Source organism: Balaenoptera ricei, chromosome 2 (assembly GCF_028023285.1).
Source record: "Balaenoptera ricei isolate mBalRic1 chromosome 2, mBalRic1.hap2, whole genome shotgun sequence".
Classification (NCBI taxonomy): domain Eukaryota; kingdom Metazoa; phylum Chordata; class Mammalia; order Artiodactyla; family Balaenopteridae; genus Balaenoptera; species Balaenoptera ricei.
In genome coordinates, this window is record NC_082640.1 from 99,899,029 (window position 1) to 99,971,117 (window position 72,089).

A 72,089-nucleotide genomic window follows, 5' to 3' on the forward strand; every position below is an offset into this window, starting at 1 on the left:
AACTCCAAAGTGTGAGACAGATACCTTGCCACGATCATCAGATACTAGACTTGGAGATTTAAATCCCACACACTCTTGGTGACATTTGCTCAAAACCGAGCAGAGGAAGGAAATAGAACTATATAAAAAGAAACACGAATCAGACTTTTGGTTACCTCTGTGGTGACGTTAAGGCATGACAGTGGAGTGATTCAATTCACAAACTTCCCTTTGGCAACAATACTAAGGAGCAGAGAACCAGTGAATTTCCTCCCTAAAGGTCAGTGTAATAGCCTGACCCTCATACCTAACACAGTACCGTGATGCTTGGCTCTTCCATAGCAAAAAAGAAAAGGGACACACTCAGAATCACTTTAGCTTTGAACCTGCAGAACGTTCCATACATTCATATTCAATGCATGCTCCTTGAAAAAACAAACAGTAATAACAACATTGTAAATCAACTATACTCCAATATAAAATAAAAATTTTTTAAAAACGGTATACAAAAGTGTAGAATATTTGAAAAGTCTTTTCTCTCCTCCCCACTTTGCCATGTATCCCCATACTTGGCTATCACTTTGATATACATCCTCCCAGCTTGGTGCGCAGGTACACTCACATGCATATGCACACACACAATATTCAAAATAAATGATATTATCCTAACCACACCATTCTGCAGTTTGTTTTTCTTACTTAAAATTTGTATAGATGGACCTCGGTTTTTCTACTGGCTGCCTAGTATTACGTATGACTAAACAATCCCTCACTGATGGGATACTTTTTATTTTATTTCATTTTTTTCCTATTTTTAAATTCTTTATTTAAAAGTAATACTCACCGTTAAGTCTTTAATCCATTTGGAGTATTAAGTATTAATAAAGTCTTTATTATTTTAAAGTCTTTATACTTAATACTTAAAGTATTAAGTCTTTAATCTATTCGTGTATGGTGTTAGGGAGTGTTCTAATTTCATTCTTTTACATGTAGCTGTCCAGTTTTCCCAGCACCACTTATTGAAGAGGCTGTCTTTTCTCCATTGTATGTTCTTGCCTGCTTTGTCGTAAATTAGGCGCCCATATGTGCGTGGGTTTATCTCTGGGCATTCTATCCTGTACCATTGATCTATATTTCTGTTTTTGTGCCAGTACCATACTGTATTGATTACTGTAGCTTTGTGGTATAGTTTGAAGTCAGGGAGCCTGATTCCTCCAGCTCCATTTTTCTTTCTCAAGATTGCTTTGGCTATTCGGGGTCTTTTGTGTTTCCATACGAATCATAAAATTTTTTGTTCTAATTCTGTGAAGAATGCCATTGGTAGTTTGATAGGGATTGCATTGAATCTGTAGATTGCTTTGGGTAGTATAGTCATTTTCACAATATTGATTCTTCCAATCCAACAGGGAGGGGATATGGGGACATATGTATGCATATGGCTGATTCACTTTGTTGTACAACAGACACTACACACAGTATTGTGAAACACTTATACTCCAATAAAGATCTATTTAAAAAAAAAAGTAATACTCGCACATGTTCTAAAAACTCAGACTGTACAGAAGTTCCTAAAATGAGAAACAAAAATCTCCCACCACCCATCCCCACCAACCGCACCACTCCCACGCCCATTACTCAAAGGTTTTATTAGTAGTTTCTGACTTAAGTTCTACTGTTGATTACCACTGAAACTGTATGTAATATATTTATACCTCTTTTTCTTGATTTATCAACTATATATATTATCTATTGACTCCTCGTGATGAAAAATTAGGAAAAAATAGTACATTCACCACATGGATGAAAATGAAATATGGCATTTGGCTATTGGAACAATCTCAGCCTGCTACTGATAATGAGTCATCTTCTATGGTAATACAACTTGGTTGCTACAAATAATATTTTAATTATAGAAATATAGTGGTTTAGTAATAAATTGGATTTAGATACAGATAAGCTCCCGCAGGAGACAGAATACCTCACTTCACATCATGGTCTTGCTGCCAATTAACTCTGTAACTGTAAACACATTACTTAACCTCATGTTGCCCTAACTTCTTATCTCTTTAAATAGGAATAACTATCTCACAGATCTGAAAGAGGATCAAATTAAATCATGCCTTTGAAAATGCACTGTAAACCATGGGGGTAGCATTAGCGTCTCTTTAGCCACCTCTGTCATTCCTGGAGCTGGTGAAGGGCAAACAAGGCAGAGAGTTGGGCAGACAGGTCAGGCTGCAAGGCCAGGAATCCTCACCTTGCCCTTCGCTTCTCAGGTTTCAGCCCCTAAGACACCTGATGGAAGGGAGCTGCCAGCAGGAACAGGAGCTGAACCAGCAGTTGAGTTAGCAGGGTCTGTCACGTATCCCAAGAATATGAGGTCTTAGAGCAAAACCAGAATCTGGAAGCAGGAGAAATAGATCCCTGCTGCCGCTGGTGGCAGCACTAGAGGCACCCACCCCCTCAGCCTGGAACAGGATTTAAGTGCCTGACATGGGGATGGGCAGTGGGATGGATGTAGACATCAGATGTCTAAGTCTTGAGACAATCCCTGGAACTTACCTTGGGACAGAAGAACAGAAGGGGAGACAGGAGCTCCTGGCCACAGACGGGTCAATGTCATTGCCTGAGTGACCATCACAGTCCCAGGGTACAGGGGTCACACGGGAGAGCTCAGACCCAGAGGCCTCTGGAGCCCGCACTCTATGCTCTTGAAGCGAACTGTCACTCTGTAAAAATGATCTCTCTGGTGCTAATTCATCTGTAGACATGTGAGGAAAGTTCATTCTGTAATTAATCTAAACATCCCATGAGAATATAGCTGCTAACTCACAGATATAGAGAACAAACTAGTGGTTACCAATAGGGAGAGGGAAGGGTGGGGGAGGGACAACATAAGGGTAGGGGATAGGAAAAAGAGATTATTATGGGATTCTATGAAATCACGTGTGAAACTTTTGAAAATTGTAAAGCACTATAGAATTTAAAGAATCTTTCATTCAATTAAAAAAGAAAAGAAAAATAATGTTACAGTGAAAAAAAAACAGAATACAGCTGCCAGAGGTCCTTTGTGGAGGGCAGCACGTCACAGCTCTGTAGTGCACCCCCTTGCCGTGAGGCTGATTTTGTCAGACTACAGGCTTGTTCCTGCTGGTCTTGAGCTGATTAGGCTTTAACTGTGATGGATAATGGACAGCTCCATCGGAGACATGGCTGGGATGGGAGGGAACAACCATGAGGTGCCCCTCAAGACTTGAAATGAGAGACTAAGCCATCCTCTAAAAAGTTAAACACAAAGGAGAGGATCAGTTGTCTGTTGGAGTAAAGTAGGAAGCTGTGAATGAGTAAGCAGAGAGTTCGGGGGCACTCAAAGATGCTCTGGTTGTATTCTTAGGGAGATGGGACCATACTGGAGTTGTAATTTACTAAACAGAATTGTTTTTGGAGGAAGATGTGGAAAACAGAAAGGATGGTTCAGTCATCTTATATGGTTAACAGGACAATCGTCTTTTGTGGTACACATTGTCATGTTACAAAAATAACAGAAATTATAGCAATATAGTAGTGAGGTGATGTTCTGGATTTAGACACAGATAGAATCCTACAAGCCAGAAGACTGAGCTTCTATCTGGACTAGGGCAGCTCAGAGAAAACCAATATCTTTTCAAGCAAGTCTGAGGGATGGGAGTCCTGCCAGGCCCCCCCAGTGGGTGACTCTCCTTGGTGGAAATGACCCCAGAGCATGGAACCATTAGCTTGGATCCTCCAGCTAACGCCCCTTGCTAGGACTGCAGGTGTACCCAGCAGTCTTAAATCAAATTAGCTTTCCATGGTGTATTCCTGGTGAAGGTAACTTGAACATCCAGGTAACTTATTTTACTTCTCTCTGTAAATTATTGTCATTTTCTTTATATTTTTAATTTTTATTTTAAGAAAATTTCCAACACAAAGAAGCAGAAAAAGTTGTATAATGAATATGTATAACATTATATAATGTATAATGAATAATGTAGAATACTCATTAACCAAGTTAAATCATTATCGAATCCCATACTTGCTTCACTTTCCTGCACTTTTAAAAACTAAAATTTTTTTTTTTTTAAAAGAGAAAAAAAAAAAAAAGGGACATCCCTGGCGGTCCAGTGGTTAAGACTTCACCTTCCAATGCAGGGGGTGCGGGTTCGATCCCTCGTCAGGGAGCTAAGATCCCACATGACTTGCGGCCAAAATATCAAAACATAAAACAGAGGCAATACTGTAATAAATTCAATAAAGACTTTAAAAATGGTCCACATCAAAAAAAAATCTTAAAAAAAATAAGAAAATATTTTAAAGCAAATGCTAGACCAAAGTCATTTCATCCCCACTTACTTCAGTATGGATCTCATAAAGGATTAGTGTTCTTATAAAGGAGAGCCCACTGAGCTCCCTAGCCCCTTCTACTATGTGAGGACACAGCCAGGAAGGGCCAGCCATGAACCAGGAAGAGGGTCCTCACCAGAACACAACCCATGCTGGTACCTTGATCTTGGACTTCTAAGCCTCCAGAAATGTGAGAAATAAATTTCTGTTGTTTATATGCCATTTGATTTGTGGTATTTTGTTATAATAGTCCAAACAGACTAAGCTAACCTGTTAAGAAATATAGGTTGGAGAGACGGATGATGAGTGGTTTAAATCAAAGGGTAATACTTCAAGACCTACGTGAGTTTTGATGGAACTCTAATGTGACACTGAAGGACCATTCGCCAAAATGGGTAACCAGTCATAACAAGGGGCTGCTCCCCCCAAAGATTATATAAGTGAGAATGTTACATACACACCTTCCCACCACCATCACCAACCACCAAGCATAAGAAGGGAGGAAAATGTCAGATTGGAAAGATGATGGACACTTGGCTGGGACAAATCTTGACTCCACCACTTCCTAGTTGTGAGGCTAATAAATTTCATTTATTCCATTTTTTACGTGGAATAAATTTCATTCCACATACAAAAATGGGGATAATGGTATCTACTATGTACAGTTGGTATAAGGATTAAATTAAATGATGTATGTAAGGGCCCTAGCACAGTGGTGGACATGTAGTGGGCTCAAAATATTGTAATTTTCTTTGAATTGTATTTTTTTTTATATTTTTATACAGCAGGTAAAATATCATAATTTTTATTACATGATAATATTCATTATCATTGGGACTTCCCTGGTGGTCCAGTGGGTAAGACTCCATGATTCCAATGCAAGGGGAGTGAATTTGATCTCTGGTCGGGGGAACTAAGATCCCGCATGCCACGTGGCACGACCAAAAAAAAAAAAAATCATTATCATTAAGAAATCTTGGAGGGAACCTGGGAAGTTATGGTTTCCTTGTGAAATAGGCAGGCTAAACACTTAAAATTAACTTCAGAGAAGAATGGCAAGAAGGGTAAAACTTGACAAATTTAGTTAATTTTTGAGGAGTAAATAGCATGTGGTAAAAGGGAATTGCATAATATCATCCACTTTGAGACCTTAAGAAAACCTTTGACAGGTTTCCAAAGGAGAGGCTGAAATAAAAGTCGCATGAGATTGGAATGTTTTGTGAGGCAATAAGGAACTAGCTCAGCAGCAAAAACAATGGGGGGGGCCTGTTGATTCCAGTAGGGGGAGGGAACTCGAGGGTCCAAGTGACAGCTCCTGGAAAGGCAGTAGATGTGTGAAGGGTGTGGTAGCCACATTTCTAATTCTGGACTTCTCAGAGGAAACGCCTCTTCAGGAAGGTGGAGTCCTGTGCGCTTGAGGAATCTGGGCAAGAGGTAGTTAGGCGTCAGGCAACCATGGAGTTGACATCCATGAGAGGAAGCGGGGAAGGGGACTAACATTAATCTCACCATGACTGGGGCAAGCCATGTGCCAGGCACATTATCTCTTTAAGTCACCACAACCCGACGATAATAGTTATTACCTCCATTTTACAGAGGAGGAAACAGGCTCAAAGAGATCTTGTAATTCATGCCAATTCGCTCTGCTGGTGAGGGGGGGGCGGGGGCTGTCATAGACAACAATGCCCCAGCCAATAGGCTGAGGTCTACTGGGGTTCTGGCGCCTCTGTTCAACAAATGCTTGTTGAACACCTACTATGTGCCAGGCAGAGGGCCAGGTGCAGGAGATACAGTGGTGAGCAAAGACAGACAGCCCCCCTCTCATAGAGCAGAGCCTAACAAGGGAGTCAGAGGCAGCTCTTAGTCGAATAACACCACTAATGAAAATAAAAGCACAAAATGAGGCATTAGCTCATGTAACAGATGGACTCCTCTAGACCTGGGGTGCCACGTGTGCCATGGGGGAGAGTGGTCCCAGAGTTCACCCAGAATTGATTAGGAAAAGGAGTGGCGCAGCATTCCAAATTAGGCACCTGCACTTACAAGGGCTGTGGTCAAAGCCTCAAACAACGCAAGTTCAGTGCGGCTTCCATTTATAGAGTGACTCAGCTGGGGGTGAGACGACGGTGGAGACACAGTCAGATTTCCATTCTGAAAAGTTCAATGCATGTTCACAGGAGTCACTGGGAGGCTTGGGCAGCCACAAGCAGAGCACTCTGGTGGGTTCTGGGACCCCAGCTGCACCCCACCTATATGAGGACAGTTAGGCTGCCTTAATAGAATGTTGGGAAGCAGGGATTGATGGACACAAGTAAACAGCCTGAATCCTCCAGCACATGTGTTAGGAAGGGGCTCACTGATATGTGTATGTGATCAGGTGGAGGGAGTATGCAGTAAAACCCCTAACAACACTTCTAACTAGCGATGGGTCTGGATCAGGGTCAGCAAACTACAGTCCAAGAGCCAAATCCAGCCAGCATCTATTTCTGTGCAGCCCACAAGCTAAGAATGGTTTTTAAATGGTTGGGAAAAATCAAAAGAAGACTAATACTTTGTGACACATGAAAATTATAAGAAATTCACATTTCGGTGTCCATAAATAAAGTTTTATGGGAACACAGCCCTGCTCATTCGTTTACTATCCTCCATGGCTGCTTTCACGACACGGCGGCAGAGCTGTGCCACCGACACTGGGGTATTGCTGCAAAGCTAAAATTATTTATTATCTGGCCCTTTACAGAATAAGTTTGCCAGTCCTTGGTCTAGTCAGAAAAGCCTATAAATCTGAGCATGTGTTCAGACAACTGACAAATGATCTTTAGCAGGAACAAGTGCAAAGTAATGTACTTTGGGATAAAAATACCCAAACTATTTATAAAATGAAGACAGGGCTCTGAGCTGTGAGGTCACAACTCAGAACTAAGCACAATGGCAAGGACTGAAGGCAGCTAGAGTAATATTGTGTGAATTTCCTGCCCCAGACTATAAGAATCAGTATACAGTGTATGGAGTTGGTTATCTGACGACTTCCCTGGATGGGGGCCCGGGGAGTGATTTCAGTAAAACTAAACTAAAATTCAACTGAGAAGAAAGGCTATATTATTTTGCACTTTCACTTAACTGTTATATATAGATATAGATATCAACAGTCTGCATGTAATCTCGGGAAAAATTAGTGATAAAGATTTAGAATGTGTGGTGTGCATACAGGACTATTGCGGGATGGGTTATCAGCTAGACTTTGCCTTGTTCAACTTTATAGTTTAATTACTGGCATATGATAAGCATTCAAATAGTATTTATTGAATAAGAGGAAAGAAGAAAAGGAAGAAGAGAAGGAGGGAGGGAGGGAGGGAGAGGAGGGAGAGAGAGGAGAAAGGAGGGAAAGAAGTAGGAAACTGGGCAGAACCTACAGGGTTTGAAGGCTGAACAGGAGTTAGCCAGCCGCCGAGGATGAGGAAGAACACCCCAGCGGGAAAACAGGAGCATTTAAGAGGCCAGGAGAGCCCAAGAGGCCTGGAAATAGTATCACATAAAACTCCCTGTCACCTTTGCTCTAGCTCTAAGGTAACTTGATTTCTCATATCACTGGTCCTGTGAAGGGGGCATCAGGAGAGGTGTATCCTTCAGGATAATTAAGTTATCAGCCACACAGGAATTTCCTCAGTCTCTCTGGGCAGTAGGGCGTACACCGATTGCTTCAGCCTAATCCTCAGGGGTAGTTTCCACAGCTGCAAAGCTTACCGAACTGACCTGGGACCTTGGAGGCTCTAACGGGGTCACTGGGGGCGCTACCTGGTGTGGCTGGCCTCCCTCTTGGACACCTCTGATCTCCTCCATTTCAGTGTAACAGGAGTCACATCCACAGAGTTCCCTGAGAACACCCAGCCCAGTGTGCTGCGGGCCCAAAAGGAATAAGGTGTCTTTCTCAAGTAAGATACTCTCCCAGCCCAGCAAAGACACAGCCAGCATTCAGGAATCTAAATATTCAGGGTTCCAGAATCTGTTCTCGCTGCGAGGTAAACTCATCCCAGTAAACCGAAAGTCCCATGCCCTGGGAATCCCCTCTGTCCCAAGCAAATCAGGACAGTTGGGCACCTGTCAGATGGGTTCCCCATTTACAATGGGTCTATTGGGGAGGGGGAAATTTCCCTCTCTATCCCTCTTGAATTCGTGTGGTTGGATTAATAATAAAATTAACGGAGAAAAAGAAACAAATTTTAATTCATGCCCATGGAGGACCCATAGAAATGAGACCTAAGAAGTAGCCAAAGCAGGCAGCTTTTATACTTTTTAGACAAACAAATTTGTAAGGAATTGACAGGACAAAGAAACTTAGGTTCTGGGTGCCCAATTAGTGAAGAATCAAAACAGAGTTTGGGCTTAGGGTAGTAAGCTAAAGAAGTAGTAAGATTTGTTTATATAGTCTTCTCAGCCCAAATTCCCTGTCTTTGGCGATCAAGGTGTCCTATCTCCAGACGCAGGGAGTGCACCTTTCACATGAGAGATTTATTTTCTGCTTTTAGGAAGACAGAAGATTCAGAGTGTCCCTTCTTCTGTTGGCCATAAATTTAATTCAAAATAAATAATATGCCATTGAGGCGCATTTTGGGGTGGTCTACCCAACAGGTCTTTTTTTTTTTTTTTTGGCCACGCCATGTGGCACGTGGGATCTTAGTTCCCCGACCAGGGATGGAACACGTGCCCCCTGCATTGGGAGCTCGGAGTTTTAACCACTGGACCGCCAGGGAAGTCCCCCAACAGGCCTCTTGTCCTACTGTACCCCAGACCTCATGTGGGCCTGCTCCAGAGAGTCTGCTGCCTCAAGCCCGTCAACCAGAATGTGCAGAGTGGCTCCTTCTGGGTCAGGGGAAGGGACTGCATGGGCCGGCTGGGTCACTGGGGACAAAGGAGACCAAGAAACTGAGGAAAAGGGGTTCCCAAGGAACCTCAACTGTTGGAGAATTGGATCTAGGACTCCTGTCTTTTATCTGGTGTCTGTATGTGTGTCTGTGTAAATAATGAGGATCGAACAGTACCTGGTATCAGGGAAAATTTTCAACATTCGCAATGTTTGAAGATAGGGAGGAACTACTAAAGGGAAGGCTGCCTGAAACCCTATTTGTAAATGAGCAGAATGTGAGTTATTAAAATATAAATAACAAAGAGGAGAGTAAAACTTTGTTGCTCAGTATAAAACAGCTGTAATAATTGCAGTAACTTATATCTAATGACCATGTAGCATAGTGATTACAAGGCATTATTGTGTCATGTAAATCATACACCAAGGATCTTTGTGATTAGGGTACTAAATTCTGCTCAGTCATGTGTGCACTGGTAGCCCGCTTAAAACCATTAAAGGTAATTTAGGTTGGCTTAGTCTGGCTTTTTGCTTCAGGGAGTACAGAGGGTTAAACAGTAGGTGAACTTGTTTCATTTGATTCTAGGAGGACCAATATAAAGATACTTTTAAAAAAATTAAAGCCATCTTTATTTATAAAAGAATTCTGGGAAAAAGTCAAAGCATTTTGTAGATTTTAATCTAATTAATCCTCACAATAACCCCGGGAGGGAGTTCTTATACAATGGCCTTCATTGTTTAAAGCCACCAGTTGTCAGAGGCCACAAAAGAGTCACTTTGTCTGCAGTTGCTTCTCTGTCCCAGCTTAATTCATAAACGTTATAATGTTCTTTGAAATAAGTCTAGTATAAACACAAACTGACTACTAGTGTAACAATAATCTCTAATCATAATGAGACACATTGACCTCACCAATAAGAATTTCTTACAAATGACTTTACACACCAGCTTAAAGAAACAGAAATGTTTGTTAGAGGGGAATTTAAAGTCATGAATGAGCTCTCTATAACCAGAATATTTTCATCTATTAATCCACGTGTATTTACAGGGTTCCTGCTCTGAGCACGACGTTAGGTGCTATGGACACAAACAGAGCCTAGGATAGAAATAAAGGAATTTTAACAGTGAAACGTATGTGGTGGTGACCTAGAGGTCTAAGTGAGTCAAAACATGTTATTAATAAACCAAGGATGGAGTGTAGCAGTCCTCAGAAGGGACAGGCACAAGTGGAAGATATTTGAGGACCAGCATTTGTCTGTACCCCTGCTTTGCAGTTTGGTTCAGATGGCATGGTCTTTAACAGTTCTCACTAGTGAAGTAGGTAAGGGGACGCTTTCACATACAAAATCTCATTGGATTCTTACAGTGTCCCTATGAAATAGGTAGGACAAATATTTTCCACTGTTAACACACAAGAAAATAAGCTCAGCAATAGTACACTGCTAGAGATCATAGTGAATGAATGACCAAATTATAAGCTGAACCAGGCTCTACAAGTTCCACCCTCAACTTCAAGCTCCCTCAGCCCAGCCGCCACCTCCGGATTCCAAGACTGGTGTGCTTAGTTCTCAAATTACCGTCCCAGCTGGGACCTCATTATTCCCTCTCATTTCAGCCAGATTGGTTAGAGAAATCCATGGGAATGTTTAATTTAAACACTAAGCAAAGACAAAAACAAAGATATGAAAACAATGAACTTGACTAAGTGTAGGTTTTGGCTCACAGGTTGGTGACAGGGTAGATGGTCTCCAGGGCCAGAGATCTTCTCCTTTATCTCCTCCCCGTCCAAGAAGGCAACTGCCTGTCCTCAGGCAATCTATTTCTGGTATTTCTTCTTCTTCCCTGGAGGAGGGGTTAAACTGAATCTCCAGCCTCTCTGTTACTAGAGTAACCCACAGAAAGAAGAAATGATTACGTTCACCGTTCACCGCAGTGATGTATCACATCACTAACCCTCGTTCATGCCCACCCAACAGCTTTCATCCCCTCCTGAAAAAGATAAGGGAACACATTCCAAAATCATCCTATGGGAACCTCCTATCGCCACATATTCCAATGGAGAAAGGAGTTCTCATGATGCGGAATATACAGCATTTGAACCTGTCAACTAAGTAGATGAAGCACCTTTTCCACATTTCAGTTTTAAAAAAACTTTTCCACTTTTTTTCCCTCCATTCCCAAGAGGGATTTCACCGGACAATGCAGAGGTCTCCAGGTGCTGGCAAATCTTTCATATATGAAACAGGGATCTCTCCTGACATACCACAAGAAGTCTAGATGCTTTTTTGCAGATCATTCCATTTTTATGCAGAAAGAAACCGAGAGGGACAGTGTAGAGTGATGGTTAAGAGCTTGAGCTCTGAAACCAAACTGATCGGGAACTGAGTTCCTGCTCTGTTTGCTAGCTTCACGACTGTGGCCAAGTTACTTAATCTCCCTGAGGTTCCATGTCTCCACCTACTTAAAAAAATAGTAATAGCTGACATTGATTGAGCACTTACTATGTGCTAGGAACTAGGTATGCTAAGTTTTACGTGCTTTACATCCATTAACCCTCATCATGGCCCTGTGAAGCAGGTACCATTATCATCCCCACTTCATAGGTATGAAAATTGAAGCACGAAGAGGTTAAATAGTTTGCCAGAAATTATACGACTCTCAGATGTAAAGCCAGGATTCTAACACAAGCAGTCTGACTCCAAGACCCATGCTTTGAATCAATACCTTCTTCATAGTGATGTTGTAAGGATTAAATGAGCTCAGATAAATCAGGTCCCCTGCATAGTGCCTGGCACATAAACAAGCCTTAAGTAAATGTTAGCTGTAGTATTATTTTTAGCACTGTCATTTGTTCTAAGAGATATCTGGGCCAGAAAACAGGTTTTGACATAGGGTATTTTGCATCTATTCCAGTTAACTGCCCCAAGATATGTGTCCTGAAGTTAAAATGACAGGCCTCTGTTATTACCTAAACAATCTGTGTATTATGGGTTACCTGGTTAAGAGATAGCCTAAATCGTTGACAACTTTTTCCATTTGCCCATGCAGAAAAGCTCTTCATACTAAAAAGAAGTATTAAGTCTCTTATAAAAGAATGGCATACTGAACAAGAGCTAGCAGAACTGCAGGCAGTACTCAGCTTATAAATCAGTTGTGTTTCAAAAGTTGGTTTGTCTACTGTTATAAACTCTGAATACACAGACATAAGGTTGAAAATGGTGGTTACATTCCAAGACTATTCACAGAAGTCTATTTATTTAGCCCATTTTAAAGTTCAATGATAGAAACCATGCCACTAGCCCAAGGCAGGCCTAGGAACAAGAGCCCATGTGATAAAAGACTAAGAAAGGTATCTTTCCTCGTACAGAGGAAAGTTGACATAGACTATATTAGCCATCTATTGCTGTGTAACGAAGTACTCCAAAACTTACCATATTAAAACAATAAACATTTATCATCTCAGAGTCTCTGTGGGTCATCTGAGAATGGATTATCTGGGTGATTCTGCTCAGGACCTCTCATGAGGTTTCAGTCAGCATCACCCAAGCTACAGTCACCTGAAGGCTTTACTGGGGCTGCAGGATTCACTTCCAATATGGCTCACTCATATGGCTGTTGGTAGGAGGCCTCAGTTCCTCATCATGTGAGCCTTTCCACAGGGCTGCTTGAGTTCCTCATGACATGATAGCTCTGGCTTCCCTAGGTACCAGTGATCCAAGAGTGAGAACAAGAAGGTAGCTGCAATGCCTTTTATAACCTAGTCTTGTAAGTCACACACTGTCACTTCACCCATATTCTGTTCATAATGAGCCACAAGTTATACATTAAGAGCAGCCCACACTCAATGGGAAGGGGAATTAAGCTCTACCTATTGATGGGAAGCATATCACAGAATTTGTGGACATACCTTAAAATACCCTATAGTTTTTGTTGTCCTCCCATTACTCTCTCTAGGTACTCAGTACACAAAATAGTAAAAATAAACCGGGGTGCAGAGCTGCAGAGTTTACTGTAAATACCCCCCAAAATCCATGCTCTTGCCTCATCTTGCTTTAAAAACATCTATCCCCATTCCTTAAATGGAATCTCATTTGCAAAATGTATACTAAAGAGTGATCACATTCCTGAAATACTTGCTCTATTCATTTGTATCTCTCATTAGTAGAATTTCAGGCAATATAACAAACTAAAAGTAAAAACAACAAATAAACTACTCCCAATCTGGGTGGATTAAGATATTTGGAATTAAGAAAGCAACATTCAGGAAACTTTCTCCCTTCTGTCGATAATGACCTGGGTCCCCTGGTCATTGAGTATTCTGGTTCTAGGGAACTAGGGGATCTCTGACCCCCAGTTCCCTAGACCTGACCCCCATGGCTGCAGCTCTCCAGGAATATTGTGGGCATTCAAAAGTGATGGACTGCCCTGGATTCCAAAAACAGTTGCTGCTCTTGCACCAGAGACATGCAAGATTCTAAAGTATCATCCGGATCTTCAGAGGAAAATGATGTTTCATATGACTTTCTATTGTATTTTTTGTAACTTGAAATTTGGTAATTCATGTAGACTGTTGTCAAAATACATTGATAAACATTGGATAAATGGGAGTTTGCACTGTAATTCAACTCCAAGTAGAAGCTAGAGGCTTGATCTATGAGTTCTCCTAACAGTGTTGCTGTTGTTTTAAATCTTGAGTGCCCATTTGAGAATATGATGAAAGCTAAGGGACTTACTCAAGGAAATACATATACCCACAAAATTTTGCACATAATTTTAAGGCCTCCGAATCCCCTAAGACCCATCCAGGGAATCGCCGGAGAAGCGGGAGGGGGGGGGCTTACGGTCACTTCATTTTGTCCTGAGAATGTAGATCTAAATCAGAAGCTACTACTAAAAACTTAATTCTTTTTAAATCTTGTTGTTAAACAAAACCAACGGCCAGTACAGATACCTCTACTAGATTTTCTGTGCTGGGGTTTAGTCCATACTGTAAATACCTTGGAGGCAAAAGGAACCTGGCGGTGAGCACACAGAGGACAACACACATTTGCTGAAAAAAACAGTAATATAACGCAGGACACAGAACTGCTGACGACCACAAGCCTTGCCCCCTCCAAGCTGACCTGACTGTGCAGCAAATTCTGCCAATTTGCCAGAGAGGCAGCGATTCGAGGAGACAAAAGCGGCTCAGCAACCCACTTAAAAGAAAACGCTAAATTCGTTTTCTGCCGAGCATCCGAAACCCAAATCCCAGCCCAGGATTCTCTAGGCCCTCCTTCGGTGGAGCGAACTCCCGGCAGCAACGCCCAGCCCCGGGTGGGCGGGACCACTCGAATCTACCCACTTAGCCCGCGGACTCCAGCTCCATCCGCTCATGCCTCGCAGCCTCGGGAAGTGGAAGGGCCGCGCGGGAGACAGGGGCTTCGCCTGTGAGTGTCCCCCGGGCAGAGGCGCGCCCGCGGGATCCGCATCCAGGAGCGGGACGAGGGGCGCCCCTGTCCCGTCCCTCGCAGGCGCCCCAGCCCAGCGCGCAGGGCCTGCGTGTCCTCGTGCCGACCCCTCCCTCGCGCGCCTCGCCCGCGGCTGCTCCGGCGCACGCGCGCGGCCTCGCGCAGGGCGGGGAGGGGCGGCGGCCGCGGGCTCCCGACACCGAACCTGTCAGACCCGGGGAGCCGGCCTGGAGCTGTGGGCGCCGCAGGCGCGAGGACGGCCCCGCTGCCCCGCTGCCCCGGGCAGAGCTGTGCGTGCCGGCCCCGCCGAGCCGGCCGGGGGCGGGGAGATGAGCGGCGGCACCGCGGCGGCGCCCCAGGTAGAGCGCTCCCCCCTTTCGGAGCCCCGGCTCCCCCGCCGCCCCGGGCTTCGGAACTTGTGGGCTTTGTCGGGGCGCCTTTAATTTATACTGAGTTTCGTTTTCTACAGGATGGGGAGGGACGCGCGGCAGTGCCATCGGGAACTGGCACTCGGGTGAAGTAGGAGCCGCCGGCTGTCCGCCTGCACCGAGCCGTTCGGCGCCGCGGCCGCTCAGCCTCTGCCATGGCCGGATCCGGCGTGTGGAAGCGCCTCAAATCTCTGCTGAGGAAGGATGATGCGCCGCTGTTTTTAAATGACACCAGCGCCTTTGACTTCTCGGACGAGGTGGGGGATGAGGGGCTTTCTCGGTTTAACAAACTTCGAGTTGTGGTGGCCGACGATGGTTCTGAAACCCCGGAAAGGCCTGTTAACGGGGCGCACCCGGCCCTCCAGGCCGACGATGATTCCTTGCTGGACCAGGACTTACCTTTGACCAACAGTCAGCTGAGTTTGAAGGTGGACCCCTGTGACAGCTGCAGCAAACAGAGAGAGTTGCTGAAGCAAAGAAAGGTGAAAACCAGATTGACCATTGCTGCCGTTCTTTACTTGCTTTTCATGATTGGAGAACTTGTAGGTGAGTTGTGTTGCCAACTCACTTTCCATTTACCTTGCCTGGAGAGTCTTTGTCAAGCTGTAGTTACACATAACCTGGCGCTTAAACTTTCTTTTTAGGAAGCTTGTTATTTATCAATATACTGATCTGGTGATGTGAAAAGGTCCTCACGGTTACAAAGTGCAGATCAACGTAGGTACAACAAACTTCCAAAGATAACTCTGACCTTTTCTTCTAATTCTCCAAACACTGTGTCATCTACTGTAAAGTTAAGGACATTATCTTCATTATATATCATGTAACTTCCTCTTTAAAAAAAAAATCTGATAAAACACCAGGTTAATTTTTGCAATGTTTAAAATAGTAAATGATTCTAAAATTATTTAGAATCATAAAATTTTACAGTATGAAGGGACCTTACTGAACCACCTTTTTCTTTTTTAAGAGATCGGAGGGCCCAGAGGTTAAATATTAATAAATTATGAGGACACTTAAGTGGGTAATTGAAGAGCTACATGTACAGTCCCATAGTCTTGATTTTTTTCCCTCTACATTTGAATTAAGTGGTCTCTTAACTATTTCCTTTTGTATTTATATTCAAGAAATTTGCAAAGCTAAATAATGCTAACTAACCTCACCATTTTTCATTATAAGGAGGCTCTGAAGGCCAGAAGGCTCCCCTGGGTTTTATAGAACTTGGTTTTATTTTTCATTTTTTAATTATTCAAGTAATGCAATCTTATTATAAAATACATGCTCAGTTTAGATATTAATTTCAGAGTCACATTAGTATGACTGCTAACTTCTTTTAGTGACAGTTGATAAAGTGACATCAAAGCAGGGAGATTATTCTCCTGTGTTCTCTTTTTTTTTTTTTTTTTGGCCACACCACGTGGCTTCTGGGATCCTAGTTCCCGAATCAGTGACTGAACCCGGCCCCTCGGCAGTGAAAATGCAGAGTCCTAACCACTGGACCACCAGGGAATTCCCTCCTCTGTTCTCTTAATGATGAACCATGACAAGAACAAAGGTGGCAGTCCAGATTTAAGATGCTGGCTGGAGGTTATGTGCAGGAAAATTATATACATTTCCTACCTCTTTTCATACCACTTCTCGCCAGTGCTCGCTTCAGCCATGCTGGCCTTCTTTCTCCCTATGACTCACAAAGCTCTTTTCCTGCCCATAAGACCTTCAGACTGAGTGGTTTCTCTGCCTCTGGCTTTCAAACTTTTTTGACTTCGCTATAGTAAGAAATACACTTAACATTGTGACCCGTGTAGGCATGCATGCATATGTATGTAGGTATGTACACACACATATACATTTGTATAAATATATGAATAACTAAAACAAAAATTTTACTTCATGTGATGTGTTCTACTGTTTTTTCAATTATGGTCCCAGCCCACTTAATTGATTTCATGGTCTACAAATGGGTCACGGCCTGCAATTTTAAAAGCACTGCTTTGTATGGACTGCCTTTTCCCAAATCTTCTCTTGGCTGTCTTCTTGTCATTCATGTTCATCTCAAAAGATACCTCTTAGAGACCTTTCCAACTGCCTAAAGTCAGCCTCTTTTCTCCCCTGTTCCTTCCCCAACTTTAAAAGCCCTCAGCACCTGAGATTATCTTGTTTGTATATTCACTTGTTTAATATCAGTGTCCACTGAAATATAAGCTGAATTACCAGCACCTAGCACAATGACTAGCACAGAGTAAACACTCAATAAAATTTTGTTTAATTAATTAATAATTGCTGTTAGAGAATTATAAATGTTTAAGCTATGAAGAAATTAAAGACAGAAGTGAAGCTGAGATCAGATAAGGCATGGTCAGCAGATTAAGAGTCAATGACTTGGGGCTTCCCTGGTGGCTCAGTGGTTGGGAATCCGCCTGCCAATGCAGGGAACATGGCTTCAAGCCCCAGTCCGGGAAGATCCCACATGCTGCAGAGCAGCTAAGCCCGTGCGCCACAACTACTGAGCCTGCGCTCTAGAGCCCGTGAACCACAACTACTGAAGCCCATGCGCCTAAAGGCCGTGCGCCTAGAGCCCGTGCTCGCAACAAGAGAAGCCACCACAATGAGAAGCCCGCTCGCCACAACTAGAGAAAGCCTGCGTGCAGCAACGAAGACCCAATGCAGCCATAAATAAATAAATAAATAAATTTATTTAAAAAAAGAGTCAATGACTTGCCCAAATTCACAGTTAGAATATTGAGTCATTCAGACTTAGTGATTCTTGAAGTTAATATTTAATATTTGAAGTTAAAATCACATTAATCACAATTTCCCCCTTAAAATTAGAGTTTACACCTCTAAAAATTACTAAGATATAATTGTCCTGACTTACCATTATTTAAATCTCTTACTTGGTAAATGATGTTTTGTGAAAGCTACAATAAGTATTTCCTTTCAAATACTAACTTTATTTTCAAATATGAAAATCTTTTGTTAAACACTGTAGAGATGCTAGTACTTAGAATAGACATTAACAATATTATTCAGAATGTTACATAGAATTAAATTGTATACAGTAGAGCATTTATTAAAGTGTGTCAAAAGCACTTAGAAATAAAGCATCTTATGTAGGAAGTATGGAGTAATTTTTAAAATGAAGTATTTTAAAGATCTGAAAGGGGAAACTTGATTTTGAATCTTGGATTTGCTCTGAGACCTTAGGCAAAGTCAATTCTTTCCATTCAGCAAGTACTTTTTGAGTACTTACTATATACAATGGAGAACAAAAGTTATGCTCCCTACTATCTAAAACAATCTAATGTTTGGAGGACATCATATCTTCCTGTAGTGGAGGACACAGGTATTAAACACACAAGTAAATTTAAAATTCAAATGGTCTTAAGTACTATGAAAAAAAAGAACAAGATACTATAAGACATAGTAACCAGCAGGACATGGTTTATGTATAAGCCACATACAGTTAAACCAAAAAAAGAATATTAGGAGTTATTTGAGCAAAGGGAATGGAGGAAGATTTTTTCGACCAAAGAGAACACCAAGTTCAAAACTCCTAAAACCTTCAATTCTTTAAGAGGATCTAAAAAGACCAGATTAGCCAGAATGTAGTAAGAGGGAAAGAGACAGGGGGACCAGACCAGGGAGGTCATGATAGACCATATTAAATGAGTTCAGTCTTTAATTCTAAGTACAATGGGGAGCCAGTGACTGCTTTGGAGTGGAGATTGACATGATGGGATTTATCTTTTTAAAAGATTACTCTGACGCTTATATGGAGAGTGGATTGGAGGGTACAAGAGTGGAAGCAAGTATACTTTTGCAGAGGTCCAGACAAAAAATGATTATGGCTTGAACTAGAGTGGATGGAGAAAAATGTACTGATTGAGAAACATTCTAGAGGTAACAATGGCAAAATGGCTAATGGTTTGAATGTGAGAGTTGATGGGAGAGCAGTATCAGGAATGATTCTGAAATTTCTTACCTAAGCAGCTGAGCGTATGGAAATGTATGTCAGTTATGAACCAGGGAGAAAATACAGGGCAGGATTTAAGCATGGGCTCAAGGGTTGTTTTAGGCATGTTAAGTATCATATGTATGTGAAATAGACAAGTAAAGATGTCTAGTGAGCTGTTATATATAAGTCTGCCATTCAGAAGGGAGGTCAAGGCAGAGAGAGAAACAGTATGTAATGCCATAGCAATAGAAAAAATTATCTAGAGAGCCCCAGTTTTGAGGAACTACAACTTTATAAGTCAGGCAGAAGGCAAATGGGTATCCCAGAACTGAAGAAAAGAGTATTTCAAAATGGAAATAAGTAAGTGAAAGCTGCTGAGAGGGCTGATAAGATGAGAACTAAAATATCCTTTGGATTTAGTAACAGTTATTGATTGCTTTAACAGCTGCATTTTATTGGGAATGAAAAAGCTTAAAGAATGAATGCAAATAGACTTCCAGGTAAAGATGGCAAATGAACTCATGCATCTAGTTGTACTCTCTTAAACTACAATAAAAGGATTTAAAAAATACACACACACACATATATATACACACACACATATATATACATATACATGTAAATATATATCCACATATATATATGGAATATATATTTATATATATCTCCACACAGATGGGGAAAACTGGAGAGGAGACTCTAGCAACACAAACTAGAAAGGAATCAGGTAAAAGAGGTAACTGACTTGACCCAAGAAAGCCAACTCCTAAACAAGCAGTGGGGAAAGCCAAGAACCAATCTAGTTTACACTAATGCATCAGAAACACCTAGATAACTTATTAAAACACAAATTGCTGGAACAGAGTTTCTAATTAAGTAGGTCTGGGGTAGGGTAGGGCCTGAGAATTTTCTAACAAGTTCCCAGGAGATGCTGATACTTTTGACCCAAAGGACTACAATTGAGAAGTACACTAGAGAATCCTAAGCAGGCCCAGAATTGGTTGTACCAGGTACCCCTATAAGTGTGGGTAAAGAGGAAGGCTAAAATAAGGAAAGTTCATTAAAACCTATTTAAGAGCCAGTCAGATATAATAGTATAATAATACAATAAGTATCCACAGAGATAAAATAAGATCATGAATCCGTGAAACAAGAATAGGCTACTTTTTAAAAGAAATTCAGAGTAGAAAAAAGTGCTTTTGAATAATACAAACATTTAAAAAAATTTTTAACTCCAAACAAATTAGAAGGTGAATTAAGGTCATCTCTCACAGAATATAGCAAAAAGAGAAGATAATAGGAGAAAAAAAGGCAAGAAAATTAGTATATTAGTTCAAATTACAAATAATAAGAGTCTGGGGAATAGAGAAAGCAGATGGAAAGAAGTTATCAACAACATAGTTTAAGAAATTTCCGGGGGCTTCCCTGGTGGCGCAGTGGTTGAGAATCTGGCTGCCAATGCAGGGGACATGGGTTCGAGCCGTGGTCTGGGAAGATCCCACATGCCGCGGAGCAACTAAGCCCGTGCGCCACAATTAGCCTGCGCGTCTGGAGCCTGTGCTCTGCAACAAGAGAGGCCGCGATAGTGAGAGGCCTGCGCACCGCGATGAAGAGCGGCCCCCACTCACCGCAACTAGAGAAAGCCCTCGCACAGAAACGAAGACCCAACACAGCCAAAAATATAAATAAATAAATAAATAAATAAATAAAAGAAATTTCCCCAGGGACTTCCCTGGTGGCGCAGTGGTTAAGACTCCACGCTCCCAATGCAGGGGCCCAGGTTTGATCCCTGGTCAGGGAAATAGATCCCACATGCATGCCACAACTAAGAGTTTGCATGCCACAACTAAGAAGCCCACATGCCGCAACTAAGGAGTCCGCCTGCTGCAACTAAGACCTGGCGCAACCAAATAAATAAATAAATTTTTTTAAAAAAAAAAAGAGAATCCTTTCTAAAAAAAAAAAAAAGAAAAAGAAATTTCCCCAGAACTGAAGGGTATACAATCCAGATAGAAAGAGTCAATAGGGCTTCCCTGGTGGTGCAGTGGTTAAGAATCTACCTGCCAATGCCAGGGACACAGGTTCGAGCCCTAGTCTGGGAAGATCCCACATGCCACAGAGCAACTAAGCCCAGGCGCCACAACTCTTGAGCCTGTGCTCTAGAGCCCACAAGCCACAACTACTAAGCCCGTGCACCACAACAACTGAAGCCCGCACACCTAGAGCCTGTGCTCTGCATCAAGAGAAGCCACCGCAATGAGAAGCCTGTGCACTGCAACGAAGCGCAGCCCCCACTCTCTGCAACTAGAGAAAGCCCATGCACAGCAACGAAGACCCAACACAGCCAAAAAATAAATAAAATAAATTAAAAAAAAGAGTCAATAAAAGCCCAAATTGGATGAAAATAATCCCACACCAGGTACATCATTGTAAAATTTCAGAACACAGGATACACACTTATTATTGCTTCAGGCAGCTGCTGTGTTATTAAACAATTGCCTCTGATTGTTTTTGACAAACACTGACCGGGGTTTGCACCAAGGCCAAGCTCCAAGTCAAGTCAAATAAAAAGAGCCTTGCAAGTATAGTCTCCCAGGGAACCATCAGACAGGTCAAATAATGACAATTTCCTGGCAATGGAGCTTTTAAGGAGCTCTAACGCCATCCTATTCCTTGCAGTGGCTGCCAGACTGAGGTTTTCACTGTGGTTGCTGCTTGTTAGTTTTCAAGGCTACCATAGAACTGAAGAGGGGGAGATTGGGTATAAGGCAAGTTAAAATGCCACAGAGCTAGTGAGCTTCTTACCAAGATTCAGCCTTTTTCCTTGAATAAATGCTACCTGTATCAGTCTTTAATTTCCATAGTTTTCAGAATGCTGATTTGGACAATTTTTGCCCATGTCCTTTCGACTTTTATGGAGGAGATGATTTTCATAGGTCCTTACTCTGCTGTTTTTGCTGGTGATCATCACATGTGGCTCTTCAGGTTAACAAAAATTAAGTAAATTCAATTCCTTAGTTGCACTAGCCGTATTTCAAATTCTCAAAAGCCACCTGTGACTAGTGGCTGCTCCATTGGCCAGCGCAGATAGAACATTTCCATCATCTCAGTTTTATTGCACAGTGTGGCTTTAGGGTATTATCCTTATTTTATAGATGAGTAAACTGAAGCTCAAAAATGGTAAGTAACTTTCTCAGTCTCTGAGATTTCAAAGCCCCATGTTATTAACCGCCAAGCTGTATTTTCTGTCAGTGATTCCAGCTTTTTCACATAAGGGAATATATAAAAAATGATATTTCTATAGAGCACACTGGAGTAAATGGATGTGACTACAAGATCACCAGCCCCAGTTCTCCTGCTGCTCTTGGCTCTGCATACCCATCCCAGGAATAGGGGAATCAACAGCTCAGCACACTTATGTGTCACAACATCCTGATCATGAAGTTCTGCTATACATTATAACAGTAATTCTCAGTGTGGTTCCAAGACCAGAAGCATCAACATCACCTGGGAACATGTTAGAAATGTAAACTGTCAGGCCCCATCTAGACCTACTGAATTAGAAGTTCTGGGAGTGGGGTCAAGAAGTCTATAGTTTAACAAAACTTCCAGGTGATTCTGATATACATAAAAGTTTGAATACCCTGTATTATATTATAAAAACTTATTCTATGGTGCTAGGAAAATTGGTTGACCATAATGGTCATAAATAAATACATATATATGTATATATGTACACGTATTCTATATATATTATGTATATATATACACACATATATAAAATACATAAATATACATATACACACATACCCACATATATGAAATATACACATTATTATTATGTATAATAATACATAACACTGGAAAACTAATACAAAAAATTGTATTCTAAATACCATCTTTTATCCCTCTATTAGGAGACATTGCTGTTTATATCTAAGAGAATCAGTTAATTCTTATCTTTTGTTTTGAACGAATGAACATTTTGTGAATTTCTTCAGTTTATGTTCAAACCCGCCCAAATAAGTGAATACCTACCTTTTATTCAGCTTTATTGTAATATTTAGATATGGCAGTTATTAATTTCACTAATAGTAGAATTAGTAGGTTGAGTAAAAGCTGCATTGCTAAAACACAAAACTTCTCTTTGTGTCAGCCCCCATTTAGTGGCTCTTAACTTTTTTAAGGTCATTTACTCCTCAGAGAATCTGTTCCTGGAAATGGACATCTTCACCAGAAAACAATATATGCATAGTTAATGTTTTGCATAAAATTTCAGGATACCTTGACTTAATTGCAATAGGATAAGTATTTAGTTAACTTTAGTTAGAAGTTCATGTTTTGTAGGATGCTGCATATTTTTGGTTTGATTGCTTATGTTTATTATTTTAATCAACTTATTCCTTCTTTCCTGTCACCCTTACTCTAAGGTGGATACATTGCAAATAGCCTAGCAATCATGACAGATGCACTTCATATGTTAACTGACCTAAGTGCCATCATACTGACCCTGCTTGCTTTGTGGCTATCTTCAAAATCACCAACCAAAAGATTCACCTTTGGATTTCATCGCTTAGGTAGGTAATTGGGCGTTTCTTTGGTTTATAAAATTTTATAGTAAAACCACAATGAACTATAACCTTTGAGTAACTGAAATCTTTCTGGTGATAGTCTGAACAAAGCAAATGAAAATAGACAAATAAGATTCATTCAGATATATATCTTCCAGGGTACATTCAGTTCAGTCAGCTAAATAGTTTATACATATAAAATTATATGGTAATCAGGGACTTCCCTGGCGATCCAGTAGTTAAGACTCCACACTTCCATTGCAGGAGTCATGGGTTCGATCCCTGGTCGGGGAACTAAGATCTCACATCCCACATGCCGCATAGCGCGGCCCCAAAAAAAAATTATATGGTAATCATTAATCTTCAAATGTTGTTCCCTGTGTCCTGAAGGTGTTAACAGAAAAAAAGTTTACCTTCAGTTTATCGAACCAAGCAAAACCACATGGATTTAATTCATCAATGAGCATTAGCTTTTCTTTCACGTAAGGTATTCCAACCAAAGCGACTTATAGCCCAGGTTTTAGGCACTACTATAATATGTATAACATACTGTATGGCTGACCTTCATTGTGGCCATTAACTGTAAATGCTAACAAAGATTCTTTGCTTGACCAAACCTTTGTCAGTCTCCTGAGCTGTCTCCCAAGCCCACCTCTGTACTTCCTTGTAAAATCTAGTTTTAGGAAGAACCTTGCCAAACCAATTTAACAGAACCTCCATTCTCAATATTTGATGGGTTATTCCCAGGTGATGTCTCATCACCCTGGCCTGTTTTCAACAAGGCTTCCCTATACCGATCTTGACAGCTTCCCCCCACCTTTATTAAAGTCTTCTTTACCATGTTTTAATAAGTGTCATTGAATTTTTTTTCTTTAACAATGCACACATATTTATATTTTCCTATTTTGAACAAATATTAATATTTAATTAAGAGAGGTTAAAATCATACATTGTTATCCACACAGCTCTTCTTGCCATGTTAGTGGGTTTTTTTATTTTTACTTATTGTTAAAATACATATAAAACAATTACCTGAATTAGTATATGAAGTGCCATATGACCAATTTTTGGGTTTGCTTAGAACCCAAAAATTGATATAGGCAGCTTCAGCAAAACCTGTCTTAAAGAACCAGAATTAACATCTTGTAGTTTTATTTTGTGGAGACACTGACACTCTTGGCTAATATTTCAATCAGTTCCTCCCCTTCTTTGTTACTTTTTAGCCTAATCTTAACTCAACATCTAGGTCTCCTATAATTTAGTAGCTGGGTCTTCTAGTGTAAAACTTGACATTTTACCTGAATGGCTATATTCCAAGTAGCTATCCAGGTCATAAGTTTGGGAAATTATCTGGCATCCCCATTTCTTAGCACCCTCAGCTGCTGTACAAGAGCAGTAAAGCCCTGAGTGAGGTCTTTCTGTTACTTGTTAAGCAACTGAATAACACATAATGCATTTGGATGTGTTCCTAAAAAAACTCCCACTTCTTTTTTTTTTTTTTTAATTTATTCATTTATTTATTTATGGCTGTGTTGGGTCTTCGTTTCTGTGTGAGGGCTTTCTCTAGTTGCGGCAAGTGGGGGCCACTCTTCATCGCGGTGCGCGGGCCTCTCACTATCGTGGCCTCTCTTGTTGCGGAGCACAGGCTCCAGACACGCAAGCTCAGTAATTATGGCTCACGGGCCCAGCTGCTCCGCGGCATGTGGGATCTTCCCAGACCAGGGCTCGAACCCGTGTCCCCTGCATTGGCAGGCAGATTCTCAACCACTGCGCCACCAGGGAAGCCCCAAAAAACTCCCACTTCTAGCTGACACATTATACATCCATTTTGTTTACTGATTGCCTTGGGGTTTTTAAAAAACCTCAAAATTATTCTTAAACTTTAATTTTTTTGTGTGATTTAAACACCTGCAATTTAAGATCAAAACTCAAACATAGCATCGTGGAATGGGGATTTTTACCCTGTAACACTGTTTGAGAGAGTGCATTCATTTTAGGTTATAGACCCCTTGGAATTCTAATGAAAACAGTGGAATTCTCCCCCAGAAACATGCAATACCAGAACATAGAAAGTTCTACAAATGATAAGTTAAGAACCCATAATCATGAAAATTCTGTTAAATATCAGAGAAGTACTTAGTGTTTATCTAGATAGTCATAGATAACAAGCACTATGAAAAGATGAAAGAAAATAGAACTGACTGGTCCTATTGTATTTCTGTACATTTCTATAGAAAGTCAAATTTTTCCCTTTCCTTAAAAGTACTACTTCAAGATGGTGGACTAGAGGTCAGCATTTGAGAGTCCATTGAAATAAAAAGTACCAAATCAACACAGAGAAGCAAATGGTTGAGTCACCAATAAACAAGACATTTCCAGAAATTTCTGGAAGTTGGAAAGTAGATGGGAGTGGGTTGAAGAAGAAACAAGCCAAGAAGCGGCAGCCTGGAGAACACTAGGGTAGAAACTGGACCAGCCCAAAAGAACTCCAAAGAAGACTCAGGGACAGAGATGGCAGAAGTGAGAAGTGCTGAAAACAAGACTAATTGAATGACTGCAAATGAGAGACTGCTCCCACTGGTCCACTGTGTCCCTACCTTCCTCCCACCGCCACCTCCACTCATGCGGTCCGCATTTTCCCCCATGTAAACACCACAGAGTTCTTCCAGAAGGAAATTGAACCAAATGTTTGGAGAAAGCTGAGGCGTTTAGTGTGAATGTTGATGCTCCAAAATAATTCTTTTTCATACTAGAATTCAGGGTTCTGCAGCCTTATAGTTTGCTTCCCCACATACTCACACTAAAGTAATACACTTGTCTTAGTCTTCCCTGCTCTACACCCCTTATTAGTAACCATTTTAAATAGTTATGAATTATCCTTCTAGCATTTCCCTTTTGCAAAGGACAGTTTCCCTATCGTACTACCCTAAATGAACGGACAACCAAGGATCTTTCAGAAAATGGGGAAAACCAGCAGCATGAAAGAAATTAAAAAAAAAAAAAAACTAACAAAAATTTGTCCTACAGGAAAGAGAGGTGACTTAAGAAACAGAAGAAAATGTTTTCAATTATCTTATTAATATACCCAGAATAATAAAACAGTAAAATGTTTTGAAAAAGAAAGATACAGAAAAAGCTCTTTGAAATTGAAACATTACTAAAATTTTTTTAAAGTTGTTTTCAATAAAAGGACTAGAAAATATAATCAAGAAAGTCTCGGACTTCCCTGATGGCACAGTGGTTAAGAATTCACCTGCCAATGCAGGGGACCCGGGTTCGAGACCTGGTCCAGGAAGATCCCACAGTCCGCGGAGCAACTAAGCCCTTGCGCCACAACTACTGAGCCTGCGCTCTAGAGCCCGCAAGCCACAACTACTGAGCCCATGAGCCACAACTACTGAAGCCCGTGCACCTAGAGCCCATGCTCCACAACAAGAGAAGCCACCACAATAAGAAGCCCACACACCACAATGAAGAGTAGCCCCTGCTCAATGCAATTAGAGAAAGCCCACCTGCAGCAACAAAGACCCAACGCAGCCATAAATAAATAAATAAATAAATTTATTTTAAAAAAAAGAAAGTCTCCCAGAAAGACAAATACCATATGATATCACTTATATGTGGAATCTAAGATACGATACAAATCAACATATCTATGAAACAAAAACACACCTACAGATATAGAGAACAGAGTTGTGGTTGCCAAGGGGGAGGAGGGGTAGGGGAGGGACGGAATGGGAGTTTGGGATTAGCAGAGGCAAACTATTATATATAGGATGGATAAACAAGGTCCTACTCTATAGCACAGGGAACTATGTTCAATATCCTGACAAACCATAACGGAAAAGAATATGAAAAAGAACATATATATATGTATAACTGAGTCACTTTGCTCTACAGAAGAAATTAACACAACATCGTAAATCAACTATACTTCAATAAAGTTTTTTTTAAATAGTTTAAAAAAAAAAAAGGTCTCCCAGAATACAGAGCAAAAAAATAAAAACAGGAAGAAAAAGTTTAAAACTATAAAAGAATAATCGGAGGTCCAAAGTTGTATTATTAAGAACCTCAGGAAAAGAGACTTACAAAATAAAAGGGAGTGACTGCTTAAGGGGTACAGAGCTTCTTTTTGGGGGTGATGAACGTGTTCTGGAATTAGATAGTGGTAATTGTTGCACAGCCTGTGCGTATACTAAAAGCCACTGAATGTGTCCACTTCAAAATTGTTAAAGTGGTGAATTTTGTTATTTGAATTTTATCTAAAATTTTTTAGGTCATCTAAAAAAATAAAAGGGAGAGAATTGTTAAGATATAGACAGGTATTTTCCAGAGCTAGGGAGGGAATCACATCCTCACATTAGCAGGGCCTTTTGGGATCTTCTTTTTCTTCTTTGTATTACAAAAGCTTATAAGGATATATCTAGATAAGACTTATTTCACTTATCCTGCTCTTTGAAGTAATGGAAGAAAAACTTATGATTTGGGGAGGATTAAAAAGACAACAAAGATATGTAGAATTGAATAAAGCTATAAACCAAAGCAGTGGCTGTCCTTGTGTGCTGTAAAATTCCACCACTTCACGAGTAATCTCTCTTAAGTTCTGTAGGGAAAGGTTTGTTTACACTGGACACATTTAGATAGTGTGCCTCTTATGACCTCTACTACCAAGACTTGGGAATTCAGGTCTTAAAGAACACTGCAGAAGGAATCCCCCCTAAGAAACTTCTGGTTTGTTACTGTGTTGTTGAATTTGGTTTGTTTTAATGGCATGGGTGGAAGGACAGGAGTTGGTTTTTTCTTTGTTGATTTATTTTGTAAATATGTAAAACATGTCACAAAAGTCAAAAATTATTTTTTAGAAGAAAAGATTTACTCAGAGAAGCCTCGCTTTCATTCTGTCCCCTCCAACCCATCCTCCCGCCCCACTCCTAATTAGCAATCATTTTAATTAGTTTCTGGCCTGTCCTTCCAGCATTTCCTTTTGAAAGTATAAGAAAATACATATTTATGTTCATATCCCGCTCCCTGCTACCCCTTCTTATGCAAAGCCAGCATACTGGAGGTGTGTGTCTGTGAATGAGAGTCAGATATTAGTAGTACCATACCCTAAATTTTCTTTTTGTTTTCTCATAATACTTTATACATGCCTAATAGCATTTATCACATTTTTATAGATATTTTTATGAAACAATGTCTCCTTCTAGACTGTGAATTAAGTAGGGACAGGAACAGAAAATATTAAACTCCATGGGTCTGGCACTAATAAGTGCTGTATAAGATATCATTAATCAAATAGTTGCATATTCAAGCTGAGTAAATATGGTTATGAAAACTGAAACAGATAATCTGGTATAGCTCATGATCCACAAATCATTTGTGTTTGGGTTAAATTAAACCAATTTCTAAACTGAGAGTAGGAGTATTTTTGAAATTTTGGGACAAAAATATTTGGGACTTGAAAACATTTATCTGTAATTCTGAATCTGTTTATGCTCACAAACTATAAAAATTCATTTGATCTGTAACATAGCTGGGATATATAGTCTGGCTTATAGGTCCTTTGGACCAATTAAGAAACTAGTCAGAAGGGAATTTTTTCTTCCTTATCTCAGGCAGGGGCTGGTCCTATTTGTTTTGGTACTTAACCTCTTTTAGAGTTTTGTGGTTAAACTGTCTTTGGTTCACATCTGAGATCTGCACTTTTACTAGCTGTATGACCTTTGGAAGAATGATTTAATCTAAGTATGGGTTTCTACTGTAAAATACGGATGATAATGCATAAGTTCCTAACATGGTACCTGGCACAGAGTAAATTCTCAGTAAATTTAGTTCCAGTCTTCTTTTCCTTCCCTCTTCTACCTGCCAGTTTATCATCTTACCCAGACTTTTTATATCTCTCAAAATGCTCCATGCTCCAAAACTACCTGCCTTCCCCCCTCCCCCTAATCGGAATTCTTATTCTCTTAGCAAAACTGTCTCAGCTAGGTAGTAGGAGAAAAGTAAGATGATTCACCCTGATGATTAAATAACAATTTTTAAAGATGTGCTTTTTAACTCAGGTCTTTGGTAACATTTGGGACAATATAACAAAATTTATTTTAGCAAAAATCATTCAGTCAAGGTGAGAGAAAGGTAGTTTTAGATTTGAGGGGTAAGCCAAACTCGCTGTCTCAGGAGTCAGGTCCATTCTTCTGGTACTTTCTTTCCTTCATGTGAACTCAGAGATTGTGTAAAATCATTCAAGGTTTTTCTTTTTCTTTTTCTTCTTTCTTTATTATATTACACTGAGCTACAATGGCAGCTCTTTTGTGGGAAGAGAGAGAGCAGGGTAGGAACTATATGTGAGTTATTTTTAAACGCCTGGATTTATTTGACTTTGGGTATGTCTTCTTATTCTGGAAGTTACTAAAACTTAGAACTTCATGAAGCCACACTGTAGGAGAAATCCCACAAATCCTTAGGAAGAATAGCCTATGTCTCAGGGGACATGCTATTCTAAAGAGAACAGCCCAATCCCTTGCTTGCTTTCTACTTTTATCTTTCTCTGTGGATTATGAGTGTAATTGACTTTATTTATATGACTATTCCAGTTCTTGGGCTGAAGAGTCTGCATGGATTAGATAAAAGATAGTGACCATGTGAAAGGACCGTAGTAAGCAGAGTTGTCTGTATTTGAAATAAAAAGCAAGATTTACTTTGGTAATAAAATCATCAGCCTAGGTTAATGATGAAGTGACAGTGCAGGAATCTTTTGTAGCAGTGTATCATTCTACTGAACAAAGACCTTGGCAGATCTGACTAGATGATGGTTGTCCTGAGGTAGGTATATGGTTATAATGCTAGTTCTACGTAGTTTGTTATTTTTCTCCTGATACTTACTAAAGGAACAGAAAGTATTCAGCTAAAAAATCTCTTCCCCCATACGTGCAGCAAAAAAAACCCCACAACTCTTCTCCCTAGTGATTCATTTTAACAACTTCCTCCCACCCCTGACAAGAGTTATGCCTATTAGTTATATTCACGTCTTAGAGTTATTTAATATCACATGAACATCTATAGGAAAAGAATAGGTACATGCTAGAAATGGGAATTTTTACTGAGGCAGGAGTAAGACATGAGTGAGGTGGTCAACACTGGATAGCCAAAAGTCAACTTGAGCACACTGGGCACCTTGGGTGTGGGCTATAGGGGATGGTATAAAGGCAGGAAACAGGAGGTGATTTAGAGTGGGAGGTGAGAGGGTCCAAAGACAAACTTTGCAGTTTAGCTTAGCATTCTGGTGGCAACAGTGGGCCGCTGAAATCCTATATGATGTCTTTATCCTGAGTGCATCCTCATCTGTGGATGAGGTGAAATTAAAATACTATCAATAGTTTGGAGGTCCTAGGCAAATCCAGTACAGCCCACTGATTTCCTTCTTTTCTCCTTCCTATCTGCTTTTAGAAGAATGTAGAAAAGAGAAATAGCAAAAAGGAAGTAGAAGAGAGAATATATCTCCACTTTCCTTCCCTATTCATTTTTATAGACCTCTGAAACCTGAACTTTAGATGTTTACTATGAGGCAATAGAAAGACAAGTGTTATATAATTTAAGGGAAATATACATTATTGGCATCATAGCATTAGCAAAGATAACAGTTATGATAGGCTAGTACATCTAGGCAGCACTCATAAAAAAGCAAATATGCTTGAGTTGAGTGTGGTTTACATAGTTGAAGCAGATTGTTACTCATTCACTGAGTAGGTGCTCAGAAGTTACCTGTTGAATGAATGAGTAATGTTATAGGGTGGGGAAACAGGCAGTAAATATGTACATAAGCACAACATAATCATAAATTGTATTAAATGCTATGAAGAGAAAGAATAAGGTACTATGACAGAGAATAACAGGATGTCAGAGAAAGACTCTATTCTTCATATGAACCTTGAAAACCTCTAGTTTTGGCAATTTATAGATGTGTTAAAATGTGCAATAAACATTTTTCATATTTTATCCTACCAAACCTTGATAATCATCTGTGTTTTCTCCCATTTAATTTTTGCTCTTACTATTTATTAGCCATTCAAATCAAAACTGTTTATTCTCTGTATGCGAAATTCACGGTATATTTTGGTCTTTATTAGATCATTGACTATAAACATTTGTTTATATTTCAGCTGAATAAAAAGACCCAAGTGATGTTATAACAAAAAACACATATTCATTCATCTTACTCCATCCTCCAATGCTACAGTTCAGCCAGGTGGAGTGATATAATTATTTGTGTGTAGAATAAAATAGCAAAATATGTTAGAACTACTATAATAATAGGTTTCTAGAATTTCCATAAAAATCTATTTCAAGAGTTTTTCATTTATGCTAAATTTCCATTTAGTCAAGTTTGTCTAAAATGAATAGGGTAGTAACTTTCACAGAAATTCAGCGTTTTATTTATGAAAGTTCCTGGGTCTCCTTTAGAAAATGAAAAATCCACCTGTCGTGCACTCCTTTCATCTTGAAAAATTTTACTGTATGTTATGTGACCAGATACCAACCCAGGGCAACAGGGCAAGAATGAGAAGATTGGAGCAAGTCATAATTTGGTTGTTGATTGAAAGCTTCCTTCTCTCTTAAACGTTGTAGGAGAAAAAAAATCCTGCCTATATTTATCTGCATTCCATCATATTTAAAATACTACGAAAAAAATTCAAACACTAGTTAGTTCTACTCATGATATTTCACCAAAGTTTAATTTATTCACAGTGAAAGAGCTTTTTGTTCGTTTTATCAGAACGATCATACAACTACTATTAGGAATTTTAGCTATATGGTATTACTGTGCCTTATACTTCTCAATTATAAATCTAAGCCCTAAAAATCTACTTAAAATTTTGGGTTTTTTTGCTTTTGCATTTATCACCATTCTGTTTAGAAGACATTTTGACAGGTCATTAGAATAAAAAAATAACATGAATGTCTTTGCTTTTCACCAGGGAAACTAGATATGAGGCATATTCCTATTAATTGCTGAATAAGGCATATCTTTGATAACAATATCCTAATATGTCATTTTGGGAATTTCTAGGAATCAGTTGAATTCCATTACTCTTAACTATGGGCAGGCATTAGGATCCTTTATGCTACTCACATGGGTGAAAACTGTGTGGTGGAAAACTGAGTTTTCAGCTGCAGGGGCCTAGGGCCTTCTAAGGGTGGGAATCCTCCTTGTCAAGAACTTTGTTTATGCTTTAGTTTGACTTTCATTTTACTTTGTTTTGAATGTGGTTTTGCCTTATCTGAGAGTTCACAAAAAGATCATTTTCAGTGTTTAGGAAAACTATCACTGGGATGTGGGTGTTGCCAGATTTAGCTCTCTCTCTCTCTCTCTCTCTCTCTCTCTCAGTATGACAGTATGTCTGAAATATTGCATGGGACATACTTATATGGAAAAAATTAGTTGTTTATCTGAAATGAAGATTGGGCATCCGCTATTTTATCTGGCAGACCTACTAGGGTAACAATATATCTTATCATCCAAACTAGGACACTTTTGAGAGTTAAATGGGACACTTGTAACAATTATGCCAAGATAACAGGCATAAATTGGAACTATCTGGGAAAACTGGAAAGTATGGCCAACCTAATTACAAGGGGTTTTCAAATTTTTAATTATTGGTTTTAGATTTTCATAAGCAATCACATCTCTCTGTCATTAACTTGTATAGCTGTCAATCTTTATAAAATATATTGCTTTATAATTTCATATTAAAAATTTGATTAAGGCACCTTTAAAACTATGGTGTCCTAATTGCTAGCTAGCTTCAAGCTTGACACAGGGTTAGAGTTCTTTTTTTTTTTCAGAAGAGTTTGAGAAGGATTGATATTTTTTACATACCAATATTAAAGAGAATTAAAGTTCTCTTTCTTCACGAGTAAAATGAGGAGCCTACCATTAGTACATGAGATTTCACAGTTCAAAATTTTTTAATTATTTCTTCTTTCTTTATATTATTTATATATGTATATGTTGCCATCAGCAGTTATAACTTAAGACAAGAAATTCCGTGTGTTTTCAGTCTTATATTTGGCTGCTTTTTTTTTTTAATAAATTTATTTATTTATTTATTTATTTTTTGGCTGCGTTGTGTCTTCGTTGCTGCACACTGGCTTCCTCTATTTGCCGCGAGCAGGGGCTACTCTTTGTTGCGGTGCGCAGGCTTCTCATTGCTGTGGTTTCTCTTTGTTGCGGAGCACAGGCTCTAGGCGCGCGGGCTCAGTAGTTGTGGCACGTGGGATCAGTAGTTGTGGTTCATGGGCTCTAGAGCACAGGCTCAATAGTTGTGGCGCACGGGCTTAGTTGCTTCGCGGCATGTGGGATCTTCCCCGACCAGGGCTCGAACCCGTGTCTCCTGCATTGGCAGGCAGATTCTTAACCGCTGCGCCACCAGGGAAGTCCCTATTTGGCTTAATTCTTTTCTTTTAACCTATTCTTGTTTTGGGGGATTTAGTAAATAATTATTGTTCATATTTAGCTTAACCTTCTTAATTGTATATATACCCTTTTCTCTTCCCTTGCTCAGCCTAACTTCAGTCTACAGATCCATCCATAAATATATGAGTGCATGCTACATGCCAGCCTTTCTGCTGAGTGCTACCGTAAATGTGATGTGGAATGTAACTTGGTCATATCCTTAGGGGCTTAGAGTCTAGACTTCATATGGTAGTCTCTCCACAGCTTTGTATATTTCAGTTGGGTTTTTTCTCTATCTTCTTCAAGCCTGTGTCTCCTATGAAGTATGATAATTAGTATGTCAGGAATACATGAATCATGGTTTTGAATAGGAGTTGTATGTTTTTTTTCTTATTCCAGTATCTGTTGATGCACAGAATTTTATTAGGGTTTTGGCTACATTAATGAAATGTCTTTGGGAAAGAACTTTTTACTGCTAGATAGTTTTTCTGTGTTGTAATTTATGAGGTGGAATAAAAATGTATCATAGTCCAATATACTTGAACTGCCTTTAACCTTTGAGCAATGAGTTGACCCAGAAAACAATTTTCCAGATTGTTTTAACTTTTAACACTTAAAAGTTTAATATCTGGTTTCTTTAAAGAAAAAAAAATTTGTGTATTTTCTTGCTATTATTGTTTTGAGTGTCAACACTAGTTTTATATAATATTTTAAAATGTACATTGCCCTATTTTTATTATTTTGAAAAGATATAAAATTATTTCTACTTCATACTCACATGGTAGAAAACTCACATGGTAGAAAAGCATATATAGTGCAAAGTCATCCCTGTCTCCTAGCCACCCATTTTCCTCATAATCAGTTATTTTGTATATTCTTCCAGAGTTTGCATGTACAGATCATTATTTATATATTCTTTCTTCTTTTTGCACAAATGCTAACATACCATATATACTGTTGTATACTTTTCTTTTTTCACATGACACTGTATTTTGAAGATGACTCCTTATCAAAACATAAAGAGCCTAGTGTGTTTTTTCCAAGCTGCATAGTATTCTATGTTACAAGGCCCCTACTAATCACTTTTTTTTAATTGTTTTCACTTGTTTGCTATTATATACAATGTTTGATAAATAGCTTCATAACATACCTCATTTTGCACATGTGCAGCTCAATTGGCAAGAGTGTGTATATCATTCCTGGAAAAGGAATTCCTGAGTCAAAGTGCATGCATGAATACTTACATGCCTTAAAAAATGGATTTGTTTTTCTTTAGTCTAAAGGTAAATGTGTTTATAGTAGAAACTTAAAACTTCAAGCGTTACCAAAAAGAATAAAGTGAAAAATAAATTCCCCAAGCTCTTAGTCTCACTTCCCAGGTATAACATTTTCTTGTCTATCTTTCTTGTGATTATCAATTTGCCTGATTTTTTTTTCTTTTTTTTAAATGTAAATGAACCAACAAGGACCTACTGTATAGCACAGGGAACTAACTCAATATTTTGTAATAACCTGTAAGGGAAGAGAATCTGAAGAAGAATATATATATATATATATATATCACTGTACTGTATACCTGAAACTAACATGATATTGTAAATCAACTATACTTCAATTTTTTAAAAATACTTATTTATATATATGACTCTATGGTATCCCATTATATGTATATACCATAATTTATCCATTAAGTTCCTCATTGGTGGGCATTTAAGATGTCTCCAGATCTTTTTTTATACTACAGACAAAGCTACAGTAAAAAACCTTGTAGATATCTTTGCATACATATGGATGTGTTTCTACTGGATAGATTTTTAGAATATAAGGAATATATGCGTTTTAAAATTTTATTAGTTTTACTAACTGCTCTCTAAAATGATAGTTCTATTTTATACTTCCACCAGTATATCCTTGCTAACTATGGCTGTTATCAAACTTTTTAATCTTTGCCAATTTAGTAAGGGGCAAAAAGGAATTCTTATTTGAATTTCTTGTATTATGATTGATTTTGATAAATTGGCCATTTCTGTTTATTTTCTGTATATTACTATTTGTGTCCTTTACCCATTTTTCTTATGGGTTGTTCACTTTTTTATTGATTTGTAAGTATACTCGTCTATGGGGAAATTAGCCTGTGGTCAAGTATGTAACAAATTTTTTTCTCAGTTTTTTCATTTTTTTATCATGTGTATAGTCTGTAAATATACATAATTTGACCCTAAAGAGATGAGGAGAAGGCGGGGAGTTGTGGGAGTGAATTAGTGGAGGATCCAAAGCAAACTACTAATCACTTTTTAAGTAGGAAGAATAATATGACAAAAATAATGTACTGCTTTTATCTCCTTAGAGGAAAGAAGATATAAATAAGAGATTGTACAGTATTGAGTATATATGAAGTATAATAACCATTCTGCAAATATATTTATTTTTTATATTTTTCCCTCCAGAGGTATTGTCAGCTATGATTAGTGTGCTGTTGGTGTATATACTTATGGGATTCCTCCTATATGAAGCTGTCCAAAGAACTATCCATATGAAATATGAAATAAATGGAGATATAATGCTCATTACCGCAGCTGTTGGAGTTGCAGTTAATATGATGTAAGCTCTATTTTTAAAAAAAATTTAATAGGCTTTATTTTTTAAAGCAGTTTTAGATTCACAGCAAACTTGTGTGGAAATCACAGAGCTTTCCCATATATACCCTGCCTCCCCACATGCATAGCCTCCCCGGTTATCATATCCCCCACCAGAGTGGTACAGTTGTTACAAACCATGAGCCTACACTGACACATCATTATAGCACAGAGTCCATAGTTCACTTGAAGGTTCTCTCTCGGTGTTAAACTCATTCTATGAGTTTGGACAAATTTATAATGACATGTATCCACCATTATAGTATTATGTACTCTATATTGTTTTCACATTAATATTTGCAAGTACTGTGAACTTAGAGACTATTATGTATGCATTCAGTAGCGTGCAGTGATATTTTAATGTATTTTAAAGTTATGTAGTACATTAATTTTTCTTCTAAATGTTAATAAAACACTATTGGAGTTATAAATTTCTCATGGGTTTGCTCAGGTATACTGAAGTTTGCCTAACAATCAGGAATTTAAGTAGGACAAAGTTTTTTTTAACTTTTATAATATTTTTATTTTAATAAGATTTTTTGTAACTACCTACTTTTTTCCTAAAAACTACAAAATCTTTAAGTTACATACCTACTCATTTGGACCAGGGGTCAGTAAACTTTTTCTGTAAAGGGTCAGATAATAAATATTTTAGGCTTTGAGAGCCATACAGCCTCTTTGGCAGCTACTTAACTTTGCGGCTACAGAACAAAAGCACCCACATTCAGTATGTAAACAAATGAGCATGGCTGTGTTCCAATAATACTTTATTTACCAAAAAAAAAAAAAAACTTTACTTATATAAACAGGCAGTGAGCCAACTATGGTCTACAGACCATGGTTTGCCAATCCCTGCGCTAGTGGCCTCCATTCATACTTAGAATAAAATCAAAAGTTTTTACCATAGCCACCCCTCCAACTCATCTCCCAACACTCTTGCTCACTTTATTCTAGCCACCATGGCTGTCTTGCTTTTTTAAGCACACACACATACAGCACATTTTCATCTTAGGGCCTTCGCCCTGGTGTTCCTTCTGCCTAGAACACTCTTCCACCACCATTTGCTTCCTGACTTCAAGTGTCTACTCAGAATCTTAGTGAGGCCTTTTCTGATCACTCCCCATCACTCTCCACCTCCTTGCAATGCTTTACTTTTCTTCAAAGCATTCGCATTGCCCACCAGTACATTATGTACTTATTTGTTAATTCTCTGCCCTCTCTACTAGAACATAAGTTCCATAGGGATAGGGATATGTCTGTCTTATCACTGTTTTGACCCCAACACCTAGAACAGTGCCTGATACATAATAGGTGCTCAAATATTTATTAAATGAACAAGTTCCATGTTGCCTCATTAGTGTCTGATTAGTAACAAATATTTCTGTCAATAATATTAGGAAGAATAATAATCTTTTCTTTTCTTTTTAACAGAATGGGGTTGCTGTTGAACCAATCTGGTCACCATCATGCCCATTCCCACTCCCTGCCTTCAGATTCTCCTACCACAGGTTCTAGATGTGGACACAACCATGGGCAGGATAGCTTGGCAGTGAGAGCTGCATTTATACATGCCTTGGGGGATCTGGTACAGAGTGTTGGTGTGCTAATAGCTGCATACATCATACGATTCAAGGTAACATGATTGCTAGTTTTTTTATTTTAAAATATATATTTAATTTCAACATTAAAACTAAAGGTGGCTGTCTTTTATCAGTATACTAGACACCAGTGCCAGTCCTATTCATTTTGCATTATGCAAGCATACTTGAACTATCAGTATATCTCTTTTATTAGCACCAAACACAATAGTATCAACCTCACGGGGTAACTTATCTGTTGGCTTTGGTGGTGCCTTCACTGAAGAACTCAATTCTAAGCCTTGCCACTCAACTGCTAGGTACTGGAATGTGCACTGGAGTGGAAATCCAGAGATCTGAGTTCTAGTCTTGGCTCTGCCTTTAATGCTTTGACCTTGAGCAGGTGCCTCAACTCTAAACTTGAGTTCCCTCCTCTTTAATATGAGGGGCTTAGACCAGATGGATGGCTGCTAAAACTCCTTCCAGCTCTGATAGTCTGTGGTTCTGGGTGGAAGATTTAGAGAGAGCACAGAGGAAAACAGTGGAACAAATGACTAAACTTCTGGAAATACCATAGATTTCACAAAGAAAGGCATTTAAATAGTCTAGGAAAGAGTGAAGACGTTTCTCAATTGGCAATATCCAAGTTTTAAAGATGTGCTCCAGTCCTGCTAAAGAACAGGGGACAGAGTATGCCTTGCTTTGCTTTACAGACTGTTTTATGACTGTCTGTATTTAATCACACAATTTTGATCTGTCATCTTTCAGCCGGAATACAAGATTGCTGATCCCATCTGTACATATGTGTTTTCATTACTTGTGGCTTTTACAACCTTTCGAATCATATGGGACACAGTAGTTATAATACTAGAAGGTAAGATCTCTAGTATCCCCACTGTGGGTTTATTATTTCCCTAAATCAGATTGGGGCTGTTGGTGGGGGGCAGGAATACTCCAGGGTAGGAGCCATGTCTTTCTTTTTACTGATACTTATTAGTCTATAATACCACCTTACATGTAAAAAACATGTGAGAGTCAATGCACTCTCCCATCTATTACCCATTTGATCCTTATAATAGCCAAGAAAAGTAGGCAAGGCAGACATTATTTCCATTTACCAACAAGAAAATTGAGGCTCAGCGGGGTAACATAACTTCATTAAGGTCATGCTGCTAATAAACTGTGGACCTAGGACAAGAATGCAGCTCATGATTCTTAATGCAGTTATGTTTAGTAATTTATTTGTTAAGTCTATAATTCCCATTTAACTTGCTATTCTATTTCCAACATCCCTGCCTTACTGATATTAAGTATAAGCATTTAACTATAAGTTCTCAGAAGTAGGTTTATCTTTATTATATGTTCCTTTTTCTTTTTTGTCTATCCTAGCTTGTTTATTAGATGAAGTTGTCTGGTTTGAGTGACATTTCTTTTTAGTGAGAATGAACGTATTTTAAGTATTTATTAACCTCTTGTATATATCCTGCTATATGTGTGCATAGTTTATCTTAAAGTTTTAATATATTTTAAAGTGTTCATTTAAACTGAATTTGGTAAAGCCATTTGGTTTCTTTTTTTTTAAATGTCCTATTAGTAATATATAAATTTTTTCTCAAAATAATCTTTACTTATAAATGATACATTCTGAATAGGTGTACCAAGCCATTTGAATGTAGACTATATCAAAGAAGCTTTGATGAAAATAGAAGATGTATATTCAGTGGAAGATTTAAATATCTGGTCTCTCACTTCAGGAAAACCTACTGCCATAGTACACATACAGCTAAGTATGTTGCTGACGGTGAATGCTGGGGTTGGTGGACTTCTATCTTTGGAATTAAACATCTGTGCTTATGATTAAATAGGAAGACTTTTCTGCTGGAAAGATATGTTTTAAGGGAAGGGTGAGGCTCTTCAAAATGTGAGTTGCAGGTCAATTTATTGTTGGCAGAGCAATAATTTTCGATCTCTTTGATGAGATATTACAAATTGATTTTTTGCCTTCAGATAAAAGGTACAAAGTATATTTACCATGTTTTTTCTATATAAGAAAAGCTAAACTATATTTTTATGTCTTTAAATCATTTCACAGATTGATGCTTTTTATTTTTTTATCAAAATAATACATGCATATGGTTTATTTTAAAAACTACAAAAGATGAAAGACTTGTAATTGATGTCTAGTATTCTTTCTCTACCCAAGAGTGGAATGGAGAGATTGGAATAATGAGAAGTCATTCTGGCTTTGTAAACTGAAATACTTCTCTAACAGAATAGCTTCAAGAGGGTAGAAATCAAACTAATAAAAATCTGTTCACAGTATAGTAAGATTGTTTTTGCCCTTTGTCTTGTTCACTAATGTGTAACTGTATACAATGAATAGTAATGATATTTTCTTGACCTTGCAGTTCCTGGAAGTTCATCTAAATGGGAGGAAGTACAGTCCAAAGCAAAGCATTTATTATTGAACACGTTTGGCATGTATAAATGTACTATTCAGCTTCAGAGTTATAGGCAAGAAGTGGACAGAACTTGTGCAAACTGTCAGAGTTCCAGTCCGTAATTGTATACATTTTGGGGACTACCGCCTTATTTATCCTGCAGTCACCGATGTAAGAGCAATAAATGCACACCTAAATGAGAAATGGAATCCCTGACAGCTGTGTCAGTATCAAGCACCGGTCTCTCAAAACAGTCACTCCAGCCTGACAGTGATAGTTTCTGTTTAATGGCAAAATGAGACTTCACCATGATTTTCAGATGAAGATGTTTCTAAAACACTGTTTACAGAATGAGACATGACTCTACAGATACCTCACAGAAGACAATCCAAGACTGTACTTCATTAATTATGACAGTACACGTCTTAAAGGAAGCATCAAGAATTCAGTATTTGCATTTAAAAATCCTTTTTAAAGACCATTTTATATCAAGCCAGTGCTGGAAAACTGAATTTTTTTATTATGTAATCTTGAACCCAGCTTCTGGAATTTGACTCCCAGCTCTCTTTTTACCAAAATTATTTCTCAGCAGATTTCAGAAAGTACTACTAATTATCCAGAGAGTGGAATAAGCATGTATTCCTAGAGTTTCAGAAATGTTTGATTTCACAAATAAGTCTTAATCTTACTGGTAACAATTTGTAATCAACTTTTTCCAGACGTTACAGGGTTTTGAATCTCAAAGTTAGCATTTTTGGTTATTTGTAACCTTATCAGAACCAAATCTTTACATATTGTGGTCACTGTCCTTAAATTGTTCAGGAAATATTTTCAATATTATTCTGAATAGCAGAAGTTAATCATAAACTCAAATTACTATATGATAATTTAAAACAAAATATAGGAGTGAGGATGAGGTGTGGAGTTTCAGATTTAAGTCTTCCCGAAATCACTTGTTGTTCATGGAATTATTTTAAGAACAGCAAGAGACTGCAAAAGGTAAACAATGATCCTCTGTCCTTTTAAGAACTGCCGTACCTTTTGTACAGAAAGTTTGCTTGGTACCTTGCTTCCTTCCTGCTTCCATACCAGTTAATCTGTGTGAGCCCTTTCAGGGTAAAACTCTGGGAAGCTAAGGTTCAGTGTGCCCTTCACCTCTCATGTGTAGATTAACCACATTCCTCCAGAGAATTTTGGCTGGATGATATGGGTTAGGGATTCTCCATGGACTCCAGAAACCCTAGGATGTAATTTTGAAGTTTTTCCAATAAAAATACCATAACAGAAATTCCCAGAGGGATTGGGGCAAGATATTACTCTGAGAAAACAAAATTTTCAAGGGTTTTTGACCTTGTGTGTGTGTTTTTTAAAGCAGGGGAATGGGGATGGACATGACATCTGTGTTGTAGGGAGGCTAAGCATAAAAGTTTTCAGAGCGAATGCAACTAATTGGTAACAGTTGTGTTAAAGAGGCAGCTGTGAATATTCATGTTTCATTTTGCAACTGTTGGTTTTGAGATTATCTTTATGCACATTAGAAATCCATTTTCAAGAGGAACAGTTTCTTATCCCGAGAATGGATACGGTTCTTTGACTCCTCAGAATCAGAGTAGAGTGTACCAGACAAGTTGTGAACTGAAATCCCAGGTGGGCATGCAGTTGACTTCTGATATAAATGAAGAATAGGAAACAGATTTCATCTTCCTACCAAGAAACTCACTATGTAATAAACCTAAGATAAAACCTAGATTTACCCAAAAATTCATTGAGTTGATGGTATCCAATAAAAAGGTTGATGAGGATTAATGGCTCCTAATAAAACCCAGTGTCTGTTGAATTGATTTGAAAATTCACTTTATGGGATTCTTATTGTGAATCTATTTAAAATAATACTTTGAATTTTTCAAAAATTTCAGTAGCATATAAACTGTTTAAATCAAAATAAATATAAAATTAAAATACAGAGGGCAAGTAAGAATAAATGAGAGGCATTTCAGTGGACATCTGGGTATTTATGGACTTTGAGTACCTAGCAAGAGAAACGAAAAGAATATGCGTTTTATATGCTAATTATGCTAATGGATTTTCCCATATTTGCAAATTGTTCCTCATATCTATGGAGCTTGTTTCTTGTAAACTTTCCTTTATCTTAAATAGCTATATATGACTTTTCATAATGACCCATTCCTTGGAAAGTTATTTGATGAAACAGTCTAAAATCCATTTGAGGATTGAAAGGATCCTCTTGTAAAATGCAGAAACACTGAAAACTTTTGTAAATCTTAATTAAAGTGTTCTCCTTAAAGTGAGGTACACATGAAGTTTCCTGTGCTTTGCTTTTTGTAGCAAAGACTATAGACTTGTACTCCACTGGGTCTGTAAGATTTGAGGATTGATAGATTTAACTTTTTGTAACTTCACAAGACCCACAGAGAGGGATGTGAACTTAGCAGATACGACCAGGAACTGCACAGCTGGTCTGTCCTTCACCCGCTTAGTTACAGCCCTAAGTTACACTCCTCAGCCAGCCCTCAGAAAGGGCTTTCCATTGTCCTGGGAAAGGCAGTGGCTGTTTGTATAAATACCTAGCATTGTTAATTTTGCACAAGGAAAACATCACAACATAAAAACTGGGCAGTTCTTCATTGCAATATGTTTCAGTTAACATTTGCAAATAATCAGTTACTTGTGTATAGAACCTGTGTTTCACAGCTCTGGCCAGATGCAGCATTTTGATTTATTTTAGGAAAAAGACCTATTGTTTCATTAATGACCATGCTGCTTTAGAAATATAATGTGAGGAATGCAGTTGAATAAGGCATATTTCAGAAGGCTTTGAAATGCAGAACCAGTAGTGCTTGTAATTCCTCCATACATTTTCCATTAGCTATTTCTTGTGTAACGTGAGCCCGGATTTTCACAACTTGCAGCTCCTATCAGTATTATTTGCCAAATCACTGGATTTCTTATTTTACTGTTTTCAAGTTTGGGTGCTTTGTTCCCATTTTCTAAAACTAGTTTTCTGCTCTTAGGAGTCTCAGTGTTCTGGTTCTGTCTCTTGAACACAGGTGTCCTCACCGACAGTGTTCGTCTTTAGTAGAATTTTCCCAGAATAGACTCAGGCAGGATCAGATCCTTGAGCTTCCCTTTCATTTTAATGTGAGGAAAAACCATCTTTCAGAGACAAAGCACCACTTATAAATGTGTTTCTGGGTAGGGAAGAATCTTTTTTTAAACAGCCGGTTGTTCCTGATCCAGATTTCTCTGCATGCTGAGGTCTTTAGAGTAAGTGTGGTAGAAGTGGGTGCCCTGTGCAACAAACAGCAAGCCAAGATCACAGCTGATAAGACTCGGGGCTGTGTTTCTCAAACCACCACTCTTACTACTTTAGAAGAGAGAAGAATTCACTTCTGAAACAAGCACAATTAGCTAAATTTATTTTCTTCTTATGTGTTTATATTCATTGGTTCACCGTAATGAATAAGGCGTTCTTACAGAATTTGAGCCCCTTTGGAATAAGGTTTTAGGCACTTTTGCTGTTGCCTCTACCTTACATACAGTAAATTTAAAGTTACAGAATGTGTTCATAGATACAAGATTAGTTCATTGGGTTCAGTTTGTCTTTGAACCAAGCTTCACTTTTGAGCCTGTTGGGTATTAGTCACAAATGAATAGTGACACCTCGCTATATGCTGTGTTGAGGGGAGGCCAGCCTGATCCCCAAATTGATGATTAAGCTTAATGTCTCTCTAACCAAAATACCATTTGCAAACCCTGGCTACAGATCTATCCTGTGAATCCCACCAGACAGGGCTTCAGATTTATGTTAACAGATCGCTAGCCAGGGATATTTCTTGTGATGTTGATAAGAGCACGCAAATTGGAGAGAAGAATTGTTGTGAGAGTTCCTCGGTGTTGAATTGTGTGTGTGCAGCTGGGTTACACATTCGGGCCAGCCTGTCATTGAATTCTTGCTTACAAAAGGTTTAACACGTTCTTCCAGTCATGTGGTGAGGACCAACAAACATTTTCTGATTTTTGGTAAGATTGGAAAACATTTATGGAGACTTTCCCAGTTAAACCTGTGACAATGTCAATTTAAATATTGCAATTAAGTATATTATGAAATAACTGCAACACAAAATTGAAATGTGCCAGTATGTCAGCTTTGCACCTGAAGATAATGTATATTTGGAAAGCTTATGCTTCTCTAAATAAACGTATGTTAACAAGTAAGCCATATCACAGTTTAAGAAATTGTATATACTTTTCCATATACACCTTCAGAATCCAGGTATTTTGCATAATGATTGATTTTAGAAAGATTTTGAAGCTGGAGTTTGTCCATGTAATTTAAGATCAAAGTACAGTATATGTACTGTATTTGCAATTTTCAAATTCTAATTTCCTATACATTTATTAAATAAAGTATTGTTTTGCCATGTGGTTTATTAAAAAATGAAAGTGTACATTGCCTTAAATTTCTAGGTTTTTAAAATTGAATAAATAATCATAATAGGCCTTAAAAGATAATCTTCTTAGAAAGAAGAGCATTGGAAAATAGATTTTAAGCTATCTAGTTTTATTTTTAATTAATTTATTTATTTTTTGGCTGCGTTGGGTCTTCATTGCTGTGCGTGGGCTTTCTCTAGTTGCGGCGAGTGGGGGCTACTCTTTGTTGTGGTGCACGGGCTTCTCATTGCGGTGGCTTCTCTTGTTGCAGAGTATGTGTTCTAGTAGTTGTGGCATACGGGCTCAGTAGTTGTGGCTTACGGGCTCTAGAGTGCAGGCTCAGCAGTTGTGGCACACGAGCTTAGTTGCTCCACGGCATGTGGGATCTTCCCGGACCAGGGCTCGAACCCGTGTCCCCTGCCTTGGCAGGTGGATTCTTAACCACTGCGCCACCAGGGAAGTCCCCCTATCTAGTTGCAGAATCTCTGATTGTAATGCCTTTTAGATGTTTAAGAAATAAACCTGAAAAAAAATCTTCCAGATAGGATAAAAGAGAGATTAAAAGAACCTTTACTTTTTATATCAGTCACTTTTAATGTCCCTGCAGCCCCAGCAACAATGTCAGACAGGAAAGAAAGAGGCCCTAGCGGGAGTGAGTTTGGTGAGGACCATCGGGAAGTGTGAGCGTAGTGACCTGAGGAGCCTCCAACAGTGCAAACCAGGGGTCGTCGGCACGCCTCACGGGCCCGTCTGCCACAGCCTGTTTGTATGGCCCAAAGAGCTGAGGGTGGTTTTCTCATTTTTTTAATGGTTAAAAAATCAGAATAATAATATTTCATGAGGTGAAAATTATGTAAACTTTAAATTTCAGTGTCTGTAAATAAACTTACTGAACACATCCACACGCATTCAACCATGGCTGCTCTCTCATGCTGCAGTGGCAAAATTGAGTCGTTGTGACAAATATAAGATATTTACTATCTGTCCCTTTATGGAAAAAGTTTACTGGCCTCTGGTGTACCCTCTTATACCATTTTAGGGACATAACAGCATAAATGGATGCAGCAAGCTCTTGTAGAGCCCCCTTGGAAGTTTCTGTGACTGGTTGATCTGACGGCTACCCGAGTCACCAAAAGGTCTTCTCCTCCCTTTACCTTTCTTCTTTTCTTTATCCACCTTGGAGTTTGGGGCCGCAATATAAGGAAAGAGTAGCAAGATTTCAAATATTATCTACGTACCATGTGTTCCATGTCATGTTCAGCAGCAAAGCCATTTTCTACCCAGAGCACCATGATCACGAGCATCATTTAAGAATATTCTTTGGGACTTCCCTGGTGGTCCAGTGGGTAAGACTCCGAGCTCCCAATGCACAGGGCCTAGGTTCGATCCCTGGTCGGGAAACTAGATCGCACACACATGTCGCAACTAAGACCCCACGCAGCCTAAATAAATAAATAAGTAAAATATTTCTTAAAAAAATATTTTGGGGGGGCTTCCCTGGTGGCGCAGTGGTTGAGAATCTGCCTGCTAATGCAGGGGACACGGGTTCAAGCCCTGGTCTGGGAAGATCCCACATGCCGCGGAGCAGCTAGGCCCGTGAGCCACAACTACTGAGCCTGCGCGTCTGGAGTCTGTGCTCCGCAACAAGAGAGGCCGCGATAGTGAGAGGCCCGCGCACCGCGATGGAGAGTAGCCCCCGCTTGCCGCAACTGGAGAAAGCCCTCGCACAGAGACGAAGACCCAACACAGCCAAAAATTAATTAATTAATTAATTAATTTTTTTAAAAAAAACTATTTTTCAACATAAAGCTTATTCACCTGAATTTTTTAATTTTTCACTTAAGTTATGACAAAAAAATGAAGGAAATAAAAATGTATATATGTTGAATACCTTATGTAGTTGGTGCCGACTGGGAGTTCACAAACAAAAAATAACATTTTATCTGCTAAGTAAATTGAAAATTGGCTGTAAGTCTTTTATTTTTTTTTTTTTTTTTGTTTATTTATGGCTGTGTTGGGTCTTCGTTTCTGTGTGAGAGCTTTCTCTAGTTGCGGCGAGTGGGGGCCACTCTTCATCGCGGTGCGCGGGCCTCTCACTATCGCGGCTTCTCTTGTTGCGGAGCACGGGCTCCAGACGCGCAGGCTCAGTAGTTGTGGCTCACGGGCCTAGTTGCTCCGCGGCATGTGGGATCTTCCCAGACCAGGGCTCGAACCTGTGTCCCCTGCATTGGCAGGCAGACTCTCAACCACTGCGCCACCAGGGAAGCCCTGTAAGTCTTTTAAAAGAGTGTGTTCTTTAGAGTTTTCCAGTTACCTAGCTAGTAAAAGACAACTATTTTTGAAAACAGTAATAAATACAGTTTTAGATAAGTTATACTAGTAAATACTGATATGTTACATATTCTTTGTGATTATATGTCTAGCTCTATTTCTGTTTTTGATGTGTTATATTTTGGAGTCCATGTCAGATGCTAAAACAAATCCTAATCTGGGCTACCAGCCATACAAACTCTTATTTATGCTAAATTTCAGCTTTATTTAATATATTAGAATAATATTTTTTGATTATAATTCAGTTCCAACTACGATCTATTATAATTGCTATAAGCTGTGAAATAAACTAAGCATAAATAGGAATTACGAAGCCTTACGACATCTCTATGTGAATCGTGTTTAAGATTAAGATGTTCTCCTAAGATTAAAAGGTTCAGTGAAATATCACCAAAGATGTCATTTTCAAGCAGCACTCTGGTTTAAGGCTCTCATGTGACTTTTACAGAACGTAAACTGTAAAGTTTGGCCTGTGGGTATTACCCAATAAACATGAAGATGATACTTTGTAAGTTACCAAATAGCTTCGATGTCTCCTGTCCTGGACTTTTCAAAGACTTATTCTGGCTTGACTTTTAAATTCCTATTGTCTGTGTTTCCCTTGCCCGTTTCTGCACATTGGTTTGTGGGTTGTTGTTGTGGGTTGTTTTTGTTTTTTCTTTTTTAATTTTATTATTATTTTTTAACATCTTTATTGGAGTATAATTGCTTTACATTGTTGCTGCTGTATAACAAAGTGAATCAGCTATACGTATACATATATCCCCATATCCCCTCCCTCTTGTGTCTTCCTCCCTCCCTCCCTATCCCACCCTTCTAGGTGGTCACAAAGCACCGAGCTGATCTCCCTGTGCTATGCGACTGCTTCCCACTAGCTATCTATTTCAAGTCCACTCTCTACGTCTATGTCTTTATTCCTGTCCTGCCCCTAGGTTCTTCAGAACCGTTTTTTTTTTTTTAGATTCCATATATGTGTGTTAGCATACATTATTTGTTTTTCTCTTTCTGACTTACTTCACTCTGTATGACAGTCTCTAGGTCCATCCACCTCACTACAAATAACTCAATTTCATTTATTTTTATGGCTGAGTAATATTCCATTGTATATATGTGCCACATCTTTATCCATTCATCTGTCGATGGACACTTAGGTTGCTTCCATGTCCTGGCTGTTGTAAATAGTGCTGCAGTGAACATTGTGGTACAAGACTCTTTTTGAATTATGGTTTTCTCAGGGTATATGCCCAGTAGTGGGATTGCTGGGTCATATGGTAGTTCTATTTTTAGTTTTTTAAGGAACCTCCATACTGTTCTCCATAGTGGCTGTATCAATTTACATTCCCAACAATAGTTCAAGAGGGTTCCCTTTTCTCCACACCCTCTCCAGCATTTACTATTTGTAGATTTTTGATGATGGCCATTGTGACCGGTGTGAGGTGATACCTCATTGTAGTTTTGATTTGCATTTCTCTAATGATTAGTGATGTTGAGCATCCTTTCATGTGTTTGTTGGCAATCTGTATATCTTCTTTGGAGAAATGTCTATTAAGGTCTTCTGGCCATTTTTGGATTGGATTGTTTGTTTTTTTTGATATTGAGCTGCATGAGATGCTTGTATATTTTGGAGATTAACCCTTTGTCAGTTGCTTCGTTTGCAAATATTTTCTCCTATTCTGAGGGTTGTCTTCTTGTCTTGTTTATGGTTTCCTTTGCTGTGCAAAAGCTTTTAAGTTTCATTAGGTCCCATTTGTTTTTTTTTTTTTAATTTCCATTTCTCTAGGAGGTGGGTCAAAAAGGATCTTGCTGTGATTTATGTCATAGAGTGTTCTGCCTATGTTTTTCTCTAAGAGTTTTATAGTGTCTGGCCTTACATTTAGGTCTTTATTCCATTTTGAGTTTATTTTTGTGTATGGGGTTAGGGAGTGTTCTAATTTCATTCTTTTACATGTAGCTGCCTAGTTTTCCCAGCACCACTTATTGAAGAGGCTGTCTTTTCTCCATTGTATATTCTTGCCTCCTTTATCAAAGATAAGGTGACCATATGTGCATGAGTTTATCTCTGATTCCACCAGCTCCATTTTTCTTTCTCAAGATTGCTTTGGCTATTCGGCGTCTTTTGTGTTTCCATACAAATTGTGAAATTTTTGTTCTAATTCTGTGAAAATGCCATTGGTAGTTTGATAGGGATTGTATTGAATCTGTAGATTGCTTTGGGTAATATAGTCATTTTCACAATGTTGATTCTTCCAATCCAAGAACATGGTATATCTCGCCATCTGTTGGTATCATCTTTAATTGCTTTCATCAGTATCTTACAGTTTTCTGCATACAGGTCTTTTGTCTCCTTAGGTAGGTTTATTCCTAGGTATTTTATTCTTTTTGTTGCAATGGTAAATGGGAGTGTTTCCTTAATTTCTCTTTCAGATTTTTCATCATTAGTGTATAGGAATGCAAGAGATTTCTGTGCATTAAATTTGTATCCTGCTACTTTACCAAATTCATTGATTAGCTCCAGTAGTTTTCTGGTAGCATCTTTAGGATTCTCTACGTATAGTATCATGTCATCTGCAAACTGACAGTTTTACTTCTTCTTTTCCAATTTGGATTCCTTTTATTTCTTTTTCGTCTCTGATTGCTATGGCCAAAACTTCCAAAACTGTGTTGAATAATAGTGGTGAGAGTGGGCAACCTTGTCTTGTTCCTGATCTTAGTGGAAATGGTTTCAATTTTTCACCATGGAGAACAATGTTGGCTGTGGGTTTGTCATATATGGCCTTTACTATGTTGAGGTAAGTTCCCTCTATGTCTACTCTCTGGAGAGTTTTTATCGTAAATGGGTGTTGAATTTTGTCAAAAGCTTTTTCTGCATCTACTGAGATTATCATATGGTTTTTATCCTTCAGTTTGTTTATATGGTATATCACATTCATTGATTTGCATATATTGAAGAATCCTTGCATTCCTGGGATAAACCCCACTTGATCATGATGTATGATCCTTTTAATGTGCTGCTGGATTCTGTTTGCTAGTATTTTGTTGAGGATTCTTGCATCTATGTTCATCAGTGATATTGGCCTATAGTTTTCTTTTTTTGTAACATCATTTTCTGGTTTTGGTATCAGGGTGATGGTGGCCTCATAGAATGAGTTTGGGAGTGTTCCTCCCTCTGCTATATTTTGGAAGAGTTTGAGAAGGATAGGTGTTGGCTCTTCTCTAAATGTTTGATAGAATTCGCCTGTGAAGCCATCTGGTCCTGGGCTTTTGTTTATTGGAAGATTTTTAATCACAGTCTCAATTTCAGTGCTTGTGATTGGTCTGTTCATATTTTCTATTTCTTCCTGCTTCAGTCTCGGAAGGTTGTGCTTTTCTAAGAATTTGTCCGTTTCTTCCAGGTTGTCCATTTTATTGGCATATGGTTGCTTGTAGTAATCTCTCATGATCCTTCGTATTTCTGCAGTGTCAGTTGTTACTTCTTTTTCATTTATAATTCTGTAGATTTGAGTTTTCTGCCTTTTTTTCTTGATGAGTCTGGCTAATGGTTTATCAATTTTGTTTATCTTCTCAAAGAACCAGCTTTTGGTTTTATTGATCTTCACTATCATTTCCTTCATTTCTTTTTCATTTCTTTCTGATCTGATCTTTATGATTTCTTTCCTTCTGCTAACTTTGGGTTTTTTTGTTCTTTCTCTAATTGCTTTAGGTGTAAGTTTAGGTTGTTTATTTGAGATGTTTCTTGTTTCTTGAGGTAGGATTGTATTGCTGTAAACTTCCCTCTTAGAGCTGCTTTTGCTGCATCCCATAGGTTTGGGGTCATCGTATTTTCATTGTCATTTGTTTCTATGAATTTTTTGATTTTGTCTTTGACTTCTTCAGTGATCTCTGGGTTATTTAGTAGTGTATTGTTTAGCCTCCATGTGTTTGTATTTTTTACAGATTTTTTCCTGTAATTGATATCTAGTCTCATAGCATTGTGGTTGGAAAAGATACTTGATACAATTTCAATTTTCTTAAATTTACCAAGGCTTGATTTGTGACCCAAGATATGATCTATCCAGGAGAAGGTTCCATGAGTACTTGAGAAGAAAGTGTATTCTGTTGTTTTTGGATGGAATGTCCTATAAATATCAATTAAGTCCATCTTGTTTCATGTGTCATTTAAAGCTTGTGTTTCCTTATTTATTTTCATTTTGGATGATCTGTCCATTGGTGAAAGTGCGGTGTTAAAGTCCCCTACTATGATTGCGTTACTGTCGACTTCCCCTTTTATGGCTGTTAGCATTTGCCTTATGTATTGAGGTGCTCCTATGTTGGATGCATAAATATTTACAACTGTTATATCTTCTTCTTGGATTGATCTCTTGATCATTATGTAGTGTCCTTCTTTGTCTCTTGTAATAGTCTTTATTTTAAAGTCTATTTTGTCTGATATGAGAATTGCTACTCCAGCTTTCTTTTGATTTCCATTTGCATGGAATATCTTTTTCTATCCTCTCACTTTCAGTCTGTATGTTTCCTTAGGTCTGAAATGGGTCTCTTGTAGACAGCATATATATGGGTCTTGCTTTTGTATCCATTCAGCCAGTCTATATCTTTTGGGTGGAGCATTTAATCCATTTACATTTAAGGTAATTATCGATATGTATGTTCCTATTATCATTTTCTTCATTGTTTTGGGTTTGTTTTTGTAGGTCTTTTCCTTCTCTTGTGTTTCCTGCCTAGAGAAGTTCCTTTAGCATTTGTTGTAAAGCTGGTTTGGTGGTGCTGAATTCTCTTAACTTTTGCTTGTCTGTAAAGGTTTTTTTTTTTTTTTTTAACAGCTAACATTATTTATTTATTTATTTATTTATGGCTGTCTTGGGTCTTCGTTTCTGTGAGAGGGCTTTCTCTAGTTGTGGCAAGCGGGGGCCACTCTTCATCGCGGTGCGCGGGCCTCTCTTGCTGCAGAGCACAGGCTCCAGACGCGCAAGCTCAGCAATTGTGGCTCACGGGCCCAGCCGCTCTGCGGCATGTGGGATCTTCCCAGACCAGGGCTCGAACCCGTGTGCCCTGCATTGGCAGGCAGATTCTCAACCACTGCACCACCAGGGAAGCCCTGTAAAGGTTTTAATTTCTCCATCGAATCTGAATGAGATCCTTGCTTGGTAGAGTAATCTTGGTTGTAGGTTTTTCCCTTTCGTCACTTTAAATATGTCCTGCCACTCCCTTCTGGCTTGCAGAATTTTTGCTGAAAGATCAGCTGTTAATCTTTATGGGATTCCCTTGTATGTTATTTGTTGATTTTCCCTTGCTGCTTTCAATATTTTTTCTTTGTATTTAATTTTTTATACTTTGATTAATATGTGTCTGGCGTATTTCTCCTTTGATTTACCCTGTATGGGACTCTCTGGGCTTCCTGGACTTGATTGACTATTTCCTTTCCCATATTAGGGAAGTTTTCAACTATAATCTCTTCAAATATTTTCTCAGTCCCTTTCTTTTTCTCTTCTTTTTCTGGGACCCCTGTAATTTGAATGTTTGTGCATTTAATGTTGTCCCAGAGGTCTCTGAGACTTTCCTCAATTCTTTTCATTCTTTTTTCTTTATTCTTCTCTGCAGTAGTTATTTCCACTATTTTATCTTCCAGGTCACTTATCCGTTCTTCTGCCTCAGTTATTCTGCTATTGATTCCTTCTAGAGAATTTTTAATTTCATTTTTTGTGTTGTTCATCATTGTTTGTTTGCTCTTTAGTTCTTCTAGGTCCTTGTTAAACGTTTCTTGTATTTTCTCCATTCTATTTCCAAGATTTTGGATCATCTTTACTATCATTACTCTGAATTCTTTTTCAGGTAGACTGCCTATTTCCTCTTCATTTGTTAGGTCTGGTGGGTTTTTACCTTGTTCCTTCATCTGCTGCGTATTTCTCTGTCTTCTCATTTTGCTTAACTTACTGTGTTTGGAGTCTCCTTTTCACAGGTTGCAGGTTCATAGTTCCCGTTGTTTTTGGTGTCTACCCACAGTGGGTAAGGTTGATTCAGTGGGTTGTGTAGGCTTCCTGGTGGAGGGGACTGATGCCTATGTTCTGGTGGATGAGGCTGGATCTTGTCTTTCTGGTGGGCAGGACCGCATCTGGTGGTGTGTTTTGGGGTGTCTGTGAACTTAGTATGGTTTTAGGCAGCCTCTCTGCTAATGGGTGGGGTTGTGTTCCTGTCTTGCTAGTTGTTTGGCATGGGGTGTCCAGCACTGTAGCTTGCTGGTTGTGGAGTGGAGCTGGGTCTTAGCGTTGAGACGGAGATCTCTGGGAGAGCTTTTGCCAATTGGTATTACGTGGGGCTGGGAGGTCTCTGTTGGTCCAGTGTCCTGAACTTGGCTCTCCCACCTCAGAGGCTCCGGCCTGACACCCGGCCGGAGCACCAAGACCCTGTCAGCCACACAGCAGTGAATGTGGTGTTCTCCATTATGAAGTCAGATTACGAGGGTCTACAATAGCTGTTCAGCTAGAACAGGCTGACTTGGTAGCACTTTGTCTACAAGGCTGTCTCCAGCAGCTGGTGGCTAAAAGCGTAGGTCTCCGCATGTGCGGCCAGAATCTTAAACGTTTATAGAGAGGTCTTCACTGGGTTCAGTCACGGATTCGGTACAGATGGTGTCAAGAACACCTTACTCTCTCAAGGTTGTGTGCTTGAAACAGCTCCTAAGCCTGAGGGTCTACAAGCTGCAGGAAGACGAGACCACCCGGGGCGGCCTGCAAGCCGTGATTCTTGCTACGAACCCTGCTGCTGCCGTCGTGGAATCCGGCTTCCTCCCCGCTCTGCAATGAGTTTTCAGTGAAGCTTTCTCTCTGTGCTGATGAGATTCATGCTACCTGAGTTGCCCAAAGCCACAGAGCACTTAAATGTTGGGGCGGGGGTACAAACCCAGCAAATCTGGCTCCAAGGTCGGTGTCACCTCACCCTGTCTGAAGCAAGGTCCTGGAGCAACACCCCACTGTGTGTGGCAGACAGCGGGCAGGACTGTTTTTTTTTTTTTTTTTAACACTTTTGTTCACTTTAACAAAATGCTGACAGTATGGGTAGGTTTTTCTCCAAAATATATTGAGGTATTTCTTGTTAAGAGAGTAGGATTTTTTTAAATAGGAAACTTTTAGAGACCTCATGAAGCAAGGCTAGCCCTAGAGCAAGACAGACCACCTCTGTTCCCTTGACTTTCCTAGGATTGAGGCTCTGTCCCCACCTTCTTCTGTCATCTTTCCCCTACTTCCTTTCCAGAAGAAACTTGCTAACAGCATAAAGGTAACAGCGATATTTACCTCTGAACAGTGATTACATTGAATGTTTGGCCTCAAACTTCAGAACTGGGGTGAAGATAAGAGTTTCCTGGACTTCCATTTACTAATTATCATATTCAACTGTGAAGGCTACAAGGCAAATCCTAGTTCCAACAGGAACATTCAATCTTACATAAGTTCATGCATGATTGGCAAAAAAAGGAGCCAAAAGTTTACTCTGTTTCTTGAGTTCTTGTTTTTTGAGGTACCAGAGTGGCACTTAATCGGGTCCCAGCATGTTCCCTTCATTGGCCCTTCCTGTCCTTATTCCTCAGCCCTCACAGCCATGACTGGGAAGGGTTGGGATCCAAGCCACAGGGCTAGGACTCCTCCTGGCCTTCCCTCTGTAGCCAGCCACTCCTCTAAGGCCAGGACACTGCACTTCCCAGTCCACACCTGGTCTTGTTTGTGAGGGGGGTGAGGGCAATCCATGTTACAGTCAACATACCATGGCACCCACTGGTCACAGCAGCCCCCCAAATCTTAAGTCAATTCATGCATGGTTTGGGGGGAGGGAAGGAAGGCTAAATTAAGAAGGGACTGTGCCCACCAGTCAGCCATCACCAAGACAGGACAGAGACAAACAGCTCAGAAATGCTGCATAGAGAATGTGAACCCACAGGAAACAAAACAAATGAAAACACAAGCCTCTGGTAAATTTCATAGAAATTTCCAGGAAGACAATGAACTTCCCACAAGTCATGGAATTATGGGTTAAAGTTGAACTCATCTTGGTTGGGAGTGCATAAAATCTAGTTGATATCTGGGTTAGTTACTAGGTAGCTCCAAACCAAATAGATGCTTTCATTGTGAGCTCACACAGAGGCAGGGACTCTGGCAGGCGGCCTAGGTTTCCATCCTCACTCTCTCACCCTAAGAATTGGGGAACTTTACTAATCTTCTCCATGTCTCAGTTTCTCCATTTGCAAAATGGGGATAATAATTGTCTCTACCTAATGTGACTTTTACAAGGATTAAATGAACCACGTAAAGTATTAAGAATACACAAAGCTCAAATGTCAACTATAGTCTACAAGTTAATTTCTTCACAAATGCACTTTTATTTATTTATTTTTTTTTAAAAACACTAATTGAGGGCTTCCCTGGTGGCGCAGTGGTTGGGAGTCTGCCTGCCAATGCAGGGGACACGGGTTCGAGCCCTGGTCTGGGAAGATCCCACATGCCGCGGAGCAACTGGGCCCGTGAGCCACGGCTGCTGAGCCTGTGCGTCTGGAGCCTGTGCTCCCCAACAAGAGAGGCCGCGATAGTGAGAGGCCCGCGCACCGCGATGAAGAGTGGCCCCCGCTCACCGCAACTAGAGAAAGCCCTCGCACAGAAACGAAGACCCAACACAGCCAAAAATAAATAAATAAATTTATAAAAAAAATAAAAAAAAAAAAATAAATAAAAATAAATAAATAAAAACACTAATTGAGCACTGCCAGTCTTGCAGCTCCCAGAACAAGACAAACTTTCTTATCCTCTGCTCCCTTGCCCCCTTCTTTATCTGAAAGATCTTTTCCCCAACTTCTTTACCTCACAGAAACCAACTCATCCTTAAAGACTCTCCTCAGGCATCACCTCCTCCAAGAAGCCTTCCTTGCCCTCCCTAAGTGAATTAGGAGCCCCTCCTCTGTGCTCACTTCCCTAATTCTGTCTCCGTCACCCTGGAGAGCCACCACTGTCTGATTACCCACAAGCCCCCTGAAACCTAAGTCTGCTCTTTGAATTTCCAATGTTAGAGACACAGGAGGGATGGGCGAATGTTCCCATGGTTGGAAACAATACAGTCATTAAATATCTATTTATACACAGAAAATTTTTAAGGAGCCCTAAGAACCCCCACTGTCAATGCTCTAACCTCTTCCCTGTAATGTAACAGAAACCCTATCGTAAAATTACCCTTCTGGAAAAATGTTCCAGATTGGCCATCTCCCAATGACAAATTGGTTTTTTCTACTTAGGATATGTGTAATTATACTGCAGCTATGCAAGTATTTATGGTTTTCTTTATCTTTTTAAGATTGCAACAGAAATTAGACACTTTTCTGAAACACCCAAGACAAGTATGCAATTAACCGCAACTAAATTGGTGTTAACAGCCAGCAGTTTTTATCACTTATAGGGCCTGATGATCTCTCTTGGAGCCCAGTGGTAGGACTGAGCTGGTTCCTATCAGTTCTAGTCTTCTTGATGACAGCTTCTTTGTTCTTATAAAAGACCCTTTCTTTTTGAAAGATGAATTAATAAAGTGATTATTTTCAGCATGGGGGAACAGCTCAGGCTACTTTCAAAGTATCGATGGATTTTAAATCAATAATCTTAGTGTTAAAGCGTGTAGCCAAGTATACACAAGTGCTCTGGATTAAGAGGCAGGAGAACGGGTTCTGATCCCAGCTTTGCTATGTGTGTCTCATCGGACAAGTTACTGTTTTGCTGGGCTACAGTCTGGCTGTCTGAATAATAATAATAATAATAATAGGGACTTCCCTGGTGATCCAGTGGTTGGGACTCCCCGCTTCCACTGCAGGGGACAGGGGTTTGATCCCTGGCTGGGGAACTAAGATCCCACATGCCACGTGGCATAGCCAGTAATAATAATAACAGTACTTATTATTATTAATACTTAATAATACTTATTAATAATAATTATTAATACTTATTATTATATTATACTTAATAATAATACTTATTATTTTTAAAACATTGATTGAGTGCTTAGCGCTGTACACACCAGGCATTGTTCTAAAAGATTTTTCATTTGGAGTAATTAACTGTTCTAAAAGCTTTTCAGGTTTTTGAGAATCTTACCAAATAGCCCTATGAGTTATCATAACCCCAGTTTTACAGGTGAGGAAGCTGAGGCAGAGAGAGGTTAAGAAACTCACCTAAGGTTGACTAGTAACCTTGAGCCGGGATTCAAATCCAGGTGGTCAGGCTCCAGTGTCCATGCTGTTACCCTTTATGATGTGATTAGAGCTGTGACTGGCCTCATGGGTTATCTAGTGCAGTATTGTGCTATGCTCTCTGAGGGCCCAGGGTAGCTGCCCTGGGCCACAGCAAGAACCTGCCTCTGTGGGCGGCTGTGTGGGTGGGATGGATGTGGGTGAAGAGGGGCACAGCAGGAACGTGCCTGCTTCATCAGTGATTGTCCAACTGGATGGGCAGGTTACCTTAACTCTGCCCCCATGTCTCCCAGGACTGCCTGAGGTTTTCTAACACGTTTTGCAAATAAAGAGCCCGAGGGGCTATGCTCTTACTGTCTCTTCTCTTGTATACTTTGTTGGTGAGACACTAAGGAGAGACAGCATGGTGCAGTGGAAAGGAGAGGGTTTGGATCCAGCCTGCAGTCAGTTCAAATTCAGCTCTGTGAACTTAATAGCTATGTGATCTTAGCAAGGGCCTAAAACTTTCAACTGTGCAAGAGGATAACACCCTGGGCCTCACAGGCTTGCTTTAGGGATGAACTAAAGCACTGTACATAAAATGTCTACATGGTGCTTGATGCTCAGTAAAATGCCATCTCTTTCTTCCACTCCCCACTCCGGGGTTGAGAAGTTGCAAGTGTCCCTGCTGGACACATATAATCAACTTAGTCTAACTCAGGCAGATTCTCTCATCAAGGGATCAATCTAAAGATGGAAAGAAACTAACTGTTAACAGAGGTTTTATGTCAGGTCATATCACACATACCAACTTCTCCTAACTGGGGCAAAACTGACCCTGACTTTATATCCAGGTTCATTCAGTGTGACCTTAGGTAAATTATTTGACCTCTTCAGGCTCAGTTTTTTCATTGGTAAATTGGTGGTCATAATATTACCTGACCTCATAGGACTGTTGTGAGAATTAAATGAGATGATGCATGCAAATGCTTCGTGCTTACTCAGTGGAGGCTGCAGCTGTCATTATTCCTATTTTGGTTTCCCGAGCTTCCTTGGCCCCACAGAAGCTGTCCTGACACCCTAAAAACAGGTTCAAAGTCACAGACTTAAATATACAATTAAGGTGCAGGATCTGCTTCACCAGGAAGTCACTCATAACCATCCCAGCACAGATCACACCATCAGGTCAAGGATGACATATCCCAGCCCCTTCCTCTTCCTTCCACCAAAATCCTGTGCTTAGGGCTGCTTCTGGGGGAAGTATCCACAGCAGACTCTGATGAGCCATGAGCACAAGGACCTGAAAGTTTTTAGGAAGACTCTTGGTTCAATAAACACACACCCTCTAACTCATGGACCAAAAATAGTTTTTCTCTAGAGGGAGACCCAAGCCGAGATGTGTGTATATCATGTCATAGTGACAGAATGAGAGCTCAGATTATGGGGAGTCCCCCTACTGTGCCCCACCATGTCCCTCGGACAAGCGCAATTAGTACTAGGACAGCATGTGTCCTCATCTCTCCCCTCAACAACACGTCCCCCTACCTGAAACATCAAGTTCGCCAACTACACCCCCATCCTCCAAACATACCATCTGTCCCTGTCCCTCGTTCTTATTTTCATAGTAGGACAGTAGGACTTATTTCATCAGTAAGACAGGCAGGGCCTCCATCCCTCACCCTAACCCCACACCCTTCCTGGGGCCAAGTTAAGAGCATCTAAACAGACCTGAACTGCTCTACTTGATCATCACATTGGATTCTTCCTCCCCTTCCTCAGTGGACTTCAATGTTGAATACACCATAGCCCAACCAAACTGAGTCCACTAGTCTGTGAGTGCCTTGAGGACAGGGTCCACATCTATCTTGCCCCATCCCACCCTTAGTGTCCAGCACGATGAGTGGCACAAAGTGGACCTCAAAAGATCTTTGCTGAATAAATGATGAATGAATAAATTCAGATTTTAGAGAAGGAGCGGAAGTCTTGAAACCAAGCAGGACCCTCTGGGGCCCTCCTGGGTACAGGTCCTTTCTGTGTCTCCTGTTTCTTGTTTATAGGAAATAGGCTTCATTCAGCCTCCTTGATCTTCCCTGAGTTCCAAAGGAAAAATTCAAACAGTTGCTAAACAGGGAAGGGAGGAGATGCAGAAACAAAGGAGGAGCAGACAAGAAGTGTATCAACTATTGATACACACAACTACGTGGATGAGTCTCAAAATAATTATGCTGAGCAAAAGAAGTAGACAAAAATAAATATTGTATAATTCCATTTATATAAAATTTGAACTAATCTATACTGACTGAAAATAGGTCAGTGGTTGCCTGGGGATGGGTGGGGACAGGGAAGCGTGAAGGGGAAGGATTACAAAGGCACACAAGGAAACTTTTAGGGGTTATGGATATGTTTACTGTCTTGATGGTGGTGATTGTTTCACAGGTATATACATATACAAATATTATAAAATTATACCCTTTAAATATGTGCAGGGTATTGTATGTCAATTGTATCTCAATAAAAAACAAGAGTAAAGGCCCTGAACCAAGATGGCGGAGTAGAAGGACGTGCTCTCACTCCCTCTTGTGAGAACACCAGAATCACAACCAGCTTCTGGACTATCATCGACAGGAAGACCCTGGAACTCACCAAAAAAATACCCCACATCCAAAGACAAAGGAGAAGCCACAATGAGACGGTAGGAGGGGCGCAATCACAGTAAAATCAAATCCCATAACTGCCGCGTGGGTGACTCACAGACTGGAGAACACTTATACCACAGAAGTCCACCCACTGGAGTGAAGGTTCTGAGCCCCATATCAGGCTTCCCAACCTGGGGGTCCGGCAACGGGAGGAGGAATTCCTAGAGAATCAGACTTTGAAGGCTAGTGGGATTTGATTGCAGGACTTCAACAGGACTGGGGGAAACAGAGACTCCACACTTGGAGGGCACACACAAAGTAGTGTGTGCATCGGGACCCAGGGGAAGGAGCAGTGACCCCAGGGGAGACTGAACCAGACCTACCTGCTAGTGTTGGAGGGTCTCCTTCAGAGGCAGAGGGTGGCTGTGGCTCACCGCAGGGACAAGGACACTGGCAGCAGAAGTTCTGGGAAGTACTCCTTGGCGTGAGCCCTCCCAGAGTCTGCCATTAGCCCCACCAAAGAGCCCAGGTAGGCTCCAGTGTTGGGTTGCCTCAGGCCAAAAAACCAACAGGGAAGGAACACAGCCCCACCCATCAACAGTCAAGCGGATTAAAGTTTTACTGAGCTCTGCCCACCAGAGCAACAGTCAGCTCTACCCACCACCAGTCCCTCTCATCAGGAAACTTGCAAAAGCCTCTTAGATAGCCTCATCCACCAGAGGGCAGACAGGAGAAGCAAGAAGAACTACAATCCTGCAGCCTGTGGAACAAAAACCACATTCACAGAAAGACAGACAAGATGAAAAGGCATAGGGCTATGTACCAGATGAAGGAACAAGATAAAACCCCAGAAAAACAACTAAATGAAGTGGAGATAGGCAACCTTCCAGAAAAAGAATTCAGAATAATGATAGTGAAGATGATCCAGGACCTCAGAAAAAGAATGGAGGCAAAGATCGAGAAGATGCAAGAAATGTTTAACGAAGACTTAGAAGAATTAAAGAACGAACAAACAGAGATGAACAATACAATAACTGAAATGAAAACTACACTAGAAGGAATCAATAGCAGAATAACTGAGGCAGAAGAACGGATAAGTGACCTGGAAGACAGAATGGTGGAATTCACTGCTGCGTAACAGACTAAAGAAAAAAGAATGAAAAGAAATGAAGACAGCCTAAGAGACCTCTGGGACAACATTAAACACAACAACATTCACATTATAGGGGTCCCAGAAGGAGAAGAGAGAGAGAAAGGCCCCGAGAAAATATGTGAAGAGATTATAGTCAAAAAATTCCCTAACATGGGAAAGGAAATAGCCACCCAAGTCCAGGAAGCGCAGAGAGTCCCATACAGGATAAACCCAAGGAGAAACATGCTGACACACATAGTAATCAAATTGGAAAAAATCAAAGACAAAGAAAAATTATTGAAAGCAACAAGGGAAAAATGACAAATAGCATACAAGGGAACTCCCATAAGGTTAACAGCTGATTTCTCAGCAGAAACTCTAAAGCCAGAAGGGAGTGGCATGATATACTTAAAGTGATGAAAGGGAAGAACCTACAACCAAGATTACTCTATGCGGCAAGGATCTCAATTCAGATTCGACGGAGAAATCAAAAGCTTTACAGAGAAGCAAAAGCTAAGAGAATTCAGCACCACAAAACCAGCTCTACAACAAATGCTAAAGGAACTTCTCTAAGTGGGAGACACAAGAGAAAAAAAGAACCTACAAAAACAAACCCAAAACAATTAAGAAAATGGTCATAGGAACATACATATCGATAATTACCTTAAACGTGAATGGATTAAATGCTCCAATCAAAAGACACAGGCTTGCTGAATGGATACAAAAACAAGACCCATATATATTCTGTCTATAGGAGACCCACTTCAGACCTAGGGACACATACAGACTGAAAGTGAGGGGATGGAAAAAGATAGTCCATGCAAATGGAAATCAAACGAAAGCTGGAGGAGCAATACTCATATCAGATAAAATAGACTTTAAAATAAAGAATGTTGCAAATGAAGCAACTGACAAAGGATTAATCTCCAAAATTTACAAGCAGCTCATGCAGCTCAATATCTAAAAAACAAACAACCCAATCCAAAAATGGGCAGAAGACCTAAATAGACATTTCTCCAAAGAAGATATACAGATTGCCAACAAACAAATGAAAGAATACTCAACATCATTAATCATTAGAGAAATGAAAATCAAAACTACAATGATATAACATCTCACACCAGTCAGAATGGCCATCATCAAAAAATCTAGAAACAATAAATGCTGGAGAGGGTGTGGAGAAAAGGGAACACTCTTGCACTGTTGGTGGGAATGTAAATTGATACAGCCACTATGGAGAACAGTATGGAGGTTCCTTAAAAAACTACAAATAGAACTACCATACGACCCAGCAATCCCACTACTGGGCATATACCCTGAGAAAACCATAATTCAAAAAGAGTCATGTACCAAAATGTTCATTGCAGCTCTATTTACAATAGCCAGGACATGGAAGCAACCTAAGTGTCCATCAACAGATGAATGGATAAAGAAGATGTGGCATATATATACAATGGAATATTACTCAGCCATAAAAAGAAACGAAATTGAGTTATTTGTAGTGAGGTGGATGGACCTAGAGTCTGTCATAGAGAGTGAAGTAAGTCAGAAGGAGAAAAACAAATACCGTATGCTAACACATATATATGGAATCTAAGAAAAAAAAAAAAAAGGTCATGAAGAACCTAGGGGCAAGACGGGAATAAAGACACAGACCTACTAGAGAATGGACTTGAGGATATGGGGAGGGGGAAGGGTAAGCTGTGACAAAATGAGAGAGTGGCATGGACATATATACACTACCAAACATAAAATAGATAGCTAGTGGGAAGCAGCCACATAGCACAGGGAGATCAGCTCTGTGCTTTGTGACCACCTAGAGGGGTGGGATAGGGAGGGTGGGAGGGAGACAGACACAAGAGGGAAGAGATTTGGGAACATATGTATATGTATATGTATACCTGATTCACTTTGTTATAAAGCAGAAACTAACACACCATTGTAAAGCAATTATACTCCAATAAAGATGTTAAAAAAAATAAAATAAACAATGTTACAAGAGACAAGGAAGGACACTACATAATGATCAAGGGATCAATCCAAGAAGAAGATATAACAATTATAAACATATATGCACCCAACATAGGAGCACCTCAATACATAAGGCAAATGCTAACAGCCATAAAAGGGGAAATCGACAGTAACACAGTAATAGTGGGGGACTTTTACACCTCACTTACACCAATAGACACATCATCCAAAATGAAAATAAATGAGGAAACAGAAGCTTTAAATGACACAATAGACCAGATAGATTTAATTGATATTTATAGGACATTCCATCCAAAAACAGCAGATTACACTTTCTTCTCAAGTGCACACGGAACATTCTCCAGGATAGATCACATTTTGGGTCACAAATCAAGCCTCAGTAAATTTAAGAAAACTGAAATCATATCAAGCATCTTTTCTGACCACAACGTTATGAGATTAGAAATGAATTACAGGGAAAAAAACGTAAAAAACACAAACACATGGAGGCTAAACAATACGTTACTAAATAACCAAGAGATCAATGAAGAAATCAAAGAGGAAATCAAAAAATACCTAGAGACAAATGACAATGAAAACACGACGATCCAAAACCTATAGGATGCAGCAAAAGCAGTTCTAAGAGGGAAGTTTATAGCTATAAGCCTACCTCAAGAAACAAGAAAAATCTCAAATAAACAATCTAACCTTACACCTAAAGGAACTAGAGAAAGAAGAACAAACAAAACCCAAAGTTAGCAGAAGGAAAGAAATCACAAAGATCAGAGCAGAAATAAATGCCATAGAAACAAAGAAAACAATAGCAAAGATCAATAAAACTAAAAGCTGTTTCTCTGAGAAGATAAACAAAATTGATAAACCACTAGCCAGACTCATCAAGAAAAAGAGGGAGAGGACTCAAATCAATAAAATTAGAAATGAAAAAGCAGAAGTTACAACAGACACCGCAGAAATACAAAGCATCCTAAGAGACTACTACATGCAACTTTATGCCAACAAAATGGACAACCTGGAAGAAATGGACAAATTCTTAGAAAGGTATAACCTTCCAAGACTGAACCAGGAAGAAACAGAAAATATGAACAGACCAATCACAAGTAATGAAATTGAAACTGTGATTAAAAATCTTCCAACAAACAAAAGTCCAGGACCAGATGGCTTCACAGGTGAATTCTATCAAACATTTAGAGAAGAGATAACACCCATCCTTCTCAAACTCTTCCAAAAAATTGCGGAGGAAGGAACATTCCCAAACTCATTCTATGAGGCCACCATCACCCTGATACCAAAACCAGACAAAGATGTCACAAAGAAAGAAAACTACAGGCCAATATCACTGATGAACATAGATGCAAAAATCCTCAACAAAATACTCGCAAACAGAATCCAACAGCACATTAAAAGGATCATACACCATGATCAAGTGGGGTTTATCCCAGGAATGCAAGGATTCTTCAATATACGCAAATCAATCAATGTGATACCCCATATTAACAAATTGAAGGAGAAAAACCATATGATCATCTCAATCGATGCAGAGAAAGCTTTCGACAAAATTCAACACCCATTTATGATAAAAGCCCTGCAGAAAGTAGGCATAGAGGGAACTTTCCTCAACATAATAAAGGCCATATATGACAAACCCACAGCCAACATTGTCCTCAATGGTGAAAAACTGAAACCATTTCCACTAAGATCAGGAACAAGACAAGGTTGCCCACTCTCACCACTATTATTCAACATAGTTTTGGAAGTGTTAGCCACAGCAATCAGAGAAGACAAAGAAATAAAAGGAATCCAAATCGGAAAAGAAGAAGTAAAGCTGTCACTGTTTGCAGATGACATGATACTATACATAGAGAATCCTAAAGATGCTACCAGAAAACTCCTAGAGCTAATCAATGAATTTGGTAAAGTAGCAGGATACAAAATTAATGCACAGAAATCTCTTGCATTTCTATACACTAATGACGAAAAATCTGAAAGTGAAATTAAGAAAACACTCCCGTTTACCATTGCAACAAAAAGAATAAAATATCTAGGAATAAACCTACCTAAGGAGACAAAAGACCTGTATGCAGAAAATTATAAGACACTGATGAAAGAAATTAAAGATGATACAAATAGATGGAAAGATATACCATGTTCCTGGATTGGAAGAATCAACATTGTGAAAATGACTCTACTACCCAAAGCAATCTACAGATTCAATGCAATCCCTATCAAACCACCACTGGCATTTTTCACAGAACTAGAACAAAAAATGTCACAAATTGTATGGAAACACAAAAGACCCCGAATAGCCAAAGCAATCTTGAGAACGAAAAATGGAGCTGGGGGAATCAGGCTCCCTGACTTCAGACTATATTACAAAGCTACAGTAATCAAGACAGTTTGGTACTGGCACAAAAACAGAAATATAGATCAATGGAACAGGATAGAAAGCCCAGAGATAAACCCACGCACATATGGTCACCTTATCTTTGATAAAGGAGGCAAGCATATACAGTGGAGAAAAGACAGCCTCTTCAATAAGTGGTGCTGGGAAAATTGGACAGATACATGTAAAAGTATGAAATTAGAACACTCCCTGACACCATGCACAAAAATAAACTCAAAATGGATTAAAGACCTAAGTGTAAGACCAGACACTATCAAACTCTTAGAGGAAAACATAGGCAGAACACTCTATGACATACATCACAGCAAGATTCTTTTTGACCCAGCTCCCAGAGAAATGGAAATAAGAATACAAATAAACAAATGGGACCTAATGAAACTTAAAAGCTTTTGCACAGCAAAGGAAACCATAAACAAGACCAAAAGACAACCCTCAGAATGGGAGAAAATATTTGCAAATGAAGCAACTGACAAAGGATTAATCTCCAAGATTTACAAGCAGCTCATGCAGCTCAATAACAAAAAAACGAACAACCCAATCCAAAAATGGGCAGAAGACCTAAATAGACATTTCTCCAAAGAAGATATACAGATGGCCTACAGACACATGAAAGAATGCTCAACATCATTAATCATTAGAGAAATGCAAATCAAAACTACAATGAGATATCATCTCACACCAGTCAGAATGGCCATCATCAAAAAATCTAGAAACAATAAATGCTGGAGAGGGTGTGGAGGAAAGGGAACTCTCTTGCACTGTTGGTGGGAATGTAAATTGATACAGCCACTATGAGAACAGTATGGAGGTTCCTTAAAAAACTACAAATAGAACTACCATACGACCCAGCAATCCCACTACTGGGCATATACCCTGAGAAAACCATAGTTCAAAGAGAGTCATGTACCAAAATGTTCATTGCAGCTCTATTTACAATAGCCAGGACATGGAAGCAACCTAAATGTCCATCGACAGATGAATGGATAAAGAAGATGTGGCACATATATACAATGGAATATTACTCAGCCATAAAAAGAAATGAAATGGAGGTATTTGTAATGAGGTGGATGGAGTTAGAGTCTGTCATACAGAGTGAAGTAAGTCAGAAAGAGAAAAACAAGTACAGTATGCTAACACATATATACGGAATCTAAGGAAAAAAAAAAAAAAAGGCCATGAAGAACCTAGTGGCAAGAGGGGAATAAAGACACAGACCTACTAGAGAATGGACTTGAGGATATGGGGAAGGGGTGGGGTGAGATGTGACAGGGTGAGAGAGTGTCATGGACATATATACACTACCACATGTAAAATAGGTAGCTAGTGGGAAGCAGCCGCATAGCACAGGGAGATCAGCTCGGTGCTTTGTGACCACCTAGAGGGGTGGGATGGGGAGGGTGGGAGGGAGGGAGATGCAAGAGGGAAGAGAAATGGGAACATATTGTATATGTATAACTGATTCACTTTGTTATAAAGCAGAAGCTAACACACCATTGTAAGGCAATTATACTTCAATAAAGATGTTTAAAAAAAAAAAAATCTCAAATAAACAATCTAACCTTACACCTAAAGGAACTAGAGAAAGAAGAACAAACAAAACCCAAAGTTAGCAGAAGGAAAGAAATCACAAAGATCAGAGCAGAAATAAATGCCATAGAAACAAAGAAAACAATAGCAAAGATCAATAAAACTAAAAGCTGTTTCTCTGAGAAGATAAACAAAATTGATAAACCACTAGCCAGACTCATCAAGAAAAAGAGGGAGAGGACTCAAATCAATAAAATTAGAAATGAAAAAGCAGAAGTTACAACAGACACCGCAGAAATACAAAGCATCCTAAGAGACTACTACATGCAACTTTATGCCAACAAAATGGACAACCTGGAAGAAATGGACAAATTCTTAGAAAGGTATAACCTTCCAAGACTGAACCAGGAAGAAACAGAAAATATGAACAGACCAATCACAAGTAATGAAATTGAAACTGTGATTAAAAATCTTCCAACAAACAAAAGTCCAGGACCAGATGGCTTCACAGGTGAATTCTATCAAACATTTAGAGAAGAGATAACACCCATCCTTCTCAAACTCTTCCAAAAAATTGCGGAGGAAGGAACATTCCCAAACTCATTCTATGAGGCCACCATCACCCTGATACCAAAACCAGACAAAGATACTACAAAAAAAGAAAATTACAGACCAATATCACTGATGAATATAGATGCAAAAACCCTCAACAAAATACTCGCAAACAGAATCCAACAGCACATTAAAAGGATCATACACCATGATCAAGTGGGATTTATCCCAGGGATGCAAGGATTCTTCAATATACGCAAAACAATCAATGTGATACCCCATATTAACAAATTGAAGAATAAAAACCATATGATCATCCCAATAGATGCAGAAAAAGCTTTTGACAAAATTCAACACCCATTTATGATAAAAACTCTCCAGAAAGTGGGCATAGAGGGAACCTCCCTCAACATAATAAAGGCCATATATGACAAACCTACAGCAAACATCATTCTCAATGGTGAAAAACTGAAAGCATTTCCTCTAAGATCAGGAACAAGACAAGGATGTCCACTCTCACCACTATTATTCAACATAGTTTTGGAAGTCCTAGCCACGGCAATCAGAGAAGAAAAAGAAATAAAAGGAATACAAATTGGAAAAGAAGAAGTAAAACTGTCACTGTTTGCAGATGACATGATACTATACATAGAGAATCCTAAAGATGCCACCAGAAAACTACTAGAGCTAATCAATGAATTTGGTAAAGTTGCAGGATACAAAATTAGTGCACAGAAATCTCTTGCCTTCCTATACACTAATGATGAAAAATCTGAAAGAGAAATTAAGGAAACACTCCCATTTACCACTGCAACAAAAAGAATAAAATACCTAGGAATAAACCTACCTAGGGAGACAAAAGACCTGTATGCAGAAAACTATAAGATACTGATGAAAGCAATTAAAGATGATACCAACAGATGGAGAGATATACCATGTTCTTGGATTGGTAGAATCAATATTGTGAAAATGACTATATTACCCAAAGCAATCTACAGATTCCATGCAATCCCTATCAAATTACCAATGGCATTTTTTACAGAACTAGAACAAAAATCTTAAAATTTGTATGAAGACACAAAAGACCCCGAATAGCCAAAGCAATATTGAGGGAAAAAAACGGAGCTGGAGGAATCAGACTCCCTGACTTCAGACTATACTACAAAGCTACAGTAATCAAGACAATATGGTACTGGCACAAAAACAGAAACATAGATCAATGGAACAGGATAGAAAGCCCAGAGATAAACTCACGCACATATGGTCACCTTATCTTTGACAAAGGAGACAAGAATATACAGTGGAGAAAAGACAGCCTCTTCAATAAGTGGTGCTGGGAAAACTGGACAGCTACATGTAAAAGAATGAAATTAGAACACTCCCTGACACCATACACAAAAATAAACTCAAAATGGATTCGAGACCTAAATGTAAGATCAGACACTATAAAACTCTTAGAGGAAAACATGGGAAGAACACTCTTTGACATAAGTCACAGCAAGATCTTTTTTGATCCACCTCCTAGAGTAATGGAAATAAAAACAAAAATAAACAAATGGGACCTAATGAAACTTCAAAGCTTTTGCACAGCAAAGGGAACCATAAACAAGACGAAAAGACAACCCTCAGAATGGGAGAAAATATTTGCAAACGAATCAACGGACAAAGGATTAATCTCCAAAATATATAAACAGCTCATGCAGCTCAATATGAAAAAAACAATCAATCCAAAAATGGGCAGAAGATCTAAATAGACATTTCTCCAAAGAAGACATACAGATGGCCAAGAAGCACATGAAAAGCTGTTCAACTAATTAATTAGAGAAATGCAAATCAAAACTACAATGAGGTATCACCTCATACCAGTTAGAATGGGCATCATCAGAAAATCTACAAACAACAAATGCTGGAGAGGGTGTGGAGAAAAGGGAACCCTCTTGCACTGTTGGTGGGAATGTAAACTGATATAGCCACTATGGAGAACAGTATGGAGGTTCCTTAAAAAACTAAAAATAGAATTACCATATGATCCAGCAATCCCACTACTGGGCAGATACCCAGAGAAAACCATAATTCAGAAAGACACATGCACCCCAATGTTCACTGCAGAACCATTTACAATAGCCAGGTCATGGAAGCAACCTAAATGCCCAGCAACAGACGAATGGATAAAGAAGGTGTGGTACATATATACAATGGAATATTACTCAGCCATAAAAAGGAACGAAACTGGGTAAATTGTGGAGACATGGATGGATTTAGAGACAGTCATACAGAGTGAAGTAAGTCAGAAAGAGAAAAACAAATATTGTATATTAATGCATATATGTGGAACCTAGAAAAATGGTACAGATGAACTGGTTTGCAGGGCAGAAATTGAGACACAGATGTAGAGAGAAAACGTATGGACACCAAGGGGGGAAAGCGGTGGGGGATGGTGGTGGTGGGATGAATTGGGAGATTGGGATTGACATGTATACACTGATGTGTATAAAATGGATGACTAATAAGAACCTGCTGTATAAAAAATAAAATAAAATTCAAAAATTAAAAAAAAAAAAGAACAAGAGTAAAAAAATTCAATGAAATTTAAAATTCATTTCCTAAGTCATTCTGACCACATTGCAAGCACTCAGTAGCTTCATGAGGCTGCTGGCTGTTATATTGGACAGCAAAGATACAGAACTTTTCCATCATGGTAGAAAGGCTATTGCACAGTGCTGCTCTAGAATAAGAAAAACCAGATTTTCAAGGGCCTCAGAAGGCATCTGCACAACTCTCCACCAAAGCATAAATTTGCTCCAGAAATCCTGGACTGCCCCTGTGGCCTCACATGCACACCAGCCTCATGCTGCACCATCCTTAGCCCCTGGGCAGGGTGTGAAACAAAGTAACTGAGTTTATGATTAACCTCTTTTTTTTTTTTTTTTTTTTTTTTTGGCCATGCCAGGAAAGTCCCTATAATTAACTTCTCTGTCCAAAACTTTATTCCCTTTCTTGTCCCACCCTCTGCTGCCCTCAGGATTGAGGAGAATCAAAGAAAAGGGGGATTGTGGGAATTCCCTGATGGTCCAGTGGTTAGAACTCTGTGCTTCCACTGCAGGGGCTGCAGGTTCGATCCCTGGTCAGAGAACTAAGATCCCGCAAGCCAAGCGGCACAGGCAAAAAAAAAAAGAAAAAAAAGAAAAGAAAAGGGGGGATTGTAACTGAGCAAGGTCCTGAGGGGGCCCTCCCGGCTACAAAAACACCTCCATGTCCCCCTTTCCTTGTTTGTAGAAAAAGGCTTTAGCCTCCTAGACCTTCCCTGAGTCCCAAAGAGCAGATTCAAGCAGTTACTAATTAGGGGAGTGTGGGAATGCAGAAACAAAGTGAAAGCAGTCAAGAAACAATAGTGCAGCAATTAAACAGAGTCCTAGTTCCTCCTCAAGGGATACACATGACAATCTGATACATAGGTTTAAGTTGTTCTGCGGGAACTAAGGCCCCCACTCAGGTGGAGGGTGGTAACTACCAGCAGACCACAAGCACATAGACCCCAGACCGGCTGGAACCAGAAGGTTGATGACTGAAATTCCTGAAACACCTCCCTGTTACCTCACCACCAACCGATCAAAAGAAATCCACATACCCTCCAGCCCTCACCTCGAATTGTGCCTATTAACACTTCTTCCTGAAAACCAGGGTTTTTGAGCAGGAGTCATCCATTCTCCTCGCTTGGCCCTGAAATAAAACTTTCTCCGCTCCAAACTCCAAAGTTTTGGTTTGTTTGGTCTCACTGTGCACTGAGCACACAAACTTCCGTTAGGTAACACTAGGATGACTGACAGTGAAATTGAGACATTTGGGGCAGAAAATCCACCGCATATTACATGCAGGGTTTGCACACGTGACCCATGATGAGGCATGAAGGGCAGTCCAGCCTATGCAGAGAACTCTTGAAATTACACTTACTGAAACTTACACCTACATTCCACCAATCATCTCCAAGGCCTCTCTCCCTCTTGCCCCCTACTTCCAAGAGAAATACCCCACTCAAAAGCCAATTGGGAAGACAGACCTGAGCATTGCCTCCTGTCTCCTTGCTTGGCTGCCCTACAATAAATGCTTTTACCCTCTGCAAAAACCATTGCCATGGTATTTGGTCTTCTCTGTTGTGCAGCAGGC

At 39.4% G+C, this 72,089-nt stretch overlaps 1 protein-coding gene across 2 annotated transcripts; it reads left to right on the plus strand.

Annotated features, from left to right (window-relative positions):
* Positions 1 to 14,560: 14,560 nt before the first annotated feature.
* SLC30A4 (solute carrier family 30 member 4) lies at positions 14,561 to 45,044 on the plus strand. 2 transcript variants are annotated; one of them, XM_059913371.1, is made up of 8 exons: positions 14,561 to 14,631; positions 15,122 to 15,626; positions 23,466 to 23,612; positions 36,507 to 36,660; positions 38,127 to 38,328; positions 39,041 to 39,146; positions 39,925 to 40,059; positions 40,681 to 45,044. In XM_059913371.1, the coding sequence occupies exons 2-8, from the start codon at positions 15,236 to 15,238 to the stop codon at positions 40,833 to 40,835; spliced, it is 1,290 nt and encodes a 429-aa protein (XP_059769354.1). In that variant the 5' UTR covers positions 14,561 to 14,631; positions 15,122 to 15,235; the 3' UTR covers positions 40,836 to 45,044. The 2 variants fall into 2 exon arrangements, with proteins under 2 accessions (XP_059769354.1, XP_059769352.1); XM_059913369.1 differs by lacking the exon at positions 14,561 to 14,631 and adding an exon at positions 14,823 to 15,011.
* The last annotated feature ends 27,045 nt before the right edge of the window (positions 45,045 to 72,089 follow it).

Excerpts from the sequence above, each read along its gene's own strand:
- SLC30A4 (XM_059913371.1), top strand. The coding sequence starts at position 15,236 with ATGGCCGGATCCGGCGTGTGGAAGCGCCTCAAATCTCTGCTGAGGAAG. Across the intron at positions 15,627-23,465 it reads CATGATTGGAGAACTTGTAG|GTGGATACATTGCAAATAGC; the intron begins GTGAGTTGTGTT and ends CCTTACTCTAAG. Across the intron at positions 38,329-39,040 it reads CATACATCATACGATTCAAG|CCGGAATACAAGATTGCTGA; the intron begins GTAACATGATTG and ends GTCATCTTTCAG.